We start from the raw sequence: 70,450 nt of genomic DNA, 5'->3' as shown, positions 1-70,450 counted from the left end.
GGTTACTGGGAAATCCTTCTGAAAGTGAAGGCCGACCCTCAAGGAGAAGATAATGTTTCCATCATGCTGCGGATCAGTGCTGGTCAATGGTTCCTGCATCCTGAGGGGTTCTGCTGGAGAGTGTGGGCGGCGCTCTGGGCTTCTCTGCCTATTCCTGGTCATCCGCCCTGTTTCATACGGGGCCTCCGTGTCAGGTTATAAGATTGCGGTTGATGAAAGTGCTCTGAAGAGACAGGATGGAGGGAAGGAAGAGCCAGAACTTCCTGAGTAGGCGAATCACACGGGGAAGCCCCAACACAGACCCCTTGCATTGGAGACTCCTGGCCTGAGCCTGTGAATCTTGTTCAGCGAAAACAGTAATGCCTGCCAGTTGTAAACTGTGGGTAACTTGATGGGTCTTCTCATAGTAGTTTTTTTTGTTTTTTTTTTTTTAGATTTTATTTATTTATTTGACAAGACGGTGAGAGAAGGAACACAAGCAGGGGAAGTGGCAGAGGGAGAAGCAGGCTCCCCACTGAGCAGGGAGACCCATGTGGGGCTCTGTGGGGCTCCATCCCAGGATCCCAGGATTATGACCTGAGCTGAAGGCAGATACTTAATGACTGAGCCGCCCAGGTGCCCCTTCTCATAGTAGTTTTTAAATTTATTTTATTTTATTATTTTTTAAATTTTATTTATTTATTTGACAGAGATCACAAGTAGACGGAGAGGCAGGCAAAGAGAGAGAAGAGGAAGCAGGCTCCCTGCTGAGCAGAGAGGCTGATGTGGGGCTCGATCCCAGGACCCTGGGAACATGAGCTGAGCTGAAGGCAGAGGCTTTAACCCACTAAGCCACCCAGGCGCCCCAGTTTTTAAGTGAAAGTCACATAACATTTAGTGGATTCACTGCATTCATAATGTTGTGCAACTCTGGCTTCAAAGCTTTATCACCCCAGAAAGATACCCTGAGCCACTGTCCACTGCCCTGGGAGTCGCTAAGCTGCATCTGGCCTCTCGACTTGCCTCTTCTGGATGGTTCATTTCAAGAGAACCAGACGATTTCACTTAGCATAATGTTTTCAGGATTCATCCAAGCTGTACCACGGATCAGCACTTTATTCCTTTCCATGGCTGAATAATTCTCATAGTTTTTAATTAATTTATTTATCTTTGCTTTTTTATTATGGAAGTTTTAAACATATGAGTAGTAAAATGAATCCCCGTGTACCCATTATCCAGATCCACTGATAAATCTGCTCTGTTTCATCTCTGCCTGTTATTTTGAAGCATATTCTGGATACCAGCTAATTGTATCTAGGCAAGCATGTCAGCAAGTACGTGTAGTACGGAAAGGCTCCCGCAGACTCAGGCACAGTACTTGGTGAGACTCACCCGTGGAGCTTTTCCCCACACATCCCCGCAGCATCTCGTCTCCGTCTGGTTTAAGACGCTCCCCAGTGATGGGTTTGAAGCCAGGCATGGGAATCAGAGAGTTTCTGGGTCGTAAAGTCGTCTTGACTATTTGTTCATCAGCAGATTGGTTTGCTTGTGATTTTGTTCACTGACTTCCCAGTGTGAACTGAAACGGGAGAGGGAGCACCATCCTGGGTGCCCTAGAAGTCCCCCAGAAGAAGGCGTTGGCAGAGATCGGCTTTAGTGAGATTAGTGGGTTCCAGCCTACCGGAGTATGACAGCTGTGGTGGGAGTAGAGTGCAGGGCAGAACACTGGGTGCCAGTTCTGCTCCAGCGTCTGGGTTTCCCACGTCACCTCCCACAAGCGCCCCTTAGTGAAAACTCTGCCGCTTTTGCAATACCTGCACATGCACAGCAGATGGCGCTTTCGTTCCACTTAACTTCTCGTCTCTTCCAGGCTGCTGATCTGCCTTCCAGACAGACCCGGGGCCTGGCAATCATGTCCAGCGACGGCAGTTCTTGCAGAGACACTCACTTGCCCTGCTCCTCTCTAGCTTCCCTGCAATAAAGTTGAGCCACTTTTGTTGGAGGTGTTGTCTCTTGCAATGTCTGGATGTTACTTGCTTACATGCTACGAAGGAGTTAATTACGACATTTACTTGGGTGGGGGTTCTCAGGGCTCCTCAGCGGGAGCACCAGGCCTGACCAGTGGTGATTCTTCGCTCTGGGTTCTTGGGCAAGTCACTTCCCTCTCTCTGTACATCACCTTTCCCATCTACTAAGTGAAGATGCTGGGGCAGGTGGGTGATTCCCCTTTGTTTTCAATATTTTGGAAGACTTCTATCATCAGGTGCATTGCATTGCATTGAAGGGATGTTAAATCTTTTTTTTTTTTTTTTAAGATTTTATTTATTTATTTGACAGAGAGGCAGGCAGAGAGATGGGGGGGAAGCAGGCTCCCTGCCAAGCAGAGAGCCCGATGGCAGGGCTAGATCCCAGGACCCTGAGATCATGACCTGAGCTGAAGGCAGAAGCTTAAACCACTGAGCCACCCAGGTGCCCCGAAGGGATGTTAAATCTTATAGCAGTTAGGATAGTGGGTAGAGCCTTGAGGACAGACTGCCTGAGACAGAGTCCAAGCTCCAGTACCTTCCAGCTGGGCCACTTAATTTCTTGGTGTGCACAGGCATAAAATGTAATAATAGCATCTCCTATAAATGGTGGCCGTGTGGAGTAAATGAGGTGACATGTGTAAACCACTTCAAGTTGTGCTTACCAGTTAGACAGGAAACACTTTTTTCACTCATTTGTGTGTATTTCATTAATCATAGGTCTACAGAAAATGACAGAATTCCAGTCAACCTAAAAATTAGTGTCTCACAGAGTTCATCCAATTTTGTCAAAACAAAGGGAATATTTTATTGTGTGTAGCTTTATTTTATTGAAAAATATATATTTCTTTAAACCAGAAGATCTCAAACTTTTATTGTCTTAGGACACTTTCATACTCATAAAAAGTATCATTGTGTATCTCAAAAAGCTTTTGGTCATGTAGGTTATGCCTTATTAGAAATTAAATTTTTGAAATGCAAGAATACACGAGCACACATTCCATTAGCCACTGGGACCAGATGAAGCCATTGCACATCATTTAGATTCCGGAAAATTTCACTGTATGATCCTAAGTGAAAGGAAAAGACATCTTATGAAAATAGTTTCTCCCCCCCCTTTGCCTTCTGAAAGGATTTTGGGTGCCCCACGTTGAGAATCACTTAATCCACTTATGGGGCACTGATGGGGGACCAGCGCTGCTGGGCTTGGATGCCACCCAGCTCTGCAGCTGTGACCCAGCTGTGACCTTAGAGCCCTCACCTCATCTCCCCAGAGGCAGCTTCCTCCACTGCACATGGATAACGCCTGCACCTCCGGGAGCCAGAAACAAGATTTTGTTCCAACTCTAAGCTGCATGCTAGCATAATTTCAGTCCCCTTATGAAAATATTAATTCTCAACCGTTTCTGCCTTTGTGGCCCTCCGCAGAGACGCTCCCAACCCTCATCTGACTTTCTTGGCCACCAGATGGCGGTGTCCTTTGGGTTTGGCCATCAGGAGACTGTTTAAGACCAGTCCAGTGAGTTCTGCGAGGATGAACCTGAGGGTTTTCCCATTTTCAGAGCCTCCCGGGAGGGCTGGTTCAGGCTGGTTGGCCCACTGAGAACGCCCCAGGATTGAGGGACTGGTGCCGCTTGGGACGATTGGGCTGGGGAGGATTCCCCCCACCCACTCAACCCCCCATCTGAGTTTCCAGCCGAGGCGCTGGGTTCTGTTCTTTGAGGCTCCAGAGGGGCAGGGGAAGCTACCACGCCTACCCGCAGCGCAGCTGGCTGCCCACAGAGCAAGTGAGTTCACCCGGGGAGCTTCTGCGGGGGTGGGAGTGGGGAGCCCACGTGTCCACGCACTGCTCAGGGCCTCCCGCAGCGCCTGCCGCAGCTGCAGCCAGGCTGCTCCCGTGTCCCCCAGGTATTGTGCTTTTGGCCGTGCTGCCTGCTTTAACTGGAATGTTCTCTGCCTGCCTCCTCCCCACCAGCCTGTCTCCATGCACAAATTCCTTTCCCTCCCTTACATACCACAGCTTCCATGAAGCCTCTCCACAACTGGAAGTAATTTATTTCTTCTCCTGGCCCTCACAGCACTGATCGCACCAGCCTCAGGGGTAGGACAAAGCTCTTTGTCCACGTGTCTTTCCTGTCCTCCAGCATCAGGCCAAGCACAGAACAGGCACTGAGGGAATATTTGATGGGGGTGTAGTAGGTACCATTCGAGGGGTGTTTATCGTCCGTCATGCCCTTACACTGATGTCGTTCTATCCTATCCGGTCCCCATGAGACAGTGGACGAGGACAGATTCTGGAGCATGGTAGGTGCAAAGTAGATATTTGTTGTGAGAATCTTTTAAAAGGAAGAGATTGCCTGGTCTAATCCTTTCTGGAGGCTTATATTTTTGTCAAAGTTCCTTGGTGGTGAGTACAACAGCCTAGAGTGACCTCTAATACCCAATAACTGTCATTGTCACTGTTTCTGGGACTGATGGGGTAAAGCTCCCAGCCACTTGGCCTCTGTCAACCATCCATCCTGTGACCAGAGCCTTGGTTTGCTCAGTGCTGACAGAGCCCACAGCTACAGAGAAGCTGTCTGCCCATCAAGGGGCTGGAGGTAGAGCCTGGGGGCTGGACATGAGTGAGGCTGCACCCCCCCACCCTGCCCCGCCCCATGGTGGTCTGGGTCCCAGAGGGAGCCCCTCCACGTGCTGAGTGAGCTGAAGCTAGTCACCTTCTCTCTTGACCTGTTAAATTCAAGATTTTTATTTTTGAGTTTTTAAAACAGCTTTATTGAGGTATGATTCCTTCCATTCAATAAATTACACTCCAATGTATGATTTTTAAAGGCACAAACAAACATACTCATGAAATGATCACCACCATCAAGAGAGTGACTAGATCACCTCAGAAAGTTTCCTCAGGTCCCTTGGTAATCCTTTCCACCCCTCCTTTCATCCCAAGCAACTACCATTCTGCTGTCACAATTAGTTTAAATGTTCTAGACTTTTATATAAGTGCAATCATACAGTATATACTCATTTCTTGTCTTTTTTTTCCCACTCAACATGATTATTTTGAAATTCATCTGTTGTTATGGGTAGCAACAACTCGTGTCTCATTATGATCGAGTAGTAAGTGTTCCATGGTATGGCTCTACCACACTCCATGAATGGTTATTCATTCACCTGTTGATGGACATTTGATTTCTTTCCAGGGTTTTATGCTGCTCTCTGGGACTGGCCAGGTTCCCCAAGGGCTCTGCCCTGCACAAGGGAGAGTCTCAGTGGGCTGGACTCTTCCAACCCAACACACCCAGACCCAAACCGAGGCAGCTCAGCTGATAGTTCTATCAACTTGGCTTTCTCCTTTGGCCCAGTCCAACATCCTCTGGACTTTAGCAGCTCTGGATTCAAATTCTTCCTTCACCACCTAATAACCGCAGTGACTTGGGAAAGCTTGATTCTTTTGTGCAGCTCGGTTTTCTCCTGGAAGTTGGGGGTCATACATGTACATACCCCATGGGGCTATTGTGAGCCTTAAGATCCTCACATGCCAGGGCACCTGGGTGGCTCAGTCAGTTAAGCTCAGGTCATGATCCCAGGGTCCTGGGATCAAATACCACATGCTTCTCCCTCTCCCTCTGCCCCTCCCCCGCACTCATACTCTCTCTCTCTTGCTCACTCTCAAATAAATAAATAAATCTTTAAAAAGATAAAAAACATCATCACATGCCAAAATATTTGCTGATTGTATTCCACAAATGAAGCTTTTTGTTTGAACAAGAAGTTTTACCATCATACAATTTGAAGTTCGAAAACCAAGGGGCGCCTGGGTGGCTCAGTGGGTTAAAGCCTCTGCCTTTGGCTTAGGTCATGATCTCAGGGTCCTGGGATCGAGCCCCGAATTGGGCTCTCTGCTCAGCAGGAAGTCTGCTTCCCTCTCTCTCTCTCTGCCTGCCTCTCTGCTTACTTGTGATCCCTCTCTCTGTCAAATAAATAAATAAATAAATAAAATCTTTGAAGTTCAAAAACTGATATTTGGAAAACTATCTGATCTCCATCGTTTTGGCCGGGGCAGACTACAAAAAGTACATATGAAATGTCAGCATTGCTCTGTGTGGGTGTGAGCAGTTGGTTTGGGTCACGGTCCTCTCTTGTGTTCTCCTTTAATTAGTGCCAGTCACCTAGAAACCTCAAGTCTGCAATTTCTAGGGAGTGTCTGTCAGAGCTGATTTTAGATTTCCATGTCCTTAGGGGCTGTGGCTACTCAGTATAAGTGGACAAGATGAATTTCCTAATCTGCTACCTAAGATGGGGGAAGTCTGCAAATCTCATGACTGCCTTGAAATCAAGTATGGAAGTCTCTGGAAATAAGGCTCTATGTCCTCTTGGTCTGCTTATCATGGGTTCCTAGCATCGTGACCCTTTTAGAATGGTTGATCCCAGACAGCTAGAAGCAGGCTGTATCTTGAATAAGAACGCAGGCTCTGCAGACAAACGGGTTCAGTCCCAGCCTGGCTGTTCACCAGTTGTGTGAACTTGGGCAACCTGCTTAGCTGCCCAAGATCTCACTTTTCTCATCTATGAAATAGGAATAACAACAGTACCTTTTTCTTAGAGTGAAGTGAGTAATGCACACACACAAAGGGGGCTCCGCTTGGCTGTCATTATCATTGCAGGATCCTAGGGAAGAAGACCTAGGTGGTCATCGACCCAATGTCCACGTAGCCTCCCTCTGATGGATGGCCCCAAGCTTTGAGCTGCAAACCACCCCTAAGAGGGAGTACCACTAGCAGCTTGCTCTGCCTTGGACAGCTCTGTGAGGGAAGGATCTGGTGTTGAAGCCATCTTTATGTCCCTGGCACTTCTCATGACTGGGCTGGGTTAGTCCTGCCATGTGGGGCATCAGTCTATCCCTTCCCTGTGGTGGCTCCTCAGAGGCAGAACATGCTTTTCCAGGGCACCTGGGATGCTCAGTTGGTTAAGCGGCTGCCTTTGGCTCAGGTCATGATCTCAGGATCCTGGGATCAAGCCCCCTATCAGGCTCCCTGCTCAGCAGGAGCCTGCTTCTCCCCTTCCCTCTGCCTGCCAGTCTGCCTACCTATGATCTCTCTCTCTCTCACTCTCTGTCAAATAAATAAATAAATAAATAACATTAAAAAAAAAAAAAAGAATAGGCTTTGCCTTTCCTATCCCTGGCCTACCTCACGAGGAGTATCCCAAATTCTTTCCTCAGCCTTTCAGGGACAGAGCTGGAGTTAACGGACCTCCTGATCACTAGCCTCTTTGTTGATGCCTTCCTGACAGTGGGACCTGAGAAACATGGGAAAGGCCAAGCAGTTTTGGACAACCCCCTGCCCCCCACCCCAATCCTATGCCAGCCCACACGGTTCTTGGCTCAGCAAGGAAAGAGCTGAACTAGTCCCTCAAGCAGAGGAAACCTGGGCAAGTTACTCCATCTCTCTTCATCTGGGAGATGTGACTCCGGGTGGCACCTAGCCCACAGGTAATGGGCACAGAGGGCCCAGTGTGTGGTAGACGTTTAATCAGGGCATCTCAAAATTCACATTTCTGAGGACACGTCCCTGAATCAGAGCACTCTGTAAGAGGACCAGCCTGCCCACTCAGGCCACACCCACCAGCAGCCCTGTCCCTGACTATGCTCAGTCACTGCCCCTCCCAGGATCCAATTTGGAAATAGCCCTCACCCAGGCAGTCGTTTGTGGGTATCTCAGTCCTTTTCTGCTCTAAACAGAAGCTATGGTTCCCTCTATGTTTCTGGTAATTAGAAAGGCCAGAAAAGCCACTGAGATGGTAGGAAGGGCTAGAGGAAGAGGGGAAGCCTCCTGGTCAACAGCCGGCTATTAATAGTTACATGTTTTTGGAGAGTCAAAAGTTAAACGAAGATTTTCAGGGCGCCTGGGTGGCACAGTCTGCTGAGCGTCAGACTCTTCGTTTCAGCTCGGTTCTGACCTCAGGGTCATGGGATCAAGCCCTGTGTCAGGCTCCATGCTCAGCACAGTCTCCTTGAATTTCTCTCTCCCTCGGCCCCTCCCCACTGCCCACTCTCTCTAAAATAAATAAATCTTAAAATAAAAAGCTATACTAAGATTTTTCAACTACGCAGGGGTCAGGGCACACGGGGGGTCAGTGTCCTAATCCCCATGCTGTTCACCGTCAACTGTATGTACAAGGAAACAGAAATGGTTTCCCCATCCATAAATTAGGGATCGTTGCATTTATGGCACAAGGCAGCTCTGATAATCAAACAAGATAATCCAGGTAAATCCTCTACTACAGTCGCAGGTGTGTAGTAGGCGCTCAATGAGCGTTGACCATTTTGTTAGTATCTGGGTGACCTGCTTCTTTCACTAAGTTGCGCATGGCCACACCTCCATCTCTAATGTCTGTTGTCTGGGGCTCCATCCGCACTGCCCCGGCCAAGTTGAAGAGTTGCAACAGACACCATATGACCTGCAAAACCCAAAATGTTTACCGTCGTGCCCTCTACAGAAAAATTCATTGATTCGTGGTCTAGATCAGTGATTTTGAGCTATGTTCTATGGAAATCTAAGGTTCCATGCTGGTACCTCAGGAAAAAGAGAGCAGTAGATGGTGGGGCACCTTTCTACCAAGGCTATTCCCCTTATTTATTAAAATTACTTTGTTGTTCTACCAAACACTTATAAAGAAGAAATTATACCAGTTCTCTACAATCTATCTTTGAGGATGAAAACAGAAGAAATGCCAATTCATACTATAAGGCCAGCAATACCCCAACACCAAGACCAGCCAGATATTACAAGAAAACTATAGACCACAGATGGAAAAATCCTCCACAAAATACTAGCAAATCAAATCCAGTGATGTATAAAAAGAATTACACATCATAACCAAGTGGGATTTATTCTAGGTATGAAAGCCTGCTCCAACATTTGAAAAATCACTTAATGTAATCCAACGTATTGGTAAGCTAAAAAAGAAAAATCACCTGATCTTATCAGTAGATGCAGGAAAAGCATTGGACAAAAACACCCATTCATGATAAAAACGGTCAGTAAACTAGAGCGGAGGGGAACACCCCCATCTGATAAATAATATCTACAAAAACCTATAGCAAACATCCTACTTAAGAGTGAGAAACTTGAAACGTTCCCACTAAGATCAGGTCCAAGATAAGGATGTCCCTTCTCACCACTGCTTTTCAACATTGTACGGGAAGTTCTTGATAATGCTATAAGGCAAGAAAAGGAAATAAAAGGCACACAGATTGGGAAGGAAGAAATATAACTGTCTTTATTTGCAGATGAGTGATCATCCATGTAGAAAACCCAAAAGAGTTTGGGTTCAGAGAGCTTCCAGGTTGGTGAACACATCCACGTACTGGAAGGTGGTGTGCCCCAACTTCACAGAGACAGAAGCACCTGCAGTTGGGGCTCTCCCAGCCCTTGCCCTATGAATCTCTTCATCTGGCTATTCAAATGCATCTTTTATCATTTCCCTTAATAAACTGGTAAATGTAAGTTTTTCACTGAGTTCTCTGTTGTAGTAAATAATCAAATCCGAAGAGGAGGGAGTAATGAGAACCTTCGATTTGTAGCCAAGTCGGATAGAAGTTGTAGGTAGCCTGGGGGGCTATCACAGATCTACTAGGTGGGACTGGCATTTGAGTAGGGGGAGTCTTACAGTCTTACAGGACTGAGGACTGAGTCAGATCTGTGGGATCTGACACTATCTCTGGATAGATAATGTCAGAATTTAGTTACACTGTAGGACACTCAGCTGGTATCACAGAATTGCTTGCTGTGGAGGCAAAAACAAACAAAAAATACAAGACCCCACACATTTGATGACAAGAAGTGTCCAAAGTGTTCTGTGTGAAAGTACAGAAGAAAGACAAGAAGGGAGCTGCAGGGTTTTCTTGTACAACCACATATGGCAAAATATTACAATTTGCCAAACCTGCAGGTAGATACAAAGGTTTTTGTTTGTTGTGTTTTGGTTTTTATTTATTTTTATTTTTTTAAGACTTTATTTATTTGTTTGACAGAGTGAGAGAGAGTAGGGGGAGCAGCAGAGGGAGAGGGAGAAGCAGGCTCCCCACCAAGCAGGGAGCCCAACGCAGGGCTCAATTCCAGGACCCTGAGATCATGACCTGAGCTGAAGGCAGACACTCAACCAACTGAGCCACCTAGGCACCACTGTCTTTTTGTTTTTTTAAGCAGGCTCCGTGGAGACCAACACAGGGCTTGAACTCACAACCCTGAGACCTGAGGTGAGATCAAGAGTTGGACATTTGACCAACTGAGCCACCCAAGTGCCCCAGTACAAAAATACTAACTTTATTATTCTCTATACCTTTTTGTATGCTTGATATTTCATAAATTAAAAGAAAAAGAACTTGATCTATAAAAATGGAATATATTGCCAACAGTTCAAAAGGCCATACAAATGGAAAATAAGGACAATGTTTATTTTAGGTCTGTGATCCTCCCCCTTAGAGACACTGATTATCACCAATTTCTTTTTTTTTTTTTAAAGGATTTTATTTATTTATTTGACAGACAGAAATCACAAGTAGGCAAAGAGGCAGGCAGAGAGAGAGGAGGAAGCAGGCTCCCCGCTGAGTAGAGAGCCTGATGCGGGGCTCGATCCCAGGACCCTGGGATCATGACCTGAGCCAAAGGCTGAGGCTTTAAACCATTGAGCCACCCAGGAGCCCCAGATTATCACCAATTTCATATGCATCTTTCAGGGGCAGTTTGCAAATGCAAGCTTTTTTTTTTTTTTAATTTAAATTCAAGTTAGTTAACATACAGTGTATTGTTAGTTTCAGGGGTAGGCAAACGCAAGCTTTAATATCTGGAACCGCTGCTCCACTGGGAAGCATACATACGCACATACCTACACCCTTACACATCTTGATGTCTGATTCTACTCACTCATGTGGGAAGCAGGCCTGGCCTGCACACTGAGGCCTTCCATTTGGAAAGTCTACCTTGTGACCCTTTATTTTGGACACTCGCTATAAACCACTCTTGTTTTCTCTGTCAGTGGACCTGAATCCATATTGTAGTGTCTTTCCCAATTGGTGATTATATGGGCCTCTCTTTTTTTTTTTTTAATTTTTTTATTTTTTCAGCCTAACAGTATTCATTATTTTTGCACCACACCCAGTGCTCCATGCAATCCGTGCCCTCTACAATACCCACCACCTGGTGCCCCCAACCTCCCACCCCCACCCCTTCAAAATTCTCAGATCGTTTTTCAGAGTCCATAGTCTCTCATGGTTCACCTCCCCTTCCAATTTCCCTCAACTCCCTTCTCCTCTCCATCTCCCCTTGTCCTCCATGCTATTTGTTATGCTCCACAAATAAGTGAAACCATATGATAATTGACTCTCTCTGCTTGACTTATTTCACTCAGCATAATCTCTTCCAGTCTATGGGCCTCTCTTATTAACCATGGTCAGCTTCTCTAGAGAATGACTGCTTATCTCTTTGAAGCATCCTTCTCAGACTCCTTAGAAAGAAGTTTCCAGGGGAGCCTGTGTAGCTCAGTCCTTAAGTGCCTTCAGCTCAGGTCATGATCCCAAGGTCCTGGGATTGAGTCCCACATCCGGCTTCCTGCTCAGCAGAAAGCCTGCTTCTCCCTCTCCCACTCCCCCTGCTTGTGTGTTCCCTCTCTTGTTATCTCTCTGTGTCAAATAAATAAATAAAATCTTTTAAAAAAAGAATGAAGTCTTTCATATGCCAAAAAACCCATATTTTAAGTCAGATCATCCCAAACATGTCCTTAGAATTTGGTGAAAATCAGTCCATGGTACACTAGTAGAAAAGAAGTCACAAACTTCACTTTATTACATGAATAAATTTCCCGCTGCTCCCCTGCTCTGACCTTTAAGGGGAAAAGAGATAGAGAGACAGAGAGCGAGAGAGAGAAAAAATTAGGAAATGAGAGTACACTTGACTTTCATACCTTGCCTTGTGTTTCTTACTTATCATACATCATGAGATCATTTTGTGTTTCCTATTAGTCCACACATTTTTGCCTTTGTATTTAAAGTATAAATACTGGTTCGATTTCATATGTGAATATACAAATATACTTGTACCTTTTCTTTCTAAAATAAAGTCTTAATTTCTGTTAACTATAGGGCAAGCAACTCATCTTTTTGCCTGGGATTTTGCTCAGTTTTATCAAGTCCTGTGTCCCAGAAACCCCTCTTTACTTTTGCCCTAAAATGAAATCATTAACCAAATATTGTCCATCTAGAATAGGGACTTTCCTAGGACTTTTGGCAGTGTTGGGGGCTGCCCACGCTATTAGGCGGCTGCATAGTATTCCTGGGTATGACTTTACCATAATTTTATTATGCCTGCTTGCTACTAATGGACATTTTGTTTCTTTCTAGAGTTTTGCTGGAACAAACAAGTCTTCCATAAATGTCCTTGCTTATTTGTTCTATAAACTGGTAAATTCCACATGATAATTTGTTTTGAAAATAAGGCTTTCCTGCTAAAAACAAAACTCAAAAAGCCACAAGATTAAAGACTCTTTCATCTTGGGCTCCTCTGTGAAGTCTCTTTTCTTCAGGTGACTGACTAGGCTAAGGATGAGTTTAAAATGCGTTGGCAGCCAAGGTCTGGGAAAGGAGCCCAGGCATAGGAGAGGTTTCCTGGGGTGCACGAGGAAGAAAAACAGTCCAGTGCTGTGCTTCCCAGTGTGGAGGTGCTGTTTTTCAAGGCCAGTGGGAGAGGAATTGGCCAGACTTCGAGGGGTCCAATGTTGGCCAGGAGTAGGCCTGAGAGACTGGAGCCATTCAGCTGTGTTCCAAAAAGAGCAGGGAGAGGAAGGAAAAACAAGCCCAGACACACACTGGGTGGCTGCCGGCTGGCCAGGGCTTGGGTACAACAAGGCCGGTGCCAGGCGGTGAGGCCCGGCCAGCCGTCCCCCGGGATCCCACCCCAGACTGGGCAGGGTTAGGTCAGTTCCGCAATTGCTTCTCGGGGATGTAAGGAGTGGAGTTTTACAGAGTAGGGCATAATTCAGTACTTTTCCAGAGAGATGGGCTACCTGGGCCAGAAAGGGGATTTTCTACGCATGGGGTATGCGTGATACATGTGTATCAATGCATCCATTATCCTTCAAAGGGGCTGTAGCATCGGTCACCAAAGAGTTCTATGCAGGATGCTATTAGGGAACACCAGATCCAAAAGTCAAAAAAAGTTCTGGAAAGGGCAAGTCAGGCAAAATCAAGCAAAATTCCTCAGTGCGTGAATTCTCAGAGGGTTCACTATGCTAGCACTGCACTTCCAGACTCTTCAGAAAGGAAATAAAGTATACAATGTTTCCTAAACATGTGTCTTTGGAATATCTCTTGCCTCCTCAGGGAACACATGATAACATCTTTACTAAATGGTGTTTGCTAATTCTAGTCCATAGGAGAAGGGAGAAGCCAACAGGTCCCCCATAAACCATCCAAAAGTCTGGGACAGAAGGACCTATGGAATCTGGCCAGTGAGATCAGGTTCTGTGAGCTATCAGGTTCTGCCGTGCCCTACAACAAAGTGTGATGGGCATCTTTCACAGCAGAAAATAATTGACTTTCATGAGCATGGGCGATTCCTCTGGAATTGAGTTAGGAGCCGCCCCACACTGGTGAGAATGGTTGAGTGGATATGATGGAAGAACTCAGGCTTGCTCCAGCCTGCATCTCTGCTTCTCACTTCTGCTGGTCCCAGAGATTCAGCGTCATACTTGACCGCAGTGATCTCCGGGGCCCATGTGTGTCAGGCGCAGCATGCACAGCACCATGGGAGAGAGGCCCCACTGCACCCAGTTATCATCTCCATTGTGTGGCCTCCATCTGTGACTCCTCTGTGACTTTTGTGGGTGCATTTTTTTAGGTTAAAGGGCAAAGCCATACGGGAAGAACCACTGCCAAGGTCCCTAAACAGCCTCTCTGCCCTGAGATCTATGTGGAAAGAGCCAGATTTGGTGTTGGAGGATGGAACCCATAATAGAGGGTGTGTTGGCAATTCTTCTCCATCTCTGAGTCACTGGATAAGGGTGGTACCTTGTGTCTAGGGTCTTTTCTTCTGGAAAGAACTAGAAAATGAGATGCTAAAGAGTCAGAGAGAACTTGAGTCTTAATTCACTCTGCCACCAATTTGCTGATTGATACTAGAAAGTTTTTCCTCTCCCTGAGCTTTATATTCTTCCTCTGTAAAATGAGGTGGTCAGACCATTTCAGTAGTTTTCTAACTTTCTGATCAGAGTCAGACTTCTGTCAAACAAAGTCTTAAGAGTCATCCCATCTAGGGTGCCTGGGTGGCTCAGTCGGTTGGGAGACTGCCTTTGGCTCAGGTCATGACCCTGGAGTCCCGGGATTAAGTCCCACATCGGGCTCCATGCTCTGTGGGGAGTCTGCTTCTCCCTCTGACCCTCCCCCTCTTGTGCTCTCTTTCTCTCATTCTCTCTCAAATACATAAATAAAATCTTAAAAAAAAGAGTCATCCCATCTAAAATGGATAAAAGTGCTCTCAATCAAAGTGTTTTTAAGGTAAAATCACATCATTATATTGTGGAACTATTTACTATAAAAGTCAGGAGAGAGGTTCTTTTAGGAGCAATTAGTTTGTTGTCCCTGGGTCAAGGCACAGAGAGGGCAGCTGCAAATTTCTTGACCGGAGTGGGAGTTACAAGTGGTGTTTTCCTTAGAATCTTTCCGTAAACTATAAAAATGTTACTAATATGTTATAAAGTCAATCACTGAGAACACAACTGTGTCAATTAGGTTTAGCTGCAAAAGGCAAAAAATCCAAAAATAGAAGTGGCTTAACAAGATTGAAGTTTATGTTTCCTTCATATAGATGAAGACTGGGGCGAGCCATTCAAGGCACTCGGTGTGAACAGGGAAGAGCTCAATGGTCATCGAGGACCCAAGGCTCCTTCTCTCTTTCATCCACCATCTTCAACACAAAACTTCCAATCCAGAGTCCAAAATGGCTGACTGACCTCCACCATCATGTCCCCATTAGATCCAGCAAGAAGAGGGATGAGAAGAAGGGCATACCCTCTCAATTTAACCCCTAGAAGTTGCACTCGCAGCCTCTGCTTACATCCCATTGACCAAACCTTAATCCCAAAGCCTTAGCCAGCCACAAGGGAGGCTGGGGAATGTAGTCTTTAATCTGAGTGGCCATGGACCCACCCAACTGTAGTTTCCACAACAAAGGTAAAAAAGAAATACTAGATTTAGGGGATAACCAGCAGAATCTGCAGCAGAATCTGCCACAATATATTAATTAATATTAATGGATTATGGTTTCTGGTGTGTTGAAATTAATGGGTGACTAATGTGGGTGTCTTTGCTGTTTTTCAGTCACAGCTGTAAATACAGCTTGAGGTATACAAAATGAGATGAATATTAACAGTTTATGGCCCTGCAGAAGCACTCACAGAACACAGCTTAAAACCCCCTGAACTAGAAACTCCCTAAGAGCTTCTCCAGCTTTGACATTCTAGAATTCTATGAAAGCCCTGCCCCCTTCCATGAGCTTACAGAGGGCTTTCTCTCTGGGGACTGGCAGGGAACTTCTCGTTACCCTCAGGACCGAGAATCGTGTTCACTGTTTCTTCTGAGTCAGCACACCCTGGCCAATGTCTTGAAAATCGCTCTGTCATTCAGCTGCCTTCCCTCTCAGGCCAGGGCTTCCCCAGAGGAGGTGTCCTTTACTAAGGCATTGAAAACTCAGCATTTCAAAACAGGGACTGTGTCTTAGTGGCTCAGACTTCCCTTCAAGATTTTCAGAGATCCTTACAGTAGAAGGGCCTAGCTTTGGTTCAACTCTCATTTTTTCAGAAGAAGAGGCACAGATCCAGAGAGGCTGAGAAGATTATCTGAGGTCACCAGCAATTTCTATCAGGGCAGGGCCCCACGCCCACTTGGCCTGATGCTCTCCGCCACCACTAATTACAATAGCTCAGGGGCACCTGGGTGGCTCAGTGGGGTTAGACCTCTGCCTTCCGCTCAGGTCATGATCTCAGGGTCGTGGAATCAAGCCCCACATTGGGCTCTCTGCTCAGCAGGGAGCCTGCTTCCTCCTCTCTCTCTTCCTGCCTCTCTGCCTACTTGTGATCTCTGTCAAATCAATAAAATAAAAAAATTTAATAATTACAATAGCTTGAATTTAAAGTACACATCCTACGTGCCGGGCTGTGGGCTAATAAGCACATCACATGCAAGATCTCATTTAATCCTCGTGAAAACCCTGAGAGATAGGTACAATTTTTTCTTTCTTTTTTGGCCGTTTTATACACCTGTTACTTGCTGTTACTTGGTGTTGGATCAGAATTTGAACCTAGGCGGCGCAGCTGCAGAGCCTGCTCTTCGACCTCTTGCGAAGAACGACTGCCTTCCACTACTGTGCTGGGAGTGGGGAATGGAGCATCAGGACCAACAAACGTCCTGACCCTAGGTGTGGGGACACATCTCACCACCTCCCCCATCTCTGCACTGTCTCTAGACCTTGCCCAAACACCTGCATCAGGTCGCCCTCTGTGACAGCTTTCAGCGTTGGATACAGTGGCACTGCAGCCCCAGGGCCTTTCTGCCTGCTATCACTCACTTTTCCCCTGGGTAAAGGGGCTGAGAAATTGTGTAGTTGCTGTGGAGACCTGCGCAGTTTAGCTCACACAGCTCTTAAGGCTTTTCCTTGTCCTCCAGCACAGGAAGCTTCTAATCTGTTCCAGAGGCCAAGGAAGGATGATGGGATGAGGTAAAGGGCCTGAGAGACTTCATCTTAGAGAAGGTTCTAGAAAGGTCCAGGGGCCGAAGGTATTATTCTTGTCTTTATTCTGACCACCTTTCTGAGAGCTGTGTTGGTGGGGATTGGGCATGCTGGGAACCTGTTCAGAGGACAGCCGGGGTTGGGACAGTGAAAGGCCATCAGCATTGCTGACATGCCCCTGTCAAGAGCATAACCCTGGAAAGTCCCAGAGGTTCACATGGCCCAGTCTGCGCAGAGTCCCAGGGGAAGAAAACAAAGTCCCACCATCACAAGTCCCTTAGAAGCTCTATAATCTTTACTTCTGTATCTCTAAGAGCATTAACAGGGATCTAATTAATAATCCATACCAAACTCCATTTCTGTTCCATCAAATTCCTTCGTCTCCTCATTCCTATTGCCTAACTGCCGGGAAACTGCAAAACCCCACACTTAGGACATGTTGATTTTTGTCTCTTCCTTCCTTCCTATTAATTAAAAAAAAAAAAAATCTCTTTAGAACTTCTTGTTTTGAACTAGCCACTGATGACCAGAAGTTGAAAAGACAGTAGTAGGGGCACCTGGGTGACTCAGTGGGTTAAAGCCTCTGCCTTCAGCTCATGTCATGATCCCAGGGTCCTGGGATCGAGCCCCACATTGGGCTCTCTGCTCAGCAGGGAACCTGCTTCCTCCTCTCTCTCTTCCTGCCTCTCTGCCTACTTGTGATGTCTGTCAAATAAATAAATTAAATAAAAAAGAAAAAAAAGAAAAGACAGTATTCAGGGGTCCCATGTACCCTTTACCTAGTGTCCTGTAATGGTTACATCTTACATAGTTCTTTCCTATTAATTTTAATTATAGCTCATCTAATCCTTGCAACAATAATGATCTCCATGAGATCACTATTCTCATGACCATTCTATGTAAGAAACTGAGTCCCAGAAAAATTACATAAATTGTTCAAGATCCCCAGGAATTTGGTGCAGAATTAAGACTTAGAATCAGATTTCTTGACTCTAAAGTTTGTCCATGCTTACCTTAATTCTTTTTTGTTTGTTGTTTAGAGAGAGAGCACACACATCAGTGGAGGGGGGAGAGAGGCAAAGAGGGAGGGAGGTAGAGAGTCTTGAGCAGGCTCTACACTCAGCGTGGATTCTGACGAGGGGCTGGATCTCAGGACCCTGAGATGGTGACCTGAGCCGAAATCAAGAGCTGGACACTTAACTAACTGAGCCATCCAGGTGCCTCTGCAATAATTCTCATTCTTCCCCCATCCCCTCCCTCCTGATCCTCTCCAGGAAAGAGGAAAAATTCTGAAGCGGCCCAGCCCCTGAAGGAATGCGGTTCTTCACAAGCCTCAGAAGAGTAAGGGCTAGAGTTTGCTGAAAGCTGGAGGAGCCATCCCTGCATAGCTTGGCTATGGAGTCATCAAAATGATGCTTGTGACCCAGACAGCAGCTCCAGACACTGCTTCAGCTCCTTTCCGAAGCTGGAACCAATTTTCTCCTCCCCTTAAGGTTGCTCCTTGCCTGGTGTCTTCTTCCTCTCTCCTCTGCCTGTTTTATGTTTCTGTGAAGCTGGGGGCGTGGGTGGGGGGTATGTCTCCTCCACCACGTCACGTCATCTCCTTTCTCTTAAAGGTCTGGTTGCGGTTCACCTTGTCTCACAGACACGAGAAATGGCTGTATGCCTGCTGAATAAACGTGACCTTCTCAGAGCCAGAAATCTGGTTTCTTCTCTTGAAAGCGACAGAAAATCCAACCCAGGGGAGCGGAAGCGAAAGATTGATCGGCTCCTGTTGGCGAGAAGGCAAGGAGCAGGGCTGTCTGCCACACAGGGATTGCCCTGGGCTGTGTGTCCCAGGAACTTGATTCCAAAAGCTTTTATCTCACTTTGCAAAGCACTCTTGACCATCTTGGGACGCTGCAGAGTAGGAGACGTCCACAGTCTCCTCCTGTCAGTCAGCCCTGGTGGCCTGCGTGCTCCTGTCTGTAACCCTAGAAGAAAGGGGACACTGAACGAAGTCTCCTTCCCTCCACAGCCTTCCCCAGAAGTCCAGGCCCTGACTTCTGCTGCAAGTCGTCAGCCAGAAGCAGGTCACATGGCCTCCCCCCCCCCTGCACTACGCCACAGAGTCTAGGAAGTGGGGGTACTTGGGGTTGGACGTAGAGTTCCCTGAGCAAAAACTGAGGGTCTGTTCATTCGTCAAAAGAGCAGACAAGTAGCAGTGTCTGCCCCAGGCTGGTTTAGTGGCTCAGGCCAATGTCCCAAGGCCAGTCTCTGTCTCTCTCCACTTTGTCCTCCTTCTCATGGGCTTCTTTGCTCACGCAGGCCTCTGTATGATCTCAGGAAGGCTGCTGCTACTTTGGGATCTGACATTCACTCCTGGTCCAACCAGGAGGAAAGGCCAGATTCTGTGTTGCACTCCACCTCGCGTTCCTCCCTGGAACAGTTCCCGTGGCCGTGGAGAATGGGATGGCTTAGCTAAGCTGGACTCACAGTGCAGGAGAAAGTATTACCTGAGAAGAAATCAAGGCATAGTTCCCAAGAAGGGGAATGGATGCTGGTGGCCCAAATTAAACCCAATAAATCATAACAAATATTCTCCTGCTGAGCCTTAGGCATCCTTATGTTAGAGATTCTTAAATCATGAAGGTGTGGAAGAGCTTCCTAAACATTTGATTAAAATTCATGTTTAGAGGAGTGGGTTCTCAAAGTATGGTCCAGGGTACCAGGGGGTCCCTTTGAAGGTCCAGACTATTTTCATAATACTACTAAGATGTTGTTTGCCTTTTTCACTTTCATTCTGTCACAAGTGTCTAGTGGAGTTTTCCAGAGGTTACATGACATTCAGCTCTGACACTTGATGCGTTTGCATATTCTGTGTTTTAAAAAAAATCTTAGCTTTAATTTCTAAAACAGTAAATACTGATGTTTATAGTCCATTAAATGAAGTTCTTTTTTAAAAAATTGTTTTTATTAACATATAATATATTATTAGCCCAGGGGTACAGGTTCTGTGAATCGTCAGGCTACACACTTCACAGCACTCACCATACCGCATACCCTCCACAATGTCCATAACGCAACCACCCTAGCCATACCCTCCTTCTCCAGAAACCCTGTTTGTTTTTGTGAGATAAGAGTCTCTTATGGTTTGTCTCCCTCCTGATCCCATCTTGTTTCATTTTTTCCTTCCCTACCTCCCAAGCCCCCCATTCTGCCTCTCAAATTCCTCGTATCAGGGATATCATATGATAATTGTCAGAGAAAAACTGACTTACTTCACTCAGCATAATATCTTCTAGTTCCATCCATGTTATTGCAAATGGCAAGATTTCATTTCTTTTGATGGCTGCATAGTATTCCATTGTATATATATACCACATCTTCTTTATTCATTCATCTGTTGATAGACATCTAGGTTCTTTCCAGAGTTTGGCTATTGTGGACATTGCTGCTATAAACATTCGGGTGCACGTGTCCCTTTGGATCACTACATTTGTACCTTTAGGGCAAATACCCAGTAGGCGAATGCTAGTTGTAGGTAGATAATCAACAAGAAGGTCACCCTCCAGGGCAAGCCTGGGAGTTGCTTTCTGGGTCTGTTGAGCTGGACTGCGAGGACAGGAGGTACTGAAACAACTGCCTTTGATTGAGCCTTTTTCATGCGCCAGGCATTGTGCTAAGCCTTTTATGTGAATTATCTCCCTGAATCTTCTCACTGCTATATGGGATAGATAGCATTATCCTTCATGCAGAGGAGAACCTGAAATAGACAGGCTAACACATTTTTTTTTTTGACTGATTCTATTGACGGGGTTAGTTAAAAAGCATAACTGGATTTCTTTATGTTGTCTCTTCTAGAGGAGATAGGAAGTTCCATATGTTTTATTCTAGCAATCCCGGTGAGATAGGAAAGGCAGTGGGGCTTGACCCCTTCTCCAGTTACAGCACCTAAGTTTTCCCCTGGGGGGCCCCTCCTCCCATCGTCGCACCTGTGTGGGGTGGGAAGGCCCTTCCCCTGCTGCAGGACCAGAGTGCCTCCCAGTGTGGCCGATCAGAGCATTGCATGCCTGGTGGCAGGGGGGCAACAGCTGCCCCTGCTGTCCTTAGAGCACGGGCCATCTGAGGAGGAGGTCAGGACACTGAGAAGGCAGGAGCTCTGGAGAAAATGGACTCATATTCCTTTAAAAATGTATCACTAGGGCAGTGTCTACGTTCAGATGAGTTTACATGCTCTTGCAAATGGTGGATTAACAGCTAGACCGGAAAGCTCTGGGAAGGCAGGGACCAAGTCCAGGTGCATCACAGCACGAAGCACAGTGCATAGTAAGTGTTCAGGAGATGATTGTGGGTCCACTGGTGGCCCTGTTGGACACCTTGATCACTTTCTAAATCACAGCTTGACCTGATTGGAGGGATCCCAAAGTCTCAGGCCTCTCATCTTGCAGAAGAAAAAACCAAGGCAAGGGGATTCCCAGTGAGACCAGCACTGAGTGGGAATTGGGTCCTGGGCTTCCCAACCCTCCGTCCAGGGCTGGCTTTGTAATACCAGAGCTTCTCAAGGTTGGGGTTTGCCACATTTTGTTTCCAAGTGTATTTTAGCATGAAATTGCACTGAACCCACAGATAAGTAAATATCTCCATTTAAAATCTTTCCCAAGCCAAGCCTTCCAATCACATGAAGGAGAAAAGTCTCTGGAGCTATTGAATTGCTAACACCTTTCTAGCACTTCCTAATCTTTGTTTTAACAGTAAGGGAGTCAACCTTGGGCTCCGAGCCCTCACAAGGAACAGAACTAATTTAATTTAATGTTGTTATCTTAAAGTTTCATGGAAATATTCAAGCATGCGTCAAAGCAAACCAGAATAATTTGTAACTTCCCACATGCCCATCACCCCGGCCTCAATGGCTCTCCACATTTTATCAATCTTATTTATGTACTAACTCTGTCACACACTGTTTTTCAGGAATATTTCAAACAAATCTCATATGTGGTATCAGTACACCCATAAATAGTTCAGTATGTGTCGCTAGCAGATAAGGACTTTCTTTTCAAACTTGCAACAATTCCTCAGCTCACCTAACACTGTTGAAAGTAACATCCTAATATCACCCCAATACCCAGCCTTTGTTCAAATTTCCAGATTATCTAAAAAATGTTTGTTTATATTTGCTTGATGTGATCAAGATACAAAGAAACCCATACACTATGCGCCTATTCTTTTTTTTAAAAAAAGATTTTATTTATTTTATTTAGAGAGAAAGAGCATGCAAGCAAGGGGAGGGGCAGAAGGAGAGGGAGAGAGAGAATCCCGAGGAGACTCCTCACTGAGCACGCCACCCAGGTGCCCCTACACTTTACTCTTTTTTTTTTTTTAAAGATTTTATTTATTTATTTATTTGACAGACAGAGATCACAAGTAGGCAGAGAGGCAGACAGAGAAAGAAAGAGAGAGAGGAGGAGGAAGCAGGCTCCCTGCTGAGCAGAGAGCCCGATGACTCTGGGATCATGACCTGAGCTGAAGGCAGAGGCTTTAACCCACTGAGACACCCAGGTGCCTCTACACTTTACTCTTATGTCTCATTTAATCCATTGGAGTTCCTCACCACCACACATTGCTCCCCCAACCTATTTTATGCCATTTATTTAATAAAGAAAACTATGTTATTTATCCTGTAGAATTTCCCACATTCTTGATTTGCCTGGTTGGATAAGTGTGGGGGTTGGATCTTGTGGTGATTTTATTTTTTTTTTAAGATTTTATTTTATTTTATTTTATTTTTAAAGATTTTATTTATTTATTTGACAGAGAGAGATCACAAGTAGACGGAGAGGCAGGCAGAGAGAGAGAAGGAAGCAGGCTTCTTGCTGAGCAGAGAGCCCGATGTGGGACTCGATCCCAGGACCCTGAGATCATGACCTGAGCCGAAGGCAGCGGCTTAACCCACTGAGCCACCCAGGCGCCCCTAAGATTTTATTTTTAAATAATCTCCACACACACCCAACGTGGGGCTTGAACTCACAACCCTGAGACCAAGAATTTCACGCTTTACCAACTGTGTCATCCAGGTGACCCCTGTGGTGATTTTAAGTATGTTCATCTATTCTTTTCTATTTCCTGTAGAGTCAGATTCAGATTGGTACTGAAAGTGGCTCCTGAGGAGCAGAATCTTAAGGATGGGTTATCTGAGTTGATTTTCTGGTTGGATTAAGGGCACATATGACATTGTTTACAGTGCTAAAGGGGACACTTGTAGTCCATGGCACGTGGTGTCAAAAGAGTTACTCAAACTATTAGCTATAGGTTCCTGTCATCAAGTACCTAGAGAAGGCAAGGCTCTGAGTAACTGAATATTTGCTGTCCTTGAATGTCTTAGTGAGAATAAGGAGTGTGATGCAGTGGACTGGTTGCTTCTGAGAAGGGAGGGAAAGAAAATCTTGACTTCAGGGATGCTGATTTCCCAGCTCAGGTGACTGGAGGGTTTCATTTCATTTTTTACTGTAAAATTGATGTCTCAGGCTGTAAATGATTGTTGCTAATGATATTAACACAATTTATTTATAATACATAATTAGTTTATCTTATTGTTTCAAAATACTAAAATTAATACTAAGAATAAGACTATTTTATATATATGTATATATTCCTTAGTATATATCTCACTAAGGATGAGTGTCTAAAACACTGTTAAATTTGCTTGAAATAATGATTCTCAGGATGATTATGACCCTAATGTGGCGTACAATTAGGCTCATTTGCTTCTGTACTTTTTTTAGAAATTACTTTATCTCTTTGATATGCTTTAGTATTTTTAATTATGTAAAACATTTAATAGTTTCAAAGTTAGAGCTGTATAACGATATATTCAGAGAACAAGCTTTTTAAAAAAATTTTTTTTAAAGATTTTATTTATTTATTTGACAGAGAGAGAGAGAGATCACAAGTAGGCAGAGCAGCAGGCAGAGAGAGAGGGGGAAGCAGGCTCCCCACTGAGCAGAGAGCCTGATGTGGGGCTCGATCCCAGGACCCTGAGGCCATGACCATGGCCTGAGCCAAAGGCAGAGGCTTAACCCACTGAGCCACCCAGGCGCCCCTCAGAGAACAGCTTTTATAAATAAGGGAACTATTTCTATTAATTTTTGTTTCTCTTTGAAAATATAAGCAAATACATATACGGTTGACCCTTGAACAATGTGGGTATTAAGGGCACCCACCCCTACACAGTCAAAAAGTATAACTTTTGACTCCTCCCCAGATTTAGCTACCAACAGCCTGCTGTTGACAGGAAACCCTCCCAATAAAGCAAACAGTCGAGTAACACACATTTTGCACACTGTACGTATTGTACACTGTATTCTTACAATAAAGTAAGCTAGAAAAAAGAAAATGTTATTAAGAAAACTATAAGGAGGAGAAAATACGTCTATGGTGCTGTACCGTATTTATTGAGAAAAATCCACGTATAAGTGGACCCGTGCCGTTCAAACCTGTGTTGTTCAAGGATCAACTCTGCCTATTTTCATTTCTCTCTCCCTTGCATTCTAAACATTGTTCTGCAACTTGTTTTTATTGTTGATTATTTTTTTCCACCTAATATATCCTGAAGATCATTTTATAACATTATGTAGAAATTCTTCCTCATTCCTTTTTACATTGAGTTAAAATTTGATAGCATAATTTTTAATTAGCACTGTGTCAACTGCTTTCTACTTATGAAAAGTATATCAGTCAGGTGCCTGGCAGGGACAGATGGCACTTTCAAAATGAGTTATCTGGTAAGTGAATCAAGGGATTATTCATACAGATGTGGGCCCCATGGGGGTAAACCACAGGGATGGTGCAGTTTCTCTGGGCCAGCAAAGGCAAGGGGCCTGAGGGGCATGGGGAGAAGTGGTTCCTCGAACCAGACAGGGATCATCCGACAGGAGTCAGGCCCTGGGGCTGAGGAGCACAGCCAGCCTGTGCTGATCCCAAGAGATGAGCTGGGGGAACAAATATTCCACCAACACTCTTCTTTCTTTCCCTACCCTATCTCCCACTGATGATCCCCTTTGACCAGTCCCAAATGGCAACTGAGACCGTGGGAGATTGCTGATGGGGGCTTCCGGTCAGCCTCTCTGCTCCAGAGCAGACAGGAGCGGTGGAGAGTGGATCTGAGGGACAAACAGGACACAGCCTGCACAGGAAGTGATTATTTTTTCCACTTAATAGTGATAAAAGCTTTCTTTAAATTCAATATATTTAGGTTTCAAAAATAAGTTGAAGTAAAGCAAATAATATGATAGGTGTTATGAGGCTGTGTCAGAAAAGGGAACATGGTGCCAGGTGACAGAAGTCTGAGACCACACTGCCCTCTTGTATTTTAGGTAACGGCCTCCTCTTCCTCCTGGCCCCTCCCTGGCCGCCTTTCCTCTGGACCTTTGAGAGTTGCTGAGAAACATTAGGGAAAGGATATTTTTAATTGGAAAGAGCAGGAGAGGCCCTGGGAGGTCACAGGGTGAAGGAGTTTGAGAGCCCCTGAAATGGACACATGCTCTCCTGGGTCCCCCCCACCTTGCAACCCACGCCCTTGGCCACCCTCCCAGGGAGCACAGGCACTTCTTTCTTATTCCTTGAGTAATGACCTCAGAGAAGCTTCGGTTTCTCTCCAAGAACCCAGGGAGGCAGAAAGCTGTACAATTGGAGGGACGGGAGGGATAAAAGAGACCGTTCTAAAGGGAGGCATTCCTCCTGCCTGTCCATACCTCCATCTCTAGATACAATCGCTCTCACTCCCATGAGTGACTGAGCCCTTCTTCTGTGCTGGGGGCTGTGCAAATGCTGGGGACACAATAGGGACAAGGTCTATTTCTCCATTTGGAAATTCCCAGTACAGTGGGGAAAGACAGGTGAGTAAACAGTTACAGAGCCCGTAGGCGAGGTGCCTGATGCCGAGGCTGGGGAGGCCGGGTTATGTGGGGACTTGCAGCCACCTGACGGAGCTTGTAGGGCAGCCTGCAGGGAATGAAATGCTCAGGCAGGCAAATGACATAATCAGATTTGTGTTTATGAGACTCCTCATAGTACCCTAGACGTAGCTCTCAGCTTGTCCCCACATTTCTATCTCTACTGTCCCTGGACCTCAGCAATAGCAAGTTCTCCCTCCTGAATCCCCCAGCAGGCTGTGCAGAGGCTCTAGGTGAATCTCTCCTTCCTTTGTTTCTTTCTTCGTCCCCTCCCTCCTTCTTTCTTCCTTCCTCCTTCCTTCCTTCCACCCTCCCTCCCTTCCTCCCTTCTCTTCCTCCCTCTCTTCTTTTTCTATTTCTTTCTCTCTCTCTTTCTCTTCTTGTTTTAGTGATATATAATTCATGTAACATATGCTATAGGCTGAATTATGTCTCCCCAAATCCATATGTTGAAGTCCTAATCCATAGTACCTCAGGATGTGATCTTATTTGGAGACAGAGTCTTTAAAGATGTAATTTAGTTAAAATGAGATCATTCTAGTGGGCTCTAATCACACACAACTGGTGTCTTTATAAGAAGAGGAATTTTGGAGGGAAGACCGAGTGAAGACACAGGGAGAAGACAGCCATCTACAAGCCAAGAAGAGAGGCTTCAGAAGAAACCAAGCCTGCCAACACCTTGATCTCAGACATGCAGCCTCCAGAACTAGGAGAAAGTACATTTCTGTTGTTTAAGCCCCCAGTCTGTGGTACGCTGTGTGGCAGCCCCGGCCAAGTCACACATCATCCTGCTGACCCATGTTAAGGTGTAAAATTCAGTGCATATTCACAGAGTTGGGCCACCATCACCACAGTCGGCCTTAGGGTATTTTCTCACCCCAAAAAGAAACCCCACACCCATTAGCAGCAATTCCCCATCCCCCTAGGACCATGCCCCCCACTGCCTTCCCAGCAACCACTAACCTTCTTTCTGTCTCTATAGATTTGCCTGTTCTGGACATATCATGTAAGTGGTATCATGCAATACACGGTCTTTTGTGCCTGCCTTTTTCACTTAAGCATAGTGCTTTCACAGTTTGGTTGGACTACTTTCCTTAGTGTCTTTAAGCTACGTGTACGTGTGCTCTTTCTCACCCATAAAGATCAGTCCTCCATGAGCACAATTCATGTCTGATTCATGACCTTATTGCCCACAGAACATACCTGCCGTATAGTGAATTCGTTTTTCTGTGAGATCATTTTCAGTACAAATAAGGTTTAAAAAATGTACATTAAAAAATTAATATACTGTCCTTAGAAAAGATTACATTGTGTGACCTTGCCTATAGTTAAACATCAAAGTAAAATCCCAGTTAACCCTACCATTCATTAGCATAAATTTCCTGATACTAATTGTAGCATTAAACCTTAAAGTTTCTAACCTTTGCATCGATGAATACTGACTTTGTTAAATGGTAATAAAACAAACATAATATAAAATTCCTATGGTGAGTTCCTGATGATGGAAAAATCATCACTGTCAAACCAACGTATGTCTTGCATAAAGCACAAGGGCTGTATCAATGACCAAGACAGACAAGGTCCTTGCTCATGTGGCTCTTAGATTCTGGGGAGCATGAGATAGAGAACAAGTCCATAATTAAACACACAAATTCATCTGATCTTGTGATTAGTGCTATAAAGAAAATACCCCTGGGCGGTATGGTAGAATGACTGGAGATTGCGGGTGGGTAATGAATTCTGTCGAGATTAGGTGCCTAGTGAAGTTTTCTCTCAAGAATTAGTTAAGCTGAGATCAGATGGATGAGAGGGAGGGAGTTGTAGCTTGTCTGTGAAGACCTGAGCTAGGTGCACTCCAGGCAGGGGAATAGCAAGTGCCAGGTCCCTGAGGTAGGAAAACAGCCATCATGCTTGACATAGAGAAGGTATGTAAAGAATATGGAACAAGGGAGAGAGTAGCTGGACCTGAAGCCTGATAAGCTGGGGCCAGATACGGGTCTGGGCCTGATAAGGCTTTGAGGGAAAGAGAAAGCATTTGGATTTTATTCTAATGGAATAGGAAGCACTAAGGGTAAATCAGTGAGAACTAAGTTTGGTGGCAAGTAATAGAAAACCTCAAAATAATAGTGACTTAAACAAGATAAAAATTATTTCTTTCTCAGGTAGAATTCCAGAGTTGATATGGCAGCTCCTGGCCATCAGGCACCAAGCTGTTTTTTTTCTATCACCTTAGCTAATGGCTTCCATTCTTAAGGTCACTTTGTGGTCCATAATGGCTGCTGGTGCTCCAGCCGTTGTGTCTGAATTCCAGGCATCAGGAAAAAGGAAGAAAAAGAAGGGCAAAAGAAGTGGACTTCTGCATGCTAATCAAAGTATTACTAAAATTAACAATAATTCTGTCTTTGGAGTCCCTTTCCATCCCACCAGAAGTGAGTGTTTGCCATCTTGGGGTGGAGAAGATATGAAGAGGCCCAGTTTAGTCTGCTCTGCCTGCCAAGAGTGAGCATGAGGAATCTGAGGAGGAGAGTCCACAATACTTGAAACATTTGGAGTTAGCCAGAGGCAGAGCTGCTTCTAGGGTGCACATTGCCTTGGCCAAATTTTTTGGTGGGTGGAGTGGAGCCCCTATCTATATAAACAATTTGATTTATTTTATTTTGTTATTTTTTTAAACAGTTATTTTTATTTTTTTTAAGATTTTATTTATTTATTTGACAGACAGAGATCACAAGTAGGCAGAGAGGCAGGCAGAGAAAGAGAGAGGGAAGCAGGCTCCCTGCTGAGCAGAGAGCCTGATGCGCTCCCTGGACCCTGAGATCATGACCTGAGCCGAAGGTAGAGGCTTAACCAACTGAACCACCCAGGCGCCCCCGAGCTTCTCCCTTTAACTGAACAGAAACCTATAGGTTAATATATACCTGCAGAGTCCTAATCAGTGATAAGTAGCAAGTCAAACAACAATGTGTCCCTGAGAGGGGCAGGTGGTCCCCGGATGGGCCTGTCAGACCACGCTCCACACTGATGTGGCAGGGATACACAGTCACTTTTCTGTGTTTCGGCTAAGTTGGAGGTAAGTTTCCCCCACAGCTGTGTCTGTCTGTGCCTGTCTCTTCCTGTGTTTACCTCTTCACTTCTGTGTCCCTCCCCATCATGACAGAACACAGGTGTCCTTCTCTCTCTCCCTTAAGCTCTACTCTTCTGTCTTGATCTCACCAACTCATTTTAGCCACCTTGGCCCAGGAGTCAACTATGTGCCAGGACCTGCACCGGCAGCTATGGGGAGAGGACAGAGCCGAGTCCAACAAGCCCTTGCGCTCTGTCTGCATTTCTTTTCAGAACTGGAAGGAAATCAAGTGGAAATTCTGAACACTTGGAGCAGAGGAGGCTGAGGGTGTGGGACGTGGCGGGGAAGGGAGGGCCCGCCAGCTGCTGTGGGCTGTGAGCGAGCTGCCGGCTTCAGCTGGCTGGGGCGGAGATGATTTCACACCACAAAAATGTCCGAATCAGGAGAATAACCCAACTTGGGATGCGGCTGGGAGGCAGGCAGTGAAGTGGGGGAGTGGGGGCTGGAGATGGGTGTCGGGACCAGGGGCCAAGATAGGTGGCTGTCTACAAGTCATTGTGGCCCTTGGGTTTCCCTCATTGTTCTAGGATTTCAGGAAAGAAAGGCTCTCTTCTTTCATGTTGCAAGGGAAATCGCAGAGCCCAGCCTTGAGAGAGATAGCAGGTTAGACTCAGGGTTGCAACACGGAAGGATCATAAGCTCTGCTCACAAAGTTGAGGATCTGAGCAAGCGATCCAAGAGAGGGAGACAGAAGAGAAACAGAAGAGGAAATACTGACTCTAAAGACTGGAAGGCCTTCAGTTAAATGACCTAGGGAATTTCAAGTTGCATTAGCTGCAGAACTCTTTGGTCACATGAGAGACCGCTACTAAAATAGCCAAACAACAGCTCCCTCTGGGGCTTCTAGGGAGAGAACCTGAGCCTCTTGGTCCTCTTGGTCCCCATCATCACTGTTTGGAAATTATGACCTAATCCAACACCCTCCTTTTACAAATGAGCAAACCAAGACCCAGAGAGGGGAGAAGACGTGCCCAAGGCATTTACGGAGTGGGCAAAGAGCCTGGGTCTCTTGACTCCTTGCCCAGTGCTCTTTTTAAAAGGATGGGAAGGACAAAAAGAGGAGAAGTCCAGGCAGAAAGGAGAGAAGAGATATGAGACGATGAAAGAGAAGAGGAACAGATTAGGAAAGAGAAGGAAGCAAGAGGCTTGGACTCTTTCAAGTTTTCCAATCCAGGAGGTTAAGTGCTAGCCGTTCTCCCAGAATAACACAGAAGAGGGATGGTTAATTTCTGTAAAGACAGGTGAATCCAGCCCCCATAAGTAAAGATACCAAACTGGTGGCACAAGGGGATATTTCTCTCCAGCACATGCATTTTGTTTGAGGAGAAAACCTTTAAAAGGGGGAAGGAGGGATCTGAAAGCCTCTGGGTGGGGCATATTCTCTCCAGGTGGGCTCAGGCCCCACTGGTATAGTCTTGGGGTATTTCTTAGAAGGGATGCTCACAACTGTCTCCTGCCTGTCCCTGAGGACGCTGAGCTTGCCTGCCTGGTAACCACCCCGGTTTGTCCTCTAGGATGTACCGGATAGGGGAGGAGGTAGGCACTACCAGCTGTCTGCCCACGGTGAGCAGACTGCACGGTTCTGGGGAACGGGTCTGACACCCGCCAGGGCTCACACATGGCTCCTGGCACCGGCCCCTTCCCACGGCGCCCAGCAGCGTTTGTGTTTGTGATACTGTGTGTCCTTGGACAGCGGACCCTCTCTGCATGCGCATTGTTTCTTCGCTGGTAGAGCCGCTGGTCCAAAAAGGAATTTGTGCATTTCAGGGTTTTTTTTTTTTTTTTTTTCCTTAAGTAATGAAACCAGGGGCACCTGGGTAGCTCAGTGGGTTAAAGCCTCTGCCTTCGGCTCAGGTCATGAAGTCAGGGTTCTGGGATCGAGCCTCGCATGGGCTCTCTGCTCAGCGGGGAGCCTGCTTCCCCTCTCTCTCTGCCTGCCTCTCCGCCTGCTTGTGATCTCTCTCTGTGTGTGTCAAATAAATAAATAAAACCTTAAAAAAAAAAAGTAGTGAAACCAATATGTCAGTTGGAAAATAGTTCTGGTGAAAGCAGGAATGAGCTGTGGGCCTGGAGATCTGCCCCCTTAAGGCTCCTGCTCAGAGCTCCTAGAGTGGCACAGAAGGCAGTCTGAACACCATGGACATGGAGCATCACGAAGCTTCCTTACTAGAAGGTCCTGTCTGAGGAAAGCTGTCAGATCCACGGGCAGGGAGAGAGCACATCCTGAGGCAGTGCTGGACCAGCCTCAGAAGAGGGCAATGAGGCCTCCGCCTTGGAAATGGTGGGGAAAAAGAGATCACGGTTGGAGAAGAGGGGTAGGGGCTCAGCAGCTCAGTCCAGCTCTCCTTCCTCATCCCGGAAGCTGTCCCCTAGGTCGGCTGAGTCACCGCTGCCACGTCGCTGGGCTGGAGGGCCTTCCGCACTCCTGGTTGCAGAGCTACTAAAACTGAAGGGAGGTTTGGTTTGCGGGCCACGTCAGGCAACAGTTAGGAGCTGCCACGTTGGAGGGTTGAGTTATTGGGCTTTCCCCCTCCTTCAGAAAAGACTTCCAGGCGTGTGGGGTTTCAGAAGAAAATTGGTGCCTGCGTGTGAGTGTTCCCTGGACCTGGACCAGCCCCTGCAGTGGGACAGAGCCAGGGATGGGAGCAGACAGAACCAATCCAGGGCCGAGCTCCTCCAACCCCGCCCAGACCGCGGGGAGCTCCGCACCAGCAGTGGGGGAAACAGAACCCAGGAGAAAGGCTGAGGGACCTGCCAGTTCCACACAACACTGTACACATCTTTTAACATTTGGGGACTGCGTGTCCACATCAGTAGCAGAAGGCATTTTTCTCAGCGTAGTCTAATAGAAAGAGCAAGAGGCCAAAGAATTCATTAGGTTGGGTCCTGCCCAGCTCTGCCATTTACTGGCCAGGACAAGTCACTTCATCTTCAAGGACTTTAGTTTCTTCTTAAGACAAGGGCTTTGGAAGGGGCTCCTGGGTGGCTCAGTCGGTTAAGGATTTGCCTTTAGCTCCGGTCATGATCCTGGGTCCTGGGATGGAGCCCCACATCACCTCCCTGCTAAGTGGAAAGTCTGCTTTTCCCTCTCCCTCTGCCCCTCCCTGCTCATGCTCTTTCTCTCTCTCTTTCTCAAATAAATAAATAAGTAAAATCTTAAAAAAAAAAAAAAAAGACAAGGGCATTGAATCAAATAAACTTATCCCAAGGAGTTCTTCACGGAACACAAGCTCTGTGGGATGCAGTCACAAATTCATGAAAAAGATGAATCTGTGACTGTTTCAACAGAGTTCAGCTGGTTTCTTTTCTGCAGAACTTCTCAGAGGCTTTAATGTTCCATCGTGCCTCAGGGATATCCATGAGCAAGGCCACAAATGCTCCATTTCCCGAACTCACCAGAGCCAGGGTGCCCCTTTTTCCTGACGACTAATATTTTGTGGAAGACACTTTGGGAAATGTTGACTATCTCATGCTTTAATGATAAGAGAGGGAACATTGATGGGCAGCTCAGGATGTGCAACAGTGAGCCGAATGTGTGACAGTGATGATCTCATGACTCCTCACAAGAACCCCGTTAAGTGGGGGCTGATTCTGTACACTTGAGGAACTGCAGCTGGAGGTTAAACAGCATGCCCCAAGTGTCCAGAGCTCAGTAACTTGCCATAGAACCCAAGCCCAGAGATTGGACCCCACAGCTGGGCCTCTTACCGACTCTCTACAGCCCATGCTCCCTTGAATATTATGCTTTACACCCGGGAAGGTCAAGTGTGATCGTGCTCATTTTACACATAAGGAAAGCCAGGTGGAGAGGAGAGATGAGCTGTTCAAGGACAGACTATAGGCAGGGCCTGAGGACACAGGTCCTACTAAAGACAGAATCCAACTGGGAGCTCGGGTTATCACTTCTCCTCGGGTGGGTTTGTGTCAACATGAGAAAGGGCAGCCATGTGTCACCTCAGTGAAGAAGGGGGCTCTGTGAGGTATGCCTCAGCAAGCTCTCCCTGGAACCCCAGGTGGAAGCAACAGGTGCCCTGGAAGGAGACCTGGGTTAGCTGTTAAGTTTGGATGTTTCATTTTGGCTCCACCATGGGCAGCTGTGTGATCTTGGGCAAGTCCCAGGGGACACAGCTCAAGCCCAACATGTGCTTCGCACGTCCTGACTTTCCTACCTTACAGACCAACTGTGTCACTCAATAAGATTGTGGGTATAAAGTCCTTTGTGGGGGCGCCTGGGAGGCTCAGTTGTTAAGTGTCCAACTCTTGGTTTCACTCAGGTCATGATCTCAGGGTGGTGAGATGGAGCCCAGCTCTGCACTCTGTGGGGAGTCTGCTTGAGAGTCTCCCACGCTTGTGCTCTCTAAACTAATGAATGAATGAATGAATGAATGAATGAATGAAAAAATAAAATCATTAAAGAAATTTGAACGTCCTTTGTGAACTGTGAAGAGCTGAGGGAAAAAATCTGAAGCCACTCGGTGGGAGTGTTACAGGTGGGGAGAGGGCTGAAGTGAAATTTCATCGTGCTCTCTGTTTGGCCTTGCCCCGGTCAGCAGCCACTCTGCCCAGGGGACGGAGGGCCAGATGACAATGGGGTTTTTGTGCCCTTCAGCCAATGGAGGGCCTTTCTGGGGAAAGATATGGTGACAAGACGACAGGCTGAGTCAGTCTCTATGCACTCGGGCCTTGCTAGCTCTGCAGCCTTGACTTTGAGCCCGACACACAATGAGGGTAATTCAGAGTTTTGATATATAATCTTCAGCCCAAAGGGATCAGCAGGTTCAGTGCCTGCCTCCAGAGACTTGGAGCAGTCAGAGCTGGCCTCAGCCTGGGCCTGGAGTTGGGACACCAGGGCTCCAGCCTGGTTGTCCGCACTGTGACCCTGGGGGCTCTACGATGCTCGCATTCCTCAGCCCTGTAGGGAGGGTGTAGGTTTGAGTAGGGCTTCCAGGCTTACTAGCTCTAAGCGTTGAAGAATAGGAGAGATTCAGCCTTATCTGGGGCAGGTTTGGGACAGATGGGGAAAGGGAGGCAGCCTCACCAAAAGTGTGGCATGGGCAGAGGTGTGTGTACAGAGGCAGTGGAGAGTAGGGGGTCTGGACTGGAGCTACAACTCTGGGGCTCGGAGCAAGTGATTTAGTTCTCTGAACATTTGTTTCCTCATCTTTGAATCTTTTTTTTCTTCTTTTAATCAGAGAGTGAGAGAGAGAAAGTGAGCCCAAGCAGGGGGAGGGCAGACAGAGGGAGAAGCAGGGTCCCTGCTGAGCAAGGAACCCAATGCGAGACTTGATCCCAGGACCTTAGGATCATGACCTGAGCCAAACGCAGACACTTAACCACTGAGCCACCCAGGCGTCCCTGTTCCCTCATGGGAATAGTAATTGTACTTACCTCAGGGAGACCAAATGATAGACTCCCAAATGTGTCCGTGTCCCACTCCCCTAATTGTAAAAATGTGATCTTTCATGCAAAGGGACTTTGAGGATTAAGGGTTTTGAACCGGGAAGATTACCCTAGATGAGCCGATGGGCCCTATGTAATCCCAATCTTTATAAGACAGAGGCAAGAGAGGCAAAGTCCAGAAACAGATGCGATAAGGAAACAGAAGTTGGAGTGACGTTCTTGGAAAACGAGGACAGGTCACCAGCCAAGGAATGCAAGTGGCCTCTAGAAGCTGAAAAAGGCGAAGAGGCGGCTCTTCCACCAAGCCTCCAATACCTCGATTTTAGGACCTCTGACCTCCAGAACTGTTAAAGTAATGAATGTGTGTTTTAAGTCACCCAGTTCGTGGTAATTCACTACAGCAATAAGAAGAAATGAATACACCACCTGAGTGTATATATTAAGTGAAGATTAAGTAGGATAACGGGTATACGATGTTTGGCCCAGTGTCCGCTCAGTCTTACTGGAATTATCATTTTTCTTCCTCGTTAGTCAGAATTGTTCCTTCAGGACCTGGTCCCCTAGGGGCCTTCAGGTTCCCACACACGCAATGTGTCAGTCTTCCTCCCTGTAAGGCCCACTCAGGATTTATGGCCTGGAGATCTGAAACACAGATTCTGATGTAAGGCCTTAGGGGGTGTTTCTTGGCACCGTTTTTATTTACTTAACTTTCTGCTTGGTTGCTTTCCTTCTTGCCAGAAGCCAAACCAACAGAGACACCCTGATCTACTTCCAGAGTTCAGACCTCTTGTTCCCTGTCCGGGTACAGCTGCCCGCACCTGGGAACACTCGTTGCCCACCAGACCCCAGTCCAGCTCCCAGAGATGGCCCCCCAGTGGTTCAGGGGATAGAGACTTTGGAGTTACCCAGCAGAAAGACAAGCAATTCTTGGTGGGGTTGAGAATCTGCATCTGAGTCAGGGGTTAGGAGACCTGGCTCTAAGCCCCAGCTCCCCTGGATGGTTGGGGACTCGGTTTCCCCATATCTACAATATAAGTTGTGAGCCTTACCCTGACTCCCTCACCAGACTACTCTGTCACTCACTGAGATATTATGCAAGGAAATAACCTGAGAATGGCTGAAAGGGTATAAAAATTGTAGGAATGGAGAGAGGAAAGAGAAAGGAGAAAAGGAGGAACAGGAGAAGGGGGACCTCCAGTGATTGGCAGTTCTAGGCACACTTTCAGATACTTGAAGAGGCCAAGCTCTCCCCCTCCCAGGGTCTTGGCATTTATTCTCCCCCTGCTGGCAATGTCCCCCCTGCAGCCCTTCTCACTGACTCACCATCAACTCTCCTCTCCAAGTCCGCCTCTTCTGAGAGGCCTACGCTAACTACGCTCTCTGAAGTAGTTCCCCCATCACGTTTTCATTTCATCCTGTTCCTCTCCTTCATAGAATTGGTCACAACCTGAAACAGGTTCATTACCTGCCTTAGCTATTGGAATGCCTCTGTCCTACTTACTGCTGTGTCCCCAGTGCCCTAGAGCCAATAAACAGATGAGGGAGAGAGCTGATGAGCTGATGTTCTAGACATGTGGGGGGCCCGGATGTCGTGCACATGTGGGCATTCCCAAGACAGTGGCTGATACAGCCTCCTCGAGTCCTCAGGCTGTAGCCGGACGCTAGGGTCAGGAAGGGCAGGATCGAGGTAGAGTAGGTAATACCTAGAGAGCAAAGCTGGAGAGTGGCCAGACGGGGTGGTGACAAGGCAGCAAGGATCCCGAGGTACTGACTTCTCATTTTGCAAGCTGATGATGGGTAAGCCGCATTCTCAACCAAGAAGAGGGGGACCAAATGGTTGTGTGGTCTCGGGTCCACAGATGTCAGAGCTGGAGGGAAAGTTAGGGGGAGGCAGAGTGTCATGGTTGAAAATTTGGGTCCCTTAACCCTGTCTTTGACTCTCTGAATTGCCATGTGCTGGGTCCATGAGCTTGGGTATGCTACTGCTCTGACCTGAACCTCATCTTCCACATCTATACAATGGGGATGATATGCGGCGCCTGGGTGGCTCAGTGGGTTAAAACCTCTGCCTTCGGCTCAGGTCATGATCTCAGGGTCCGGGAATCAAGCCCCGCATCGGGCTCTCTGCTCATCAGGGGCCTGCTTCCTCCTCTCTCTCTGCCTACCTGTAATCTCTGTCTGTCAAATAAATAAATAAAATCTTAAAAAAAACTTAAAAAAAAAGAATGGGGATGATAAAAGTTCCTATTTCATAAAGGTTAGATCTGAAAGTATATACAAAAGATTTAGTTCAGTGTGTTTAGTAAATTCTGGCTCGTAATACTACTCTGATGCTGTCCGTGCATATTACAAATGGAAAAGTTGTAGTTCAGGTGGGCATGAGCCCAAAGTCATTTGCTGTCTCAGTGGCAGAGCAGGGACACACACCCAGGCCCACCACACCTGGCCCGGCTGCATTTTCTTTCCCTTCCTCTAAAGCCCTTGGAGGCGGCAGGAGGACCAATCTTAGTCCTGGCAGTTTCCCTTCTTAGGTCAAAGTTATTCTTGCTTCCGAGGCTTCTGCTTCCCAAAGGGTGCTCCTACCCTAGATATGAAATCTACCTAGTTTTCCTCGGAGGGATCCCGGCTCAAGGTATCCTCACGGGGGCCCATGAGTCGCTCCTGAATGGGATCTCTGTTCCCGGGTGGAAGCCTCGCTCCAGCCAGCTTTCCAGTTCTGGAAAAAAAGGCCACATGGGAATGGTTCCATCAGCTCATTCTCATCAGAAACATTATCTTAGTTTATGAAGAAAAAACACAACGCTGAAGTTAATTTTATTCCCCTCGATGCCTGGGAGCTATAGCAACCAATTGTATAAAAATACGCAGCTGTCCAGATGGCGAAACTTATCGGAGTCTGCCAGGAGCCTGTATTGAATAGCCAAGACAGAGCATCAGCTCTTGGCCCCCGGATCAGGGAGAGGTTTTTGGGGAGCACGGAGAGCAGAGGTCCTTTCTTGGATTCCTGATTCATGCCTTTGAGAACCTGAAGAAAGCCATGGGCCTTCTCTGCAGAAAAATGCACAGACACCCAAACTTTTATGATCAACTTTTGTAAGTTTGAGGGCCTTTGGAAGACTAACGTTGGGCATTATTCCAGGCTGGAATGCCATTAGAAGACAACCCCCTCATTAAGTGAATGCCAGCTCTGTGCTGGCCGCTGTTCTAGACACTTTGAATATTGCAGCAAATGTGACACATGACCCCCTGTCCTCGTGGATCATTTGTCTGGTGGGGGAGACAAATAGTTTCTGAGCAGGACAATTGCTAGGAGGGAAGAAAGACAGGGTAAGTCGGTGAACTCCTTCTGTGAAAGAGGCAAGGAGGCTGAGTTCCACTGGGTGGTCAGCAGTTGGTGGGGGAAGTGGCTCCTCTAGGAGATAACAGAGACCTGGTGGGTGAGGAGAGTCCAGGCACAGGACATCCAAACAGACGACTGACCCTGGCAGGGGTACAAGTAAATGCAAAGAACCAGGGGTAGGAACAATGTTGGGGTTGTTGAAGAACTGAATGGAGGCCAGTGACCTCGAGCAGATCGAATAAGCAGGAGAGAATGGCAAGAGAGGCAGGGGCCATATTATGTAGAAGTTTATGAGTGTGTTCTCCGTCTTCTCCCTTTCCATGTTGTTCAAACCAAATCCATGCTTCTCGAGCCACCTATTCCAGCAAGCCTTCTGCACTGCCCCGGTCCAAGCATCCCTCCACTCTGAGCCCTGGGATAAACCTCAGTCTGTACCACTCGCGGGAGTGGATGTATGCATAAGGCAGGCCCTCTTGGCAAGCTCCAAAGCTCCTGCAGGACAAGGACCAGATATTAATTCTTGTATCCCTCAGAGTTCTAGGAATGCACTCATGGACGTTCAACATTCATCAATATCCTCATAAAGTTTCAACCAAGACCTGTTGCACCGAGAAGTTCATGTAGCACAAGAGTGAACCAGTCCAACGGTGGTGGACTCAGCCTGCCCAGACCCCGGTAAAGCAGGTGATCTTGGGCAAGTGACTTAGCCTCATTAGCCTCTGTTTCCTTATTAGTAAAACGGGCACAGTAACTATATCTAAGTCAAGGGGTTGCTGCTGAAGACTATGAAGTCTCTGTAAGCCTTGGCTGTTGTTACTTCTAAGATTATTATCTATTCTATACTGATGATACAGACTCCCCAGCTAGAAAGCAAATCTCTTATATGTCTATTCCTGGTGCGACTAGAGTCAGAGTTCTTATTTTTAGATTGTATTCCCCATCTTGTCTGTACAGAAGCAGTCTTGGCTTTGCCTTTGTCACAGATACAGTCCCCTCAAACTGGCAATGCCCTCCGGCACATTTCCTAATCTTGTAAAATTCACTGGTCAGGAAGTCAGGACACTTGGGCCTGGTTCTGTCCCTGGGGGCCTTTGGGTAATCCCTGGCCCTTCCAAGCCTCGGTTACCTTCTGAACAAGGAGGAGGTGGTTGCAGATGATTCCTGTGGACCCTTCCAGCCCTGGCACTCCATGAGTGTATACAGGCAGCAGCCCGGGAACCCATGAGGCAAGCAGGGTTGGGAAGTCTGGTCAGGACAGCCCACCACAAGGGGAGGAGGAGAGAAATGGAAGACCTAGTGGGCTTCCGAGGTGGGGAGAAGGGGGAGGGGGAGAAGGAGGAGACAGAGGAGGAGGAGGAGGGACCGAGGGGTGGAGGGGAGACAGACCCAGCCCAGAGCTCTGAGTGGTTTCCTGTTGCCGGGCTCTAAACCCTCCACATTCCTGCAGACCTTCACACCGCCCGGAGCGCGCTCTGCCAGCCACCTGCCCGCCACTGAGGTACGCACGGCCCCTGCCCGGCCTTTCCCTCCTCTGGGTGCTCCACCCCGAACCCCTAGTTCCCTCCTGCAGTTTGTGTACAGAAAGAGGAGCTGTGCTGGGAAGTGCTGGGTCAGGGATGGGTACGCGTCTCCTTGGGGCACCATCACTGCTCCCACTAAGGACAGGAGCTTGGACTCACTGTCTGTTGCTTTTCAGGTGGTATAACTTGGTCTCCCTTTCAGGTTTGCAGAAAACAATCTCACTATGTCTTTGGGAGAGTGTTTTCTCTCTCTCTGTCTCTGTCTGCGCCTGCCTCTCCGGTTTCAGAGGCTGCCTGCCGGCTTAGCCTCTGGGCTCCCTTCGCAAATGTGGCAGCCTGCTTTCCTAGGAATCTGATCTGGTCACAGCTGCACGGGGCCCGCTGGCAGCCTGGGTCTGTCCTGCTTCCGATTCCAGGAGAAGACTCTTCCTAGACTAGGTCTTCCGTCAGGGGTTCTGTTTTCCAAAAGGAACTTTGCATGAATGATAAATTGAACCCTAGAAGGCAAACGGAGGGGGGTGAGTGTCTCGATCTCGATCTCGACCTCGAATCAGCCCCTCTGGGAAGGTTCCCGTTTCCCTGGAATTCTCCCCCATTGACCCTCTCCCCCCAACACAGGCACTCCGAAATAGTACCGTCAGATAGTCACTCCCGGGTTAGGCATTGTTCCCATCCTGGGCTGCCAGGGTGTAAGCACAGGAACTTACTGGCAGTAGCCCTTAGTGTACGTAGATCTGAAGACCCCAGACATCTGATATCATCCAACCAAGCCTCTGGGTCCTATGGGAGGCTGGGTGTGGTGGAGGATGCTCCAAGAAGGGGGGTAGGGGGAAGGCAAGCCAGAGAGAGTCCCTGGGCAACTCTCTCACACCTCCTTGTTTGGAAAGTCCACACTCTACACAGAAACGGTGTCTAGCCTTTTAGGATGTTAAGTCCTCTTTGGACACACTCTTTCTACCTTCCTTGGCTCCGTTGGCTGGTTGGTGAGTGGACTTCCTTAGGGTCTGAGGAACACTAAGGGAAAAGGGGCCACTGAGATGAGGCATGTCTTCAAGGAAGCCCAGTCTGCCCAAGAGAGAACAGAGAGGCCCTCATTTTCCTCCAGAAAGGACAGCATTCTACACAGAACACGGGGAGAATGTTCTTACTAGCAATTCTCTAGGGTTAAATTTCTATATTCTCCAAGTGCCGATGGGAGAATGAGAAGCAAATAAGAAGTAGGTTGGGAGCCTTAAGACACACATTTTATGTACTGTCTTAGGTAAGTCCTTTGGACTTAGTTTCCCTATCTGTAAAGTAAGAAGGTTGGACATGATGGTCTTTGGGGAGCCTGATGTCATCTGAGACTTTCAAGGGGAAGTCTCTTAAACCAGAATCCATGGACTGGCCTTTGAATGGGCTTTAAGACATCTGCAAGCCACTTAAAATTGTATGTATAGTAGTAGTAGTAGTAGTAGTAGTAGTAGTGTGTGTGTGTGTGTGTGTGTGAGAGAGAGAGAGAGAGAGAGACCGAGAACAAGAACAAGAGGCATTCACAGCCTTTAGTGTTAAGATATACTCCAATGGATGTACTACTTCCCAAAGGGCTGGAGGGCATGATGATGTGGGAGACAGAGTGTGGGACTGGAAGCAGATGTATATTCGCAGGGGGATCCACAATTTTGAAAGGGAGTGTTTGGGGAAGAGAGGGTTAACTCACAGTGCTCCGCTGCCACATCGACAAAGCCCCAAGCAAAGGGAGGAGGGAGGGGGGAGGGGGGGGATGGGGTGCCTGGAGAAGGAATCAACTTTTGAAACTTTCTCCAAGTCCCACCCACAGAAAGGCTCTTCTTTGCCATGACTCATTCTGGGAGGAATGTGAGTTGCCACGGTAACCTTTTTTTCAGGGTCTCTGCCTGCTGGCTGGGAGGGGACAATGAAACACTCAGAACGTCAGGCTCCATCTGAATGTCCCCCACCCCACTCAATCCCCAAATATCAGGACAGCAAACTCCAGGTCCAGCCCTACAGATCTCCCAGGATCCCAGGGCTGCTGTGGGGCTGTGATAGCCTCCTTGATCCGCTTTTGAAGACCTGAGTTGTACTGCGTTCCTTCCTTCGGGAGGTGCCATTTGACCTTGACTTAATGGATTCTCTGTTCTGAGCCCCAGTTTATCCCTTGGTTAAAGAGTAGTAACAATGGTCACCTCGAAGGGAGATCATGTGGAAGAAATGGGATGCTATGCGGGAAACACTTGGTACACTGTGGTCCCCCAAGCCCACCATGCAGTGGGGTTTTTCGAACCGATAAACTCAGGGCATGCAAAGACTTGGTGAAATCATTTCTAGCTTTTTTGGTCTGGCAGCTCTATCATCTTGGGGTTTGCTTATAACTTCTCTTTATTGAAAGTGCTAACAGGCACTTAAACAAAAATACATGTTGTTTAAATCCATTTTGATTTGGGCACCTTTGTATTTCCCAATACAAAGGTTGTTGTGCCCTCCGGTGTGAAAAGAGCACTGGCCAAGGGGATGGCACAGGCGAGTCACAACTCACAGTGAGTGACATTGGGTAAGACCCTTCCCCTCCCTGGGCCTCCGTTTCCTAATCTGTTTAATGGGGAATCTAGGTGGTCTCCAGGGGTCCTTCCAGGTTCAAAGTCCTACAAACCTGGATCCCAGAGGTTGCTTTCATGAGAAGAAGTAGATGGCCTACATTTTTAACCCCTGAGTCCCTACCCGGAAAGGAAACTAGAGAGGAGGGCGAAGGGATCTTGAGTTGCGCAACCGTCCTGCTAAAATCTTTGTCCATCTGTAGAGACTTGTCAACCAAGAGCATGGCTGGGGCTTGCTATTTACAAGAGCAACTTCCCTTGATATAAATAAACTATAAATAGGAAAGGACGGTGGAGAAAAGTCAAGAGCTCAGGATGTGAGGTAAACAGGAGACTATTTGGCCTTCATGTCAGTTAGCTAGGTAGCCAAGTGTGCAGAGATCAACAGGGACGGACGCAAACCCACAAGGATGTGAACTGTAAACATCGATTTTACCAACAGGCACCCACTGGCATAGCTAAAAATAAATGCTTCCATACGTGGGCCAAGACAGAAGGCCCCGCTCTCACACGCCTCCCCCTGAGGCATACGTTGACTCACAGACAAGTTCCAGGTATACAACCTGATGCACGTACAAACCCGGGCGCTGACCTACATGGGCCCCAACAGACAGATGCTGAGCCCGGTGGACACTCACACATACACAGCTTCACGCAGGTGTCCTCAAGGCTATAGGTCACCGTGATAGACACACTGCCAGGTGTGCCGATGCGACTGCCACTTGTAGCCACGCGCTGATGTGCATAGCCAGACATAACTACGGGTTACAATGACGGGGTAGACACGTTGGACACATACAGCACCAAATCACTGGCCGTGCTTAACAGGGAGAGAAAGTGAGGATCAGAGAGGGAGGATAATCACTGAAGGTCACACAGCCGACTGATGTCTGAGCCTAACTTCCAGAAGCTCAGAAATGTCCAAATGTTCACTTTCCACTCTCCTTTCCTTCCTTCCGTCCTGCCTTCCTTCCTTTCTAATTCTTTCCTTCCTTCCTTTCTTTGTTGGTTTCCAACTGGTCACTTTGGTTTCGTGCCTGTGCACCTCCTTCTACAGGCAACAAGCCCTGTGGATGATCAGTGACGGTGATACTTTCTCTCTTTGTGGGCCAGTGTGGCCTATCCCAGCCCTCAGGGCTTTGCCACGAGGCCCCCAAAATGTGGCTAATACTATTTCTCCCTTCACCCGTCTTTAAGGGAGGAAAGAGAGGGCTGGAGCTGAGCTCTCAGCGAACCTGGGGATTAATGAAGCTACTACCTTTTCTCTACAGCATAGAGCCCAGATCCCGACCCCAACCCTGAACTCCGGGATGCCTGAGCTGGGCAGAGCCAGGGCCAGCAAGCAGTGACTTGGCAGAATTATTTAGAAAAGCAGCCTCCTCCTATCCAGGATAAAGAGATGTCTTAGGCAGGAAATTAGCTCTACCCTCACTCTCAAGCGATGGAGTCTATAGAAAAAAAATATGGATAGAAATAATCAACTCTGTCCAGAACTGGGTTCTTTCAGAAACTTGATGTTAACCTTCTCATCTGGGGATCCCTCTAGGTCATCTCCTGATAGTCATAGCATTAGGGTCTCAGACTGATCAGATGAGAAAAGAAACAGCCAAACAAGGTGAACATCTCGATGTTTCCGAACATCTGGAAGTTTAGTGTCGATATCAGCCTGCTGAGTGAGTTATGACCCTTGAGTGAGTTATTTTCCCTCTCTGAGCCTCAATTCCTCTATCTCTAAAATCAGAAGCATGGCATAGAGGATGCTCCTGCTTGACAATACCAGTCCACTGGTAGTGGCTGCCAGAAGAGCTGTATTCAGGATTCAGATGCCACTCTGCCCTTTGGGGGAAGAAAGCATGTGATCGATTAGTAATGTCTGCCACTTGCACGGGTCAGGAGCAGGTAGAGACATTTCCACCATGTATTTGTTATCTTTGGTATGTGACAGCCTGGATTCTGATGTTCTTTCTCTTCCCCTCCATTTGTGGTCACTGTGATGCAGCAGTGGCCCCTAGAGGGAGCCAAGGAGGTGAGCCTGAAGCTCCACCCTGGGCCTCTCCTAACCACCAGGAAACAGTGAAACGTGGCATCTTAGATGCCTTTATGGAAACTCAGTTAGGCTGATTCTAGTCCCGAATTCCAGGGCTGCTTTGGAGTCACCCCAGAACCACTTCACTGCTAGGCTTAGCACCCATAACACCCTAAAATTTTCCCCTGGCTTCTTCCCTTCCAGCAAGAAATATTAAAATTGGAAGCAGAGTCAAGGGACAGGTTTGGGGGGTGGGGTGATACTCTGAAAGGCTTCTGCCTGAGCTGACTTAGAAAGTCAGGGCTGAAAGAAATCTCAGGGATCATCTTGCCCCAGGGTTTTCAGACTGTGCTCCTAGGAGAACCCAGAGAGGCTCCAGGGCATCACAGTGGGATCTGAGTGGGGAGGACTTTCATCCCCATCTCAATTCCTACGGACCTGCTGTTGTTTTTTTGATTTCAAGCTGATTCGTTGAACAGATTATAGTGAACTCCTGTTTCAACAAATGCAAAAGGCTTTTAGCTACTTCAAATATTGGACTTCCCAGAAGACCTCGTTGAAAGAGAGGGCTTACATAATTTTGAACAGTGCCAATCTAAAACAACGTCCCCATTGTGCAGATGAGCAGGGCCAGCTGTGGTCCAGGGAGGAGAGGAGCCTTCTCTAAGTTTGCACAGTGAGCTGGGAGCAGCACTGCCAAGACGGCATCCCGGGACTCCCGACGTGCTTGTCACGAGACCACCTCCGGGTGGCTGTGCTTGCTCCCAGGCGGGAGCCAGCCAGTGTGGCCGCATCGGCGCCTCTCTGGCCTGGCTCGGACCTCCTTCCAAGTCTCAGCTCCCTGGCGGGCCTGGCTCACAGAGGGGGTTCCTTTATTAGCCTCCAGACTTGTTTTTCTCTCTTTGGGCTTGTTTACCAGGAACATGTGTTTTGGGAACCCTTGTTTCCAAGCCAAACAGTGGGAGAGAGATGCTTGGTTTGCGTCAGCAGCCCAACTAAGAGGCCAGCCTGGGGCCTGACTTCGTCACTGGGTTCTCTGGAGGCTGGGCTGTGTCCCCTTGACCAAGAGGAGCAATGTCTCCTTTGTTCCACCCCAACACCCTTTCTCCCTGGGCCGAAGACAAAGAGCCTGGATTCTTGCCTTGGATTCTTGAGGGGGATGGAGATCCTGGGATCTGTGGGTTTACGGTGCTCTTCCAAACAACGTTGCTTACTTCTTGCATTCTCTCATATAAATCACCCACGAGCCTTTCAAGGTAGGTGTGTTATTTCCATTTTACAGATGAAGAAATGAATTGAGGCCCAGAGAGGGAGAGTCCCTTTCTGAAGGTCACACAGTGGCTAAGTGGCAGAGCGAGGATTTGAATATGGACATTTTGTCTCCAGAGTCCCTGTGCTTGCCTTTATGCTACATTGCATAACCACTCTGCATAAACACTGGTTACCTTTATAACCACTCTGATGTGGTCGCCACTAGCCCCATGGGGCTACTTAAATTTAAATTAATTAAAATGAAATCTGATTAAAAATTCAGTTCGTTTACACCAGCAATATTTCAAGTGTTTGGCAACCACATGTGGCCAGTAGGTCTCATAGTGGGACGATGCTGACACAACAAATTCATCATCTCCAAAGGGTTCTGTTAGACTGCACTGCTCTGTAAACCTCTTTCTACTCAAATCGGATTTGATGATTATAACTCAGATTCTGTGCTTCTTGTTCTTAAGAGCCCGTGATTCCAAGACTTGCAATCTAAAATTCCATGATTCTGAGATTTCCCCCAGTTGTGACATTCAGGGACTTTTCAGTGTCCAGGGAGAGCCCGAAGGAGGCCCTTTATATTTTGAGGGAGATGAACTGGGGGGCTGGCTGTACTTTTCCATCCCCAGAGTCTTTCTAAAGAAAGAGAAGTGACCTCGGCTTCGGGTCCTGCTGGCAGCCAAGGACGGGTTTTCAGCCATCTCCAGAGCAAATAAAGGCAAAAGGAAGGGACTTGATGTACGGAACAGGGGGAGGAGGCGGTGATGGGGTGGGGGTGAGCAGTGTCTGCGTTTGATGACCACCAAGCCAAGGGAAACATACCGTATGTTCCTGCCCCGGCCCAGGCTTCTTTCCCTGGACCTCGGGCCAGTTCACAGCCCAACTGGGCTCCATTCAGGTGAGCACCTGGGAGGGAGCAGCTGCCAAGAGAAACTGTGAGATGAAGAGCTGGCCAGTGGTGGAACAGGGCTGCCCGGGCCCTCATTCAGCCCTGCCACTCAGTCCCTGGGACTCTCGGAAGATTTCCTCCCCTCTCCAGGCCTCAGTCTTCTCACCTGCACTGCGGGACAGCAAGACACACCTTGAGCCTCCAGCGGATGCTCGAATGTCAGAACACTTCGGAAAGGATAGACATAGGCATCCTCATAAACTAAAGAGATATGAAGGAAGGAGTTTTCATTTAATACTAGTGATTTCTACAAAGCTGTTGAAATTTTCACTGAGTGTACCAGATCTAGGTTTGATTGGCAAAGGATGTGTTCCAAATACTGGGGTTTGATTCCGTGTTCTGGCTTCCTGGGGTTAGGGCCGCCCCCCATGACTGTGCAGGATGGGCGCCAGACCCATTTCAGAGAGCCTCAGGGAGGGCTTCTATACATGTAGGAAGTATGGCTGTGCAGGAAGAACCATCCAGCTGTGGCCCTTCCCTCTCATCCCATCATCTGGAAGGAAAGGGTTCTAGGACTGGCAATGGAGCACTGGGCACTGGGCAGAACCCCAGATTTGGAAAATAACTCTTTCTCTAAGATTTTGGCTCTTTTTTTTTTTTTTTTTTTTTAAAAAAACACTGGCGCTTTCTGCCTTTCTCCTCCACTCCTCCACCGGCTGGAACATAGTCCCTATTAGGCTCAACCTACCTCCACGAGAAGGGGCTTAGTCAAGGAAGTCTGACTTACAAGAGGCCTGAGTGTTGCACGATTTCCTGCTTTCAAGCACAGGCTCATCGGGAAAGTGGGACTAAGGCCTCTCCCATGCTTTTTCTGTGTCCATGGGATGTGAGGCCTTTAAACACTAAAAGCACTATAAGATTTAGAATTGTTTTTCAGTTCTGGCTGTAAAACCAGCAGCAGAAAGTGTGAGTGTGCCACTGGGAAAGAAGTACAGGAAGTGGGGGAGGCAGGACAGACAGAAAAGCTGAACTGACCTTTCCTTGGTCAGAAAGGGGAGCGTAGTTGCTCCGTTCAGATGAAGGATGCAGACCCCGGGGGTGTCGGTTTACCGGGCTCTTCAACTGGAAGGTTATTGCACTTCCAGTCCTAGCATGGACTAGTCAAGTCCCTGACTGGACTTCTGTCACTGGAGCCCAGACAACACCTTTCTGTGTTTCTAGCTAGCAGTCTCACTCTGCCCCTTTGACTTCAAACAGTCTCAGACAAGTCTTCCATTGATGCTTTCTCTTCTGTTCCATTCATAAAATCATAGGCCGGGGTTGTCTGGCTTGTATCTTCCAAATGGGAAAAGAAGCAGGGAGATTTTTCCACCTCTAGGCCTGGGAGGGAACGAGCAGACAACTGTATGGGGCAAGAACATTCTAACAACTGCCCGGAAAGGGAAGTCAGAGCCAGGGTGAAGCGATGCCAGGCCCCCAGGCTGATTCCTCTAGATTTCTGTTAGTTTTATTTCATACACATGCCATGAAGTAAAAGGTGAGGTTTTGTGCCTATTTTAATACCATAAAGGGCCAGTATGAAGTCTACTCTTCCTCTGCCTGTTTCTACTGCTTGAATACTGTAATCCAAGTGAAGAAGGGTTATACCATAGGTGATGACACAGGCCAAGACCAGCATGTGCCTGCAACATTTTAAGGGCATTTCAAGAACCCACCCTACAACCTCAAAGCTTACCTAGTCTAACCCTCACAATAATGGAAGTGGACTCAAGGTCTAGAGAGGACAAGCCATTAACCAATACACCCAGATAGTTTTGAGGCAGATCAAGGACCCCTGCCACTGAATTCCAAGCAAGGGTTGTTTTTTTTTTTTTTTTTTTTTTTTTTCCCATGATGCCAGCGTACCTCCAAGATGCTTGGTCAGTTGGAAAGTTTTGGAAAGAACTAGGGATGATGAGCCCAATATAGAAATTTGTATGGGCAAAAGAGGGAAGACATGGCTACAGATTCACCTTGACTAAAAGCTGCTCAGGGCCAAGGGGGGCACTCTTGTTTTGTGTAGCCACGGGAGGAGGAACAAAGTAGACCAGATGTTTGAGGGAGGCAAATTTAGATCCTTACAAGAGAGAGCTTTCTAAAGCCATTTGGAAATAGAAGGCCATCTAGTGAGAACATGAAATAAAATATCTTCCTACTGTTCCTCTGTGAGAGATGGCATTTTGTCAGGGAACCATCAGAGAAGAATCTGCTCCCAAGTCCTTTGTAGTCATGAGATTTTTGGAGTAAAGAGCTCAGCATCTGGAGAGTAAGGTCTCAGCAGTGATCAGGGCAGGAGAATATTCTAGATCTCAGCTAACATCCTTTAGCTCTGAAGGGAAAAGAGGAGAAAATATGAGCACATCCAAGTGTTTGGATAATTTCCTTAGAGGATCCAGAGAGGTCCTGTCCCTTCGGGGTAGAAAAATGTGGCTACCCCCAAGTTTCCAGTGGTCACACTCCAAGACTATTGTTCTTTGTTTTAGAAGGTATATCTCATTGTCTCAAATTGGCAGGAGGTTTCTGCTTATTAACTCTGCCCATCCCCCTCCTTCCTTCAGAGGGAGTAGGAAGGAGGAGGAAAAGGAAGAGGAGGAGGGTTAGGAGGATAAGAAAAAAAATAAAAAAGAATCCTAGAACATCAGGAATTTAAGGGTCCTTGAAGGCGATCTGACTCAGTATTGTCCAAGCTTGACTTAGTTAGCCAAGCACCTTTGTTGAACCACTATTTAAAAACTTCAGTAAATGTACTGACAAAGGACACTCCATATCCTAACCATAAATGGAAAAATCTTTGTCTCTTGTCATAAATGGAAGGAAACTATAAAAATAAACACAAAGAAGACAAAACAACTTCGTTGGAATTCCAGCTGGATATAGTTTCCTGTGGAGCCCCTGAGCCAGAGGCCTGTTCTCTGTTACAAAGGAGATAGATAAGTGCTTGGAAGGTATTTAAGACATCTTAGCCCCGAACAGAGGTTTTCTCTTCATACAGTTGGGATTGGAAAAGAATTGAGTAGAAGCAAATTTCTCTTACATCTTTCACTATAACTTAACATGCACCATCTAAAATGACCTCACGTATCACAGGAATTCAGCGTCAGAAGGAGCTCTCCATCAAGAGGACGCCCACTCACTCAAATCTCATTCTCTGTCCCCTCACAGGGTACCCAGCACCATGAGGGCCTGGATCTTCTTTCTCTTTTGCCTGGCCGGAAGGGCCTTGGCAGCCCCTGTAAGTACCTGGATAGCATATCTTCTTGGTCTTCCACCACCAGCTCCGTGGCACTGGCCCCTGGTTGCTTGGAGGGGTCAGGGACTTCCCTATCTCATTATTTCCCTTATTTTTTAAAAAAGATATTTTCGTACACTGGTAAGCACAGGAGAAAAATTGAAATGGCCACCACTGGATGGAGAGTCCAGGGACGAGAGATTTCCATGTAAGGAGAAGGTGAACTTTTAGCATCCACAGAACGGGCTGGTTAGTTTCCAGATCAGTGAGGACTATCCGGTTGCAAGCCACAGGCTCCCATCTGGCCAAATGGGGGGCAGGGGATAGGGGAAGGTTACAGGGGTAAATTGTAAAGTCAAAGGTGTTGGGGAGGACTGGAAAAGGGTAGGTTCAGGATCTGGGAGGTAAGAACAAAGAGTGGTATTGGAGATGTCACCATCTGAATGGACCTGATCCAGCGGTTTCGTGTCTTGTGAAAATGGGTCAAGAAGACTTAAAAATAATTCAAGGAGAACCCATCTGGTTGAGCTTGGGTCCTGGCCCTGCTTCTTGGCCAGGGGAATGTGGAGCACCCTGATGGACAGACAGTCCCTCTAAGACTTGCATGCAGGGGGCCAGTAATGGTCGTCCAAAGCTAAACAGGAAGCCATTACTGGAAGAGGGAGGAAGCAAGCATGTGCAGACAGTTTCTCTCAACCCCTGATCCCCCATCCTCTCTCCACTAGGAGGTGTGAGTGATGCTAGACTCTGGCAGGTGGATTCTGCCGAAAGATTGGGCAGGGTTAGCACTACTTTTAGAAGAAGCCCCAGGCGGCCAGACACCTCAGAGCTGTATATTATCTTGCTTCTTCTTACTCCAAGCTGACATGGCAGGAAGGAATCACAAAATCACAGTAGTATCGTACTTGTGGGGAAGATAATGACTTCTGTTAAAAGGCATGATGTTCCTGCCCGTGGGTCTCTGTGAGTCCCACTCTAAGCTGAAAGGGGTTGGTTTGCATTAGTGGTCTTCAGAGTCATAGGAGTTCAAAGCAATGGAAATGCTTCTCCAAGCTAAATCTTTGATAGACACCCCAGATATAAAATATAGAAAGGGGGGTGCTCCAGAGTTCCATAAGGCCCCTGTGTTTGGCTTCTCTTCTGTCCTCATCACCCTACCCATGGCAGCCCCTGAGGCACAGCCGTGGGGCTCTCCAGTGAGCAGCTCTCCTAGCTCCCCTGGCTGGAGGCACTTCAGAGCCAAAGCTGGCGTTGGCCTTGACTTCTCTGAAACACATTTTCTCTTCCCAGCAGCAACAGGAAGCCCTGCCTGATGAGACAGAGGTGGTAGAGGAAACCGTGGCTGAGGTGGCAGAGGTAGGTGGCTGGGGATCCCAGACTCCACCTTCATTCCGTGGAGAAACCAGATGAGTGCTGTGGGCTCTTGACCCTGGAACAGAGCATTTGCCCCTTCCCATGGGCACACACAGCACAGATGTGAATCCCATGTGTCCCCCAATCCTGATGCTCCTGAATGCTTCCCAAACCTTCCACGGCACCCTAGAGTTGAGAACTATGATTTTGAAATTTTTAATTTTTAAACTACGGGACAATTTTTCTTAGGTGGCTACCCATAGTCTCCCCATACACAAACACAAAGGGAGAGCTGCAATGGTGCGGCTGGCGGGGGTGGTGGGCTTGGTACCCCTCCTACCTCAACACCCCTGGTGGCCTCTGCAGCATCTCAGTGGGCCTGTAAGAGTCCATCTAAATTCTGGACCCTGGCATTTGTGCTCCCCGTGCCCTGGTCCCGGCACGACTTTCCAGCTTATCTCTCCTCTTGTGGGACCTGAAGTTCCAGGCAGGTCCTCTCCAGTGTTTACCCTCAAGGGTAGGAGCCATTGGACTCATCCTTCTCCCTCCACCCCAGGGACCTGTGGGAGCCAACCCTGTGCAGGTGGAAGTAGGAGAATTTGATGAAGGTGCTGAGGAGACTGAAGAGGAGGTGGTGGCTGAAAGTAGGTCCTATTCTCCTGTCTTGTACCTAGTATTTGCCCTCTGCCAGTTGAGCTTGGGGCCTGCGGATAGCCTATGTGAGGTTCCTTCCCAAGGAAATTCAGGGTGGGCTCCTCCCTGCAGGGTGGGCTCCTCCCTGCAGGGTGGGCTCCTCCCTGCAGGGTGGGCTGTTGGGAAACAGTGTGGACTTAAAGGCTGGGCATCATCTTTGGAATTTGGGCATGATCTGCGTATAGCCCGGCTGTCTATGCTCTGAGTGTCAGGAAGGGATGTCCCAGGCTGGAAATGAACTTCTCCCTTCACAGCTATTTGCCCTGATGCCAAAATTGGGTTTCACATTCCCACTGAGGGCACAGGTCCCACGTGGTCACTGTGTTCCTTGACGACCTCTGTCTCAGCCCATGCCCCAAGTGGGTGCAGACCTGAAGGGACTCCAGGAGTTTTCACACTCCTTAGCTTATTTGATCTGCATACAGCCACAAGGAAATAAGGACTGGGAAACTGATAGAGCTCATATAATGCTACGCTTGGAGTTGGTGCCAGAAAGAGAGAAATGTCCTAGGGCTTCCACCTCCTACCCACCGTGCTGGAATCTCCATCCTGCAGAGTGGAGAGACGTCATACCCGAGGGGGTTAACAGCATGGAATTGGGAAGCAAAGCCACCTAGGTTTGCCTCTAAACTTGTTGACTCCTGCTGAGAGTGCCCTCTGCCAGCCTGCTTAGCTGCTCTGAGCCCAGCTTCCTCGTCTCTAACACAGGACTGATGAAGATGGTAGACCCTCACCCCACGGCTATTGGGGGTTATGAGATGAGACATGAGATGGCCCAGTGCCTGGCAGGGCAGCCATCCAATAAAGAATGAATCGAGTACCCCACCTCACACATAAGGAGGAAACGGCCAGATGGAGCCGTCAGCCCGAGGGAGGGCGAGGGTGCAGAGTTTTTGCTGGAGCAGGGGGCCATCTACTGAGTCTGTTCCTTCCCTCCTCCAGGCGCACCCTCATCCGGTGTTTACCAGACACAGCAGGGCTCTATTGTTCCGTGTGGGCCTCAGAGCCCTTCTCCCTTTTCCTTTACGACCACTCAAGTCTGTTTTGCTTGGCCTCTCAGCTCTCTGGCTCCCTGACAACAGCCGATTGATTTTCCGAGTCATTCAAGAAGGTTTATTTTATTTTATTTTATTTATTTATTTTTGAAAGTTTATTTTATGATCCGAAAATGCCTTACTATCATTGAGGAACAGAGAGCTGAGAACGCAGTGGTTGCTTCGGTCCTCAAGGGAGTTACATGGTATCCAGTGCTCCTGGGTCCCAGATTAAGCCTGCGGCTCCCCAAAATATGCCTGACCCTGACCTTGACCTCACACTGAATCTCTAATCTCCAGACTGAGCCAATTTCTCGCTTAAGCACCAGCTGCTGGGCTCAACAGAAGAGAAAGGAGGACTGAGGGCTGCCCAGAGCAAGGAAGGAGTTCTGCCCCAGGATCCAGCTGGGTGGGCTGGGATGGACCCAGTAGGGCTAACTACATGCCCTTGTGCTCTACCAGACCCCTGCCAGAACCACCACTGCAAGCACGGCAAAGTGTGCGAGCTGGATGAGAACAACACTCCCATGTGCGTGTGCCAGGACCCTACCAGCTGCCCTGCCCCCATTGGCGAGTTCGAGAAGGTAAGGCCAGGGGGCTGGGGGCTCGGGCCTTTGAAAACATGAGTGGCTACCCAGAACTCTGGTGGCTCAGTGGTTCTATGAGGCAGTTCCAGTCTCAAAATCCCCTCACTAGATAGTCATAGTAGGAAAGTGGAGGTAAGGCTCTGCCTGTCACTGGGTCCCTCCAGCAACCAGCAAGAATTTATTCGGCACCAGCAGGTTTCCCGCTGTGCACCAGATCCAGAAAATGAACATATCAAGAACATCAGGCACTGAGATAGAGGCTTTCTCGGCTTGGGAGCAGCCTAGCAAAGCATCAGATCCAAAAACGTGGGTTCTGGGGTCTGATGGAAAGTTGACTTCAAATTCCATCTCCGCCCTTGTTAGCTGTGAGATCTTAGCCAAGTGCAGAGCTTTTCCAAGTCTCAGCTTTCTCATTTCTAAAGCGGGGGTAGAAATGGTCTTTATTTCCTAGGACTTTTGTGGGGATTTGTTAGGTAGTACTTAGTACTTAGTACCCAATATATGCTCTATTTTTTAAAAGATTTTATTTATTTGAGAAAGAGATAGAGAGAGCATGAGCAGTGGGGAGGGACAGAGAGAGAAGCAGACTCTGCACTGAACAGGGAGCCTGATGCAGAACTCAATCCCAGAACCCTGGGATCATGACCTGAGCTGAAGGCAGACGCTTAATGGACGGAGCCACCCAGGCATCCCCAAATATATGCTATTAAAAAAAAAAAATCTTTCAAAACCCATCCATTCTGCCTCCAGTAGGGCTCCTCCATCCATCCATCCATCACATCTATCCATCCATCTATACAATTATTTATTGAGTGCCCACTCCTGACAACCAAAGTGCTCATGATGACCGAGCTCAGGACAGCAAATCTGGTATCAGCACTGCTCCCACAACTTCCTGTCTGGGCTTTCATCTTCAGTCTCTCTCCAATATAACTTCTCCTCTGGGCTCCAAATTTTAGCATCATTGTCAACTCTTCTCTCCTCCTTACCCCTGTTACCCCCATCCCGCTGGTCACCAGTGCCCATCCACTCTCCCTCTGCAGTGATATATAAGCAATACCAAGTAAGTGTGTACAGGAGGTATGATACAAGGCTCCCTGGCTCCTAACACAGATACTTACTGCCACTGTCCTTGCTCAGCCCTCGGTACCTCTGCTTGGCCACCCCCCGGACAGACATCCTTTAGGAGAACTTGCACGACTCAGTGCTGGGCTGTATTCACAGCCAAGACTTAACTACAGTGACATGTTAAAGATACACAGCTAAGGAATAATGGAACAAGACATAGGGAGAGTCTGAAAAAAAAGGGGAAAAAAAGACAAAAAAAAAAGACATAGGGAGAGTCCGGAGGAATCCATGTATAGGCTTGCTTCCTTTCTCCGCCGCATGAGGCGGTCTCACAAAAGGCTTTCTCTCCCCAGCTACGAAGATGCAGCCACACATGAGCAATGTTTTTGCTCAAGGAAGCCCATTATTTGACTCAGCCCTCAAAGTTTTCATTGAGTGCTGCCTAGCACGTCCTCAAATTCCTGACTCCCAGAAGGAAAGCAGACGTTCAGCGTGAACTGTGTTGTTTGTACAAGCGGTCTAGGCACAGTGAGGCATCCTTATCATCTGTGGAAAGTTTTACAGCTGTGCAGGGACTTGGTTACCAGCCAAGATCGCAAGCAGGCCTTTCTAAGCATACCAGTCCCAGGCTTGCTGTGTTAACTTTTTCCTGTAAATTCTGCCTCTTTGCCATCCCCATCTTTATTTTTAAAGATTATTATTTATTTATTTGACAGAGAGAAAGATCACAACTAGGCAGAGAGGCAGGCAGAGGCAGAGAGAGGGAAGCAGGCTCCCTGCTGAGCAGAGAGCCTGATGCGGGTCTCGATCCCATGACCCCGGGACCACGCCCCAAGCTGAAGGCAGAGGCTTTAACCCACGGAGCCACCCAGGCGCCCCAAAGATTTTATTAATTTACTTGACAGAGATCACAGGTAGGCAGAGAGGCAGGCAGGGGGGGAGCAGGCTCCCTGCTGAGCAGAGAGCCTGACTCGGGGCTCGGTCCCAGGACCCTGGGGCCATGACCTGAGCTGAAGGCAGAGGCTTTAACCCACTGAGCCACTCAGGCGCCCCTGCCATTCCCATCTTTTTAATTCATCCTTTACAGAGATGCCAGGTTTGTTTTCCCCTAGCTCAGCCTGATTCGGTCATGCCTCTGCTCAGAGACCAGCAGGGGCTCTTAGCATGGGCTGCACATTGGTCTGGGAGCCCAGAGAGCAGGTCCTTGTTGCAGCCTCACCACTAACTCCCTGTGTGATCTTGGGCTAATCACATTCCTTGCTGGCCCTTTGTGTCCCCCTCTCTGAAATGGGCAAAGGTGGTGGTACCCACAACGGGCTTTGGGAATGAAGGCGAGGTGCTCTATGCTTTGCCAACAGGTATGCAGCAATGACAACAAGACCTTCGACTCTTCCTGCCACTTCTTTGCCACCAAGTGCACCCTGGAGGGCACCAAGAAGGGCCACAAACTCCACCTGGACTACATTGGGCCTTGCAAATGTGAGTCTATCCTTGGGCACTTCCAGCATCCCAGCCCACAGAGAGCCCTGGGCTCCCTGGACGCTGGCTCTGCCGCCCTCATGCTGTGTGACACTGGGCAAGTCTCTTCCCCTCTCTGAGCCTCTAACAGGATTGCCATTTATAAAATGAGAGGATTGTCTAGGAGTAGCTTCCTCTCAGCTCTGTATTCAGGACACTTCCCAGAAAGGACTGAACAGTTATAGAAGCATAAGACCAGGGAGGAGTTTTCATTAGCATCGAAGACAACTCATTCTGTTTCTTTAATGATCAGGATGTCTTCTACAGGGCTAACCCAAACTTTTACTGCTTCAACATTGTAAAGCAAAAATGATGTTCTGTCTTGACCTATAAAGTGGTTTTTGCTTTTAATTTTTATTTATTTATTTATTAAGTAATCTCTACACCCAATGTGGGGCTCGAACTCACGACCCTGAGATCAAGAGTCGCATGCTCTTCTGACTGAGCCAGCCAGGCACCCCTGGGCCTATAAAGTTACTTAAAATATTTGAATTTGAATGCTTTAAAATAGGAGGCATGCCTGTCAGTTCCCTTTAGGCCCTGTTACTCAGTGTTGCCATATTCTTGGCCTTTTTACTCCATCACATTCCTATCTGTCCACTTAAGGCACATGATTAACCACCCTCTTCTAGAAACCCGGGGAGTCAGGTGTTGGGGTGAAAGGATGCTATGGTATTGTCTAGCTTTTTGTTGGTGATGCCAGGTACAGATTCCATGGGCCCAGGTACCTCCTTCAGCGTTGGCCGTCTCCTTATCATTTGAAACACCCGAGGCCACACCACATCTAGTTCCCCTCCAAGATAACATCCATGTTGTGTGTCTGGTACGCTCTGGCACCAGATGGCACCGGGGAGAGCCACTCACCTGCCTCAGGTGTGTAGAGTGCAGAACAGTGGAGGAGAAAACCAGGTTCTCCTGTGGTCAGCCCCACTCTCCCTGTTATGGGGCCCGGGAAAGAAGGCCCAGGAAGGAGGCTGGGGAAGGAACACCGATAGGAACCTTTACGCAGTGAGACTGAGTATGCCAAGGGGCCTTTTACCAAGTGGCCCTTGCTGTCCTCCGGGGCGTATTGCTCACTTGCTCCCATTCCTAGTGTGTCCCCCACAGATGGTCCAGTCCCTTCCACTCCCTGACTGGTGGTGGAGAAGGAAGTGGTCCTAACCACAGAGGGAACTTTCCCTAGGCTTAGGATGAGGGAGAGACAGGCCTCTAGGCTCCGGGACAGCCACATGCCCTGGATGGTGGATGAGCTCTGATAATGTGGCCTTGAGCAAGCCCCTTCTCCCCAAGCTGACCTTTGATAAGTCTAGCAAGAGGGTGGTCTTGGTCCGACATTCTGGGATTCTAAGTTCCAAAGACTAGGAGGGAATCATCATGAAGAACGTTCTGGTGGCTGAGCAGTCCTGACCTCCCCAAACCCCCCCCCCCCCCACCCCGCCAAGCTGGGCCTATGGATAGATGTTACTCCTGAGCCTCACAGCTTTGAACCCCTCCCAATGGCTGGCAGCACCAGCATGGGATGGGCATCTGCTTTCAGGCCCTATCTCCTAGAGAGATGCAGGAGTCACTGGGGTGACCCATTTCCCGCAGCAGGTCAGATCAGGCCAAGGGGAGAGCCTTGTGTCTCCCTTTGCAGAGCATTCTTCCCTCCACAGAATCTCCTATGCTCATTGTGGTATGAAGAAACTGGCCCAGAAGGGCCAAGCCTCTCACTGTGCCAAGGCCACTGACTGAAGCAGCTGTGGGATGAGGCCCCATGGTGGGAAGCGGGGCCTGGCCAGCATGTAGGCCCTCAGGCTCGGAGTGTCCGGGTTGGTGCTGACAACTCTTGTGTTTTGGACTCCAGACATCCCCCCCTGCCTGGACTCTGAGCTGACTGAATTCCCCCTGCGCATGCGGGACTGGCTCAAGAATGTCCTGGTCACTCTGTATGAAAGAGATGAGGACAACAACCTTCTGACCGAGAAGCAGAAGCTGCGGGTAAGTGCTCTCTTTCCAGCCTGTACCAGTGTCCCTGCCTGGCACCGAGATGGCTCCTGGCCCTGGGCTGGCTGAGGCCCACAGTCCTGTTCCTAAAACCAGGCCCCCAGGTGTAAGCCTACACCCCTGTTCTGATGAGCGCCTTTAACCTGGGTGCTGGACACAGACTTCTCATTGTCTTTGGAGGCCAAGGGTATGCATTCACTTCTCAAAGACTCTGAGAAGTCCTGTAATGAAGAGACCTGCTCGCTTTGTCCAGCCCCCAGCGACAAACGAAAGGGACACAAACTGCCCTATTTCTTTTCCCTTCTGAGTCTGTGGACCTTAAACTTGACTGGATCTGTCAAGCACTTGAGTACGGATAGAGTGCAGATTCCTGAACCCCACCTCCCGCCTGCAGAATGAGTGTCCCTGCGAAACCAGGCCCAGAAAGCTGCATTTTAACACACTCTCCCTCTGAGTTTGATGGGACAGCTCTGTGGAGACAGAGCCCTTTGAGATCACCCCATGCCTCCACTTCTGCGGATGAGATGCTGCTACCTGTGTCTGCCACTTCCTTCCTTCACTTTGAACCTTGGCTGTGGCTGGTCTGTTCCAGCTCTGGCCAACTGTCCAAGGTAGAGGGGCCCTGACTGGCCTGGCCCATGTCCCTTGGACCCTTCGTCACACCGCATCTGTTCCCACAGGTGAAGAAGATCCATGAGAACGAGAAGCGCCTGGAGGCTGGAGACCACCCTGTGGAGCTGCTGGCCCGGGACTTCGAGAAGAACTATAACATGTACATCTTCCCCGTGCACTGGCAGTTTGGCCAGCTGGACCAGCACCCCATCGATGGGTAAGACCTCCGGCCCTCAGGATCACAGGGGGCCATGCTGGCTTGGCGCGGGAGTAGATGGCATCACTGGTCAGGGCCGGTAGGCGCACTGGTTCCGGAAAACCTCTTAGCAGCCTCTGCTGCTCCCAGCCCTGGAGCCCACAGTCTGTGTGGGGGCCGAGGCAGGAGGACGGGGCATAGGAGAAAAGATGCACACCCAAGGGGAAGAAAGCCACAATACATTTTCATGCCAGAAGAAGCAGAAGTTGGTGGGAACTGAAAATGCCCCCTGACCCCGTGGGGATTGCTGGCCTTGGGTGTTCATGAGTTGTGAGAGAGCGAGCTAGGAAGGAGCACAGAGACTCCATGGAGCAGCGGGGTGGAGCGGGGGACAGCCTGCATGGTCACAGTCCTTCAGCAAGACCAGAGACCCAGGACCAACAGGGTGAATGGGCCCCGGGGGTTCATAATAAATCCACAGAGCCTATCCCATCCTCATTGCAAGCCCTTGGTTTAATTGTTCTTGCCTCTCGTCCGAATGAGTTCTGAAGTGTCGTGGACAGGCGGGCAGCTGTCAGCCAATGAACGCTGCCTGAGCATCTACTATGTGCTCAGTGCTATTCTAGGCGGGTGGGGGTGGAGGGTGGGGGTGGGGTGGGGTGTTTAATCAGGATTGACACGGTCCCTGCCCCTGGGACACTCACACTGTGGTGATGATCTGCTCTCACAATCGAAGGAAAATGTGAAAAGGCTCCCAGAAGGCACAGGTGGTGGCTTGCTGCGCGGGAGGCCGGGTGGTGGTGGTCAGGACCCTCACGCAACTTTCTGGTCTCCTCTTGCTTGTGTTTTCGGAGGAGCATAGGAAGAAGGGCCATCCTGCGTATGTGCCTGGGGGAGCTCACTCTCTACAGGGATGCTCCTCTCTGGTGGCTCACCCCTTATTCTTGGTCCAGGCTGTGTGCCTGGAGCCCGCCCTCCCTGGCGGCAGTCCCCCTGGTCTGGGGTCTCCTGAGCTCTGGGAAACTCCCTGCTGCTTCTCTCCCAGGCTCTTTTCATGGCTGGGATCCAACTGAGTCACTCGCGGTAGAGGCGGGAGGAAAAGTCAGGGGGACATCTGGACCTCAGGCTGAGCAGCTGGATCCCACCAGGATGAAAGCACCAGGAGGGAGGTTTCCAGCTGGGGCTACAGGGACTGCACATCTGGGAAAGTGCTCCAGCCTGGGCCAGGGGATCCATCCGCCCCCTCTTCTTGTCCCAGAGCTGCCTGAGTCCCTGACCCTCTTGGGACCTCAGTTTTCCCACCGATATACTATGTTAGGGGAAGGAGTGTTCCTTCCAGTTCAAACACTGTATGGTTCCTCCACGAGCTGGGGTAGGGGGCAAGAGGTCTGGGGGTTAGAGAGAAAACTGGTCTCAGTGTGGCCCCTTCGGGAAGACTGTTTTGAGGACAACTAGTTGAGGGCTCTGGGAAATGGGGAAAAAATTCATACATGTGCCCTGGAGTCAAGGCTGGCTGGAGGAACAGGAAAGGACAGTGGGAGAGAAATGAGACGGCCTCCCTCTCCCACATTATGTTATTAAAAAAATTAAAGCTCTATGAAGGTTTCAGTTCTTCTGGCCCTCCCGCAAGTTCCAGTCCTTTCCCACTTCTCCCCAGAAGGCAGCAAGCACTCTTACCATTTTGATGTGTCTCTTTTTACAGTTTTTTTTTTTTTTAAGAGAGAGAGTGGGGTGGGGCAGAGGGAGAGAGAGAGAATCTTAAGCAAGTTCCATGCGCACGTGGAGCCTGACGTAGGACTCGATCTCACAACCCTGAGATCATGACCTGAGCCGAAATCGAGTCAGACGCTTAACCGACTGAGTGTCCAGGTGCCCTTGGACTCTTTTCTGTGCATTTGTAGCTACGTAAATCTGTGTCCACCAGAAACATGCATTGTTTCATAGCCGATGTCGATCTTCCGATAGAATATTTTCATTTTAAGTTTCTGTGCCCTGATTCTCAGCCAATTAAGAAACAGTTAAATGCACCAAGAAACCTGTCTTATGAATCGATGGGATCTCAGAACTGGAAGGGCTCTTAGACATTACGATCAACTCTCCCTGCTTTGCTGGAGGGGAAACCGAAGCTCAGAGTGGGGCAGTGCCCCAAAGTGCCACTAGGTCCCACAGCAGGTCAGCGGTACACCGAGGAGTAGACTGGGATCCTGGCTCCCTGTTCTGTTTGCACGCCCCTTCCTTCTGCCCTGTGGGGCAGGCTCGCTCTCCTCTGTCTCTCGTGGAGTGTGCTCAGGCCCTCCCCCTCTTGCCCGCAGGTACCTGTCCCACACCGAGCTGGCCCCACTGCGTGCGCCCCTCATCCCCATGGAGCACTGCACCACCCGCTTCTTTGAGACCTGTGACCTGGACCATGACAAGTACATCGCCCTGGATGAGTGGGCTGGCTGCTTCGGCATCAAGGAGAGTGAGTGTTGAGCAAAGGGGCCACCGTCCTCTCCCCACCTCCCCTCTGCTCTCTCTGTCATCTGTGTGTCCATCCTCTCGGCCCAGCTCTTTTCTTTGTGCCTAGTTAACTCTTTTCTCTGCTCTCCCTGTCTGGGTGGGCCTCCCTGTTCTCTCAGGTGGCTTCTTGTCCATCTGCTTTCTCTTTCCCTTCCTCAAGTGTAGCCCTCGGTCTGTGCCTAGTGCTATTTTGGGAGCTGGCAGGCACCCAGAGAGGGACAGGAAGTAACTTGGCAGTATGTGTAAATGACAGGACAGGCCAGGGGCAGGGAGACCAAGGTCCTCAGTCCCCAGCTTCCTGGGTGACCTTGGGCTAGTCCCCTGACCCTTGCCCGGGGATGGGTGGGACCCACAAATTCCTGGGCTAGCGGGTCTTCCCCCATACAGGCCTCATTCTAATTCTGTTTTCTTCTCTTGCTTTGCAGAGGATATTGACAAGGATCTGGTGATCTAAATCCACGCCTCCTTCTGCAGTACCGGATCCTCCCTCTTTGATCTTCCCCTTCCTGTTTCCCCTAATGTTTAAAATGTTTGGATGGTTTGTTGTTCTGCCTGGGGACAAGGTGCTAATATAGATTTAAACGAATACATTAACGGTGCTAAAAATGGAAATTGTAACCCAAGTCATGACATTCTTAATCATAACACGGCTGTCGATGCCTCTTGCTCACCCACTAACGGTCCCATTCTTCTCTCACCATTTGCTGTGCTGCCCCGTGTCCTAGTGGCGTATGGGTGGGAACTTTGATTTGCTCAAGTCTGCCTTCAACACATCCTGCATTTTCAGATTTTCTCTCCATTTCTCTGTTTGAAACTAGTACTCACCAAGTTAGTTTTTGTGTTCATTTTATTTCAAGGTATTGGCTGCCAGGGGGTCATCCCCACATGGCCTGAAGGTGGGCAAAGGGAAGTAACAGGCACGTGATGCTGCCAAGGATGTTTCTGGAACTAGGGGACTAGTGGGAGAAAGCCCTGGAGAACCCACCAGCCAGAACTGCAGATACGAAGGCTGTCACCAGAGAAAGGACCCGAGTCTGTGTTAGGAAAACACATTAACTCTCACATAAGCCCGTTCCTCACCATTCTCTACCCCTTCATCTTTCAGTGCCCTTTATTTTCACGTTAGACTGTTAGTCCAAACTTCTGGGAGCCAGGGTGGACCATCAGCTCTCTGGAATCCGCCAGGTCCCTGGGGAGTGGATCACCACACCCTGCCGGGCTTCTCCCCTCCTAGATGTCTTTGGGAAATGCAGGACTGGGAGGCTGTTCTGACCAGGAAGGCCAAGGTCAAGAGGAGGTGTAGAAAATTGCAAAGTAGAAAAAGTGGAGTTGGTGAATTGCTTTTGTTTTGTTTTGTTTTGTTTTCACATTTGGATAGCTGTCATGAGAGGTCTTTCCCTCGGTTTCTAGCATGTTCCTCCTTTTCTCCCTTTCTCCACCTTTTTTCCTTCTATTAATCAAGAGAAACTTCAAAGTCAATGGGATGGTCGGATCTCACAGGCTGAGAACTCGTTCACCTCCAAGCATTTCATGAAAAAGCTGCTTCTTATTAATCGTGCAAACTCTCACCACGATGTGGGGAGTTTGACAAATCTTTCAAAATAAAAAGTAACGACTTAGAAACTGCCTTCCTGAGTGATTTTGCATGCGTCTTGATCTTAGACACCTCATTATCCTGACCTGTAGACACAGGGATGGAGGCGTCTACACACAACTGCACAACGGCAAACCTTTGCAAACACTACTATGCTTTGGTGCACACACAGGCTTCTTTATACACAGGGGGTGTATTTGTACACAGGGAATGTATGGTTCCTATAAGCACAAATTTAGCTTATTTTTAACACTATTTATTTATTTATTGAGGGAAGGCAGAGGGAGAGGAAGAGAGAGAATCTCAAGCAGACTCCCCACTGAACATGGAGCCCAACATAGGGCTTGATCTCATGACCTTGAGATGGTGACCTGGGCCAAAACCAAGAACTGGATGTTTAACCTACTGAGCCACCAGGCACCCCACGCTTACTTTTAATTTTATGAACTGTGTGCTGAACTTCTTTCATTATTTCATTTCATTATCAGAAACACCAGGCTAAGCAACTATCTCCTTCCACCACCCATCCATCCTCTTTTTAACCCCCCATACCTATTTATTTATTTCAAAATTTTATTTAAATTCTAGTTACCATACAGTGCAATATTGGTTTCAGGAGTAGAGTTTAGTGATTTGTTAAATACACACTCAGTGCCCAACACAAGTGCCCTACGTAATACCCATCACCCATCTTGCCCATCCCCCACGCACGCCCCTCTATCAACCCTCAGTTTGTTCTCTGTCTTTAAGAGTCTTTTATGGTTTGTTCATCCATCCATCCATCCATCTATCCATCCATTCACGGAGTCAATAAATGTTTATGATAGAGCCATTAGACACCAGGTCCCATGCCAGGTGATGGAGACTCTACTGTGGCAAAGCAGGCAAAGCATTCGTTCTAGAACTTCTAGTCTAGTGGATTAAACCACTTTACAACTAGGGGCCCCTGATTGGCTTGGCAGGTAGAACATGCAACTCTTGATCTCAGGGTTGTGAGTTCAAGCCCCATGGTGAGTAGGGGGATTACTTAAAATAAAATATAAAAAAAGCAATTGCACCCCTCAATATAAATGACAAGAAGTGGGAAGTGCAGTAAAGGAAGAGTAAGAGAAACCATGAATATGTACAACGGGAGGGCGCAGCATTATTCCAGAGCTTTGCAGTCCACATGGTAGCCACCACACTGTGTGGTTACTAGATTTAAGTTTAATTAATTAAACTTAATTAAAATTAAGACTTAAGTTCTTTAGTCACATTAGACACTCTTCAAGTGCTCATTAGACACATGTGAAGAGTGGATACCTATTGAACAGGGTAGATCTAGAGCATTTTCATCATCATGGGAGGTTCTATTGGAAAGGGCTCTTCCATGGCTTCTTTGAGAAAATCAGAGCTGAGTCACAAAGGAAAAGAATGGATTAAGTTTGTAGAGTAGGCAGAGAGGAGGGAAAGAGCATTCTAGGCAGAGGGAACAGCATGTGCAAAGGCCCTGAGATAAGTGGGGAGCAAGATGAGTCCCAAGCTGGTAGGGCTGGAGCACAAAGTGAGGGGTGGGTCATATTGGATGAAACTGAAGAGGTGGGCACAGGCCAGACCACACAGTCCCATAAGCTATGGTAAGGAGTTCGGATTTTATTTTTTGTGCACTGGGAAGTCATAGAAGTGTTTTAAATCAGAGAGACAAACACTATTAGATTAGCTTTAAAAAGAGCACTCTGATTCAGGAAAGAGTTAATGACCTTGTAAGTCCACAGAGCACTTTTCAAAGTTCACGCATGTTCATCGTGCTAGTGTAATAGCTCAGGCTAGTAATTCAAGACTCCTGTTAGAGACAGAAAAATAGGCTCAAGAAGTGTGCTCCACTGCAGTGGGCCAAGAGAGTTGAGTCTTCAGGTGCCAAGTTGTCCCCACCGCCGCCAAACTTCTATTTGAAATTATTTTCAAATCATTAAAATAATGCAAACTCATAAAAAAAATCAAATTGTATTCTGGTGTTCTCTTTTTTCAAGAGAGAGGAATTGACTGGCTTGGTCCTGGCCCTTAGAGGAATGCAAGCCCACAACTGGTACTCTCAATCTCTAGGGATCCAAACAGAGACTGATTAAATTGAATTCTGGTATTTGTTCATTCACTCATTCCTTCAGTGGTATTTATCAGATGACTGCAGGAGGCTAAGCACGTCCTACATGCTCATGAGTAGGGCAGGTGTTGGTCCCTGCTGCCTTGGAGCTTTCCTTCTAGCTAGGCAGGCAATGCACAAGTAAGGAATAATACCATTTCAGGTAGAAACATGAGCTGTAAATGAAATAAAGCAGGGAGCTGTGATGGAGCATGGCTTTACAGTGGGTTTGTTGGGTAAGGAGGGAGATGTAACCTCTGACCTCAGGACCTCAGGATGTAGTCCTTATGCCTAGGTTAACCCCAGGGCAGATTATCCGTGAGATGCTCCCATGATTTTAACAGCTCTGCCACCAACTTACAGAGAGAAAAGGGGTTCAGGGAAGTTGAGTGACTTGGTCATGTGATGAGACTATGAGAAAAGGAGGAAACTGGAACCCAGAGCTTTCTCCCCTATATTGAAATGTCTCCCTCTGGGAGCTTTTCTTTTCTTTTTCAAGATTTTATTTATTTATTTGACAGACTGATCACAAGTAGGCAGAGAGGCAGGCAGAGAGAGAGAAGGGAGGAAGCAGGCTCCCTGCTGAGCAGAGAACCCGATGCAGGGCTCGATCCCAGGACCCTGAGATCATGACCTGAGCCGAAGGCAGAGGTTTTAACCCACTGAGACAGCCAGGCATCCCCTCTGGGAGCTTTTCAAGGACAAGGCATCATCAAAGGGGCATAATGCATGTGGCTGTAGAACCACTGATGAGCTCCGTTAACAGGGGTCCTCCGAATCTAGAATCCTTCAAGGCAGTGTGTCTATATCTTATTTGTGCTTTCTCTACCTTTAAATCAAATCACTTAAAACAAAACAACTTAATATTTAAAGGAAATTATTTCATTACTTTAGGTAGAAAATCAGTACCATTTACCGTAACTAGAGATAAACCATAAAGATAAATACAATAAAAGTATAAATGCAATGAAAAAACAATGTTATGCAATTATGACTGTGTCCCATGTTTGAAGGGTGGTTCTGTTTCTTATTAAAAGGAAAAAAACCCAAGAGATTTTCTCTTTGATAACCAGATGGCCCCAAAGAGAACTGAATGTTAACTAACGCCAAATCTGTAACTCTCCTAAAATCATCTGGGCCAGGGTCGGGTTGGGGGCTGTCTCCCTCCCTTTGGGCAATTCCTCTCTTCAGGGAAAGGAATGTGGGTCCTTTGGAGACCATCTGAGTCCCAGGTAAAGGAAGGCTCCTGGGCAATTCCTCTCTGCAAGGAAAGGAATGTGGGTCCTTTGGAGACCATCTGAGTCCCAGGTAAAGGAAGGCTCCTTCCTTCCGAATACTTGCGCAGAACTGGATTGAGCCCTTTGAGTCCAATGACCCAACTTCGAGCTTGTTTCTCGACCATGGTAATGGTCCCTCATAGGTCATTGTGTCTGACACAGAGGAAGCCAACAATAATAAAAAGACTAATACTTCCAACTTAAATGTGAGGTGCCCACCCTTCCCTCCCCCTTCCCCAGACTGATCGTTTGTCCTTGGTCCTTTCTCAGTTGTAAGGTTTCCTGCTTCAAGGCCACGTTCCTTTTGCAAAGGGGCTCTGTGCTGGGCTGCCTGGTGTCTATAAAGGTTTTGGCTACAGGACTGCAAGGGTTAAACATGTTCAGCAGGAAAAGGAGAAATAAGGCTCCCTAAGGACGTAAAGGGGCCCTGGTCAGGGAGACAGGAGTCTAGTTTCTAAACCAGTGGTGTGGGCCTGGACAAGTGCCTTCCCCTCTAGGGGTCCAGTCTCTGGTTCTAAATAAGGGTAAGGGAGCTGGATGAGATGGTCCTTATTTTCAGAGTCTGTGAGATTTCTTCTTTCCTTGTGAACAGGCCGTCCTAGGGATAAGTAAGCCCCCAGGGCCCTGGAGGCCTCGCAACCTGGTTTCCAGATGGCTCCCCAGAGCCAGCGGGACCCATTTGTCTCCTGGGGGAGCCACAAGCCGGCCAGGCTGTTGAGGAGGGTGAGGGCGCCTCCTGGCGGGACTGGGGAGAAAGGCTCTTAGAGCTGTGGGATGGGTCTAAACGGACTGTAGGAGCATCCAAGCCATAAAGACCCATAGAAGTCATCTAGCCCAATCCCCTCTTTTTCCAAATGGGGAAACTGAGGCTCACAGGAGTGAAAGATATTTCCTCGGGTAGAGTTGTCAGATAAAACACAAGATTCCCCGGTGCCTGGGTGGCTCAGTCGTTGGGCATCTGCCTTTGGCTTGGGTCATGGTCCCAGGGTCCTGGGATTGAGGCCCACATTGGGCTCCCTGCTTGGCAGGGAGCCTGCTTCTCCCTCTCCTACTCTCCCTGCTTGTGTTCCCCCTCTCTCTATCAAATAAATGAATAAATAGTTAAACAAAAAACCCCACAAGATTCCCACTTAAATTTGTTTTCAGATAAACAATAATTTTTTGGGGGGGCTGGTATAAGTACATCCTATGCAATACTTAGGACATTCCTCTTCCTCCTCTTCCTCTTCTTTTTTCTTTTCTTCTTCTTTAAAGATTTTGTTCATTTATTTGACATAGAGAGAGAGAGAAAGCACAAGCAGGGGGAGTGACAGAGGGAGAGGGAAAAGCAGGCTCCCCGGGGAGTAGGGAGCCTTACGAAGGGCTCTATCCCAGGATTCTGAGATCACGATCTGAGCTGAAGGTAGATGCTTAACTGACTGAGCCACCCAGGTGCCTCTGTATTTTACATCTTAGGAAACAAAAAAAGAGGGGTGCCTGGGTGGCTCAGTGGGTTAAATTCTCTGCCTTCGGCTTGGGTCATGGTCCCGGGGTCCTGGGATCGAGCCCTGTATTGGGCGTTCTGCTCAGCAGGGAGCCTGCTTCCCTTCCTCTCTCTCTGCCTGCCTCTCTGCCTACTTGTGATCTCTGTCTGTCAAATAAATAAAAAAAAATCTTAAAAAAAAAAAGAAATAAAAAAAGAACTGAAGCAAATATGGATGAACAATAAGGTGTTTTTTTTTTTTTTAAAGATTTTTATTTATTTATTTGACAGAGAGAGATCACAAGCAGGCAGAGAGGCAGGTAGAGAGAGAGGAGGAAGCAGGCTCCCTGCCGAGCAGAGAGCCCGATGCGGGGCTCGATCCCAGGACCCTGAGATCATGACCTGAGCCGAAGGCAGCGACTTAACCCACTGAGCCACCCAGGCGCCCCAACAATAAGGTTTTAAAAGCAGATAGTGAGTATGTGAATACATACATTATTCTATTTGCTGTAAGATAAATATTTCACTGAAAATACTTGTAAGACTTAGGAGCACTTTAGGGGACTCTGATGTAGGTGGTCTGAAGACCGTCATGTGAGAAACACTGGCTTAGGAGGCAAGAGAGTACAAAGAGCGGCCCATTTCCAAATATGTATTGGTTGTCCTCCATGTCTGACAGCTGGGAGAATTGGGGGATTTGTGGGGTGGGCTTGGTCTTGAAGGGTGGGAAAGATTCAAAGAAGCAGAGGTAAGTATCACAGTCAGGGAGCAAGTTGTCTGAGTAAATGGGAGAGTAAGAGCCAGGAGACTAGGGTTGTGTCTTATTCATAGCTGGTATCTAATAAAAGACCTCTCTAAGGCCCTGTCTGCTATCACTACCCCCTCAGTCACTACGCTTTCGCCACAGTAGCATTCCTTGTGTTCCTGAAACATAACAAGTTCTGTCCTGCCTCAGGACCTTTGCATTTGCTGTGCCCTCTGTTGGAACTACCCTCTTTCTCCAGCTTTTCCTTAGTTTCCGCCTCTTCATCACTCTGTTCAAATGTTACCTCCTCAGAGAGACCGTTGCTGTTTACTCTTCTTACTTGCATTTCCTCTCCTTCATACCAACAATCACAATCTGTAATTATTATCTTGTTTATTCACTTTTGTTGCCTGATACCCTTACCCCAAAGCAAAATGTAAGATCCATGAACACAGTGCTTACCATGTGTCCCTAGCCCTGAGTACATTTCTTGGAACATATTAAGTTCTCCCTGTCAATATTTGTTAAATGAATGAATGAATGAGAGGGGCAAGGTGTGAGGAGGGAAAGCTCTTGGAATGAAGACAAGGGTAGGTCGACATTGGGGTCTGAGAAAATGCTGGGAAAATCTCCTTGACATTGGTCTTGGCAAAGATTTTTTGGATTTGACACCAAAAGTACAAGCAACAGAGCCAAAAATAAACAAGTGGGACTTCATCGAATTTAAAAGCTTCTATAGCAAGGGAAACAATCAGCAAAATGAAAAGGGAACCTATAGAATAAATGAAAATATCTGCAAAACATCTCTCTGATAAGGCGTTAATATCCAAAATATATCAGGAACTCATACAACTCAACAGCAAAAAACAAAGAACCTGATTTAAAAATAGGCGAGTACTTGAATAGGCATTTTTCCAAAGAAGATATTTAAGTGGCCAACAGGTATATGAAAATGTGCTCAAGATCACCCATCATCAGGGAAATGCAAATCAAAACCACAAAGATAATCACCTCGTGCCTAGAATGGCTGTCATCAAAAGGACAAGAGATAACAAGCATTGGTGAGAAGGTGAAGGACAGGAAACCCTTATTACTAGTAGTGGGAATGAAAATTGGCGCAGCCACTATGGAAAACAGCATGGGGACTCCTCGAAAAATTAAGAAGAGAACTACCATGTGATCCAGGTGCTCCACTCCTGGGTGTATATCTGAAGGAATGAAATCACTATCCTGAAGAGGTATTTGCACCCTCATGTTTACTCTAGCATTATTCACAGTAGCCAAGACTGGAGACAACCCAAGCGTCCATCAATGTGCCAATGGATAAAGAAGATGTAGTTTGTATATACAATGAGGTATTATTCAGCCATAAAAAGGAGGAAATCCTGCTCTTTGTGGCAACATGGATGGACCTTGAGGGCATTATGCTAAGTGAAAAAAATCTGGCAAGGAAATAGAAACGCTGTAAGTGCTTGCTTATATCTGGGATCTAAAAAGGCTGAACTCAAAGAAATTTGAGAATAGAATGGCAGGTGCCAGGGGCAGGGGAATGGGGGAAATGGGGAGATGTTTGTATAAATGCCAAGCTATAGGATGAGTGAGGTCGCAAAGTAACTGTAATCAATACTGTGTGATATACCGGAAAGTTATTAAGAGAGATAGTAAATGTTATCGCCACACAAAAAATAGGGGGTAATTTTGTGAGGGGACGGGAATGTTAACTAGCCTTATTGTGGTCAGCATTTTGCAATGTATCAAAATCATCCCACTGTGCATCAAATCATCCCACTGTACACCTTAAACTTACCTAGGTTATTTGTCTATACTATCTCAACAAAGGTGGAAAGAACAAAACAAGTAAAAATCTCTGCATTTCCTAGGTCCCTGCTAATTGAGTAATATGTAGCTCCCCATCTGTTAAAAGCAAACTCAGGTGTCCTTGGCATTTGCCTAGGGAAGGGCTAAGGCAGCCGGCAGTGCAAGTAGGTCAAGACGGTAACAGCTGAGTGCCGCTGGTGAGGCGAGTTTCTGCAGCGGTGACAGAGCCCCGGGGGAAGTGCCAGGCCGAGCAGAGGGCGAGCATCCACCCACCCGAGTCCCGCTGCCCTGCAGTATGTCTTAAAGCAGAGCAAAAGAAAGCAACGACAAACAAACAAAAAACCCAAACAGCTCTGTCGGCGTTTGCAAAGGAGAGCTAGATTCCGGGCTCAGATCTTTGGGAACAAGGTTTCTTCATGGGTTCGTTCAAAAGCCACGCAGGCCGTCAGACAATTCTTCATGGAGCGGGACTGTCGCGGGCCCTGCGGGACGCCTGGGTCTCCGCCCCCGCCCGCTAAATGTCGGCCGTGCCCCCGAAACTGTGGCGGACCCCCCAACTCCGAAAGGACTCCCCCCCCGCGGGGGAGGGGCGCCATACGCCACCCGGGAGAAGCGGTGTCTTGGAAGCCGGCTGAGCACCACCTGCCACCAGCAGGGGGGAGCCTGACTCAAGAAACGGGAAGTCCTGGGCCTGGCGGCGGACTCCTCCCAGGTCGGCTACGAGGGGCCGGCCTGCAGGTCCTCTGGACACTGAG

The 70,450-nt window shown here is 47.9% G+C and overlaps 2 protein-coding genes and 1 long non-coding RNA gene across 5 annotated transcripts in view; all 3 read left to right on the top strand.

Moving 5' to 3' along the window:
* Nucleotides 1-1,981, top strand: part of ATOX1 (antioxidant 1 copper chaperone) — an 11,442-nt gene extending 9,461 nt beyond the window's left edge. For both annotated transcript variants that reach the window (XM_047730725.1, XM_047730726.1), the window contains exon 4: nt 1,850-1,981. The gene's annotated coding sequence lies outside the window, so the exon portion shown is untranslated. The remainder of the gene's footprint in view (nt 1-1,849) is intronic.
* Nucleotides 1,982-39,024: 37,043 nt separating this feature from the next.
* SPARC (secreted protein acidic and cysteine rich) lies at nt 39,025-62,303 on the top strand. Of its 2 annotated transcripts, none has more exons than XM_047730040.1 (10): nt 39,025-39,075; nt 49,068-49,137; nt 50,428-50,490; nt 51,044-51,131; nt 52,677-52,798; nt 55,228-55,348; nt 57,234-57,367; nt 58,054-58,202; nt 60,494-60,642; nt 61,106-62,303. In XM_047730040.1, the coding sequence occupies exons 2-10, from the start codon at nt 49,081-49,083 to the stop codon at nt 61,132-61,134; spliced, it is 912 nt and encodes a 303-aa protein (XP_047585996.1). In that variant the 5' UTR covers nt 39,025-39,075; nt 49,068-49,080; the 3' UTR covers nt 61,135-62,303. The 2 variants fall into 2 exon arrangements, with proteins under 2 accessions (XP_047585996.1, XP_047585995.1); XM_047730039.1 differs by having other exon boundaries at nt 50,425-50,490.
* Nucleotides 62,304-67,331: 5,028 nt separating this feature from the next.
* Nucleotides 67,332-67,660, top strand: LOC125100894 (uncharacterized). Its single transcript, XR_007127688.1, has 2 exons — nt 67,332-67,379; nt 67,591-67,660. It is a non-coding gene; the product is annotated as an uncharacterized LOC125100894 (long non-coding RNA).
* Nucleotides 67,661-70,450: the final 2,790 nt, after the last annotated feature.

This window comes from Lutra lutra, chromosome 5 (genome assembly GCF_902655055.1).
Source record: "Lutra lutra chromosome 5, mLutLut1.2, whole genome shotgun sequence".
NCBI lineage: Eukaryota > Metazoa > Chordata > Mammalia > Carnivora > Mustelidae > Lutra > Lutra lutra.
This window is presented reverse-complemented; position numbering and strand designations above follow the sequence as displayed.

What these genes read in the sequence shown, in the direction of transcription:
- SPARC (XM_047730039.1), top strand. Translation starts at nt 49,081, where the DNA reads ATGAGGGCCTGGATCTTCTTTCTCTTTTGCCTGGCCGGAAGGGCCTTG. An exon ending in GAAGGGCCTTGGCAGCCCCT is followed by an intron (nt 49,138 to 50,424) that starts GTAAGTACCTGG and finishes TTCTCTTCCCAG; the next exon opens with CAGCAACAGGAAGCCCTGCC. An exon ending in CTGCTTCGGCATCAAGGAGA is followed by an intron (nt 60,643 to 61,105) that starts GTGAGTGTTGAG and finishes CTTGCTTTGCAG; the next exon opens with AGGATATTGACAAGGATCTG.